Source organism: Camellia sinensis, chromosome 5, assembly GCF_055761805.1.
Source record: "Camellia sinensis isolate YWXY chromosome 5, ASM5576180v1, whole genome shotgun sequence".
Classification (NCBI taxonomy): Eukaryota; Viridiplantae; Streptophyta; class Magnoliopsida; order Ericales; family Theaceae; genus Camellia; species Camellia sinensis.
Genome location: NC_138965.1, coordinates 39944888 through 40005835, shown reverse-complemented (window position 1 = coordinate 40005835; position 60948 = coordinate 39944888). Strand labels below are relative to the sequence as shown.

The window sequence follows — 60948 nt, the reverse complement described above, 5'->3', positions numbered from 1 at the left end:
TTCGAACCTAAGCAATGACCGTCTTGACTGTTCTTAAGCTGGTATTGAGTAAGACTGCCATTAATTTTTTAGTTAGAACATTTTCACCAAATCATACAAATTTGGTTACCCAAACATTTTTAGAATGCAACATGTGTCTTAGTTCTTGGTGGATTTGGAGATCGTGGTGTGAAAGGAATGATGCTAGCTGCAAAGTATGCCAGAGAAAATAAAGTTCCATATCTTGGGATTTGCTTGGGCATGCAAATTTCTGTTATTGAGTATGCTAGATCTGTAAGTGACTTTCCTTCCAATAGATTGACATGTTTCATATGACAGACCATGTACTAACCTTATTTTCATCACATGTTTTAGGTTTTGGGTTAGGAAAAGGCCAACAGTACAGAATTTGACAACGAGACACCCAATCCTGTTGTAATTTTCATGCCAGAGGTGCTTGCATTGTATTACATTTTTTTGAGCTACTCCTTTGCAAGAAACACTGGTTATAGCAAATTAATAACCATCATCTTTCTATATTTATACTGGGTTCAAGAACACATATGGGAAGCACAATGAGACTGGGGTGTCGCAAAACGCTGTTTCAGACTCCTGATTGTATCACTGCAAAACTGTAAGAGATATCAATGCTTCATTTAATAATTTCCAAAAGTGAACCCAACATCCCTTTCTGCGAGATATGAATGTCCACATTTTCCAATCAAGTTTCTTTGATTTTTTCATCTTCCTTCATGCATGCATAATACTATATTCTCTGTTTATTTCTAGGTACCATAATTTAGAGGATGTGGATGAACGACATCGGCATAGATACAAGGTTAGTTATGAAGATTGATTTGGTGGAAGAAAAGTGTTCATAGTCATAATACTTATCACAGGATATATACTTGCCCATGGCATTATTGTTACAGGTGAATCCAGATATGATTGACATGTTAGAAGAAGCTGGCTTAAAATTTGTGGGGAAGGATGAAAGTGGAAAGCGAATGGAGGTTAGATTGCTCATCAGACTTTAAAGGTTGGATGAGCTTGACAAACTGATAATAATGAATCGGTTAAAATCTCAATTTCATTTTTTCTTCTTGAATTGGTTAAAATTTCAATTTCATCCTAAAAAACTGTCCAATTGGTAGTTCATATTAGGGTTATATTTTTCTTCCAATCATTGTTGAATTTTGAATTATTGTTAATATTTTCCTTTACTTTCTCCAGATCTTAGAACTTCCCGGTCATCCATTCTACGTGGGAGTGCAGTTCCATCCAGAATTTAAGTCACGGCCCGGGAGGCCTTCAGCTCCGTTTCTTGGTATTTAGTGGTTAAATGAATTTATGCATCTCATTGACTGACTATTTTAACCCAGATCTAAACAATTCCATCTTAAACATACCAAGGTGGGAGGTATTCAAATGTTTGTATGCAGTTTATGAAATGTTCATTTTATTATATATACTTTCAAAAAAGATCATTCACTTTAATTGAATGAACCTTGCAGAGGAAGTGTTAGGTTTTCACAACATTAGCTTCTCACTCATGTTTGTGTTTTTCAAGCCTATATTTTCACTTTGGCTTCATTTGCTATTGTTCATATGAGGCGGCAGCAGTAATGACTTGCGCTTCTGATCAGAGAGAAGATAGAAAAAAACTTCTAATGCTCCTCCTTTCAACGTGGGAAAATGGGAGTTTTGCGTCCTCCGAGAATTGAACAGTTCATTTTTGTGTATGGGATTTGCATTCACACTTCTTGATCCTCGATAAATAAACTAAAGGTCGGGCGATGACCGGAAAACTACCATTTTCTGTACAAAAATCAACAATGATGACCAACTGAAATTTCTAGTACATTTTTTCTAAAGCACTTGCTTGTAGATTCATGTCGTGCTATTTGCTTCCCAATCGACGAATTGCCACATGTAAAAGCCAGCAGATTGCTTTAATTTGATGCCTTGTATACAATTCCATAAAGAAAAGTTGATTAACTGTATTTTTATTCCAGTATAAGCTTTTTCCTAATGATCTATCTATCTTCTATCTTAACAGTTGTGATTTTGCATTGTAGGACTTATATTGGCAGCAACAGGGCAGGTAGAAGCGTATCTTAGCAATCATCAGAATGGAAGTATATAAGAAACTTGTCCAAGTATCAATACATCGGCATTACTTATACAAGGTATTCCATTACCTTTTCTTTTTATTATTAATTTTTTTGTAAGTTATTTTGTTACATGGAGGACCAAGGCCATAAACAGAAACTAACAGAGGAACCCTGTGACAAGACCTGATACAGCGGAGGATTCACCCTTTGAGTCGCATCATATTTAGCTAATAGTAACAAATCAGTCTGTAGTTTCTAGGGTAGGTTAGTTTTTGAGATGATAAGATTAGAGGAAATCTTGAATTCTAAAAATTTGTCATACTGTTCCTTTGATCCTATTGATTATGCTTCTTGGGCCCTGTTGGTTTAGATTTAGACTTCACAGTCAGCTTTGGGGTGGCAAGAACAGACTTGAGCTGCATCATCTAGTTGAAAATGTAAGGAAGACAAAAAATTAAGACTGACTAAATGTTGATTGAACTACAATTTTTCAAGCAACATATGGACTAGATCTAATGGTGATGCTTATGGAGGTATTGTGATCATTCTAATGTTTAGTACCTGTGAATTGATATTTAGGTCTGGAGATTTTTAATAAATTTTGCTGACATGGCTTCTATCTTGTTGTCAATTGTGGCTTGATTTTGTGTTTATTCATTCTGAAATACTTTTTATTCCTTTGTTTCACTTTCAGGCGTATGCTTGGGGCTTTGATATACGCAGCTGGCAGCGCCACTTAAATCCATTGACCTAGCCTGAGATATTGTGACAATTTGCTTTATCTGCTGGATTTGGGCCAAAATTGAAGAAAAGGAGCATTGAAAAAGCATATCTTCGTGATGAATTAAGGACAAGTTTTGGTATAATTCAGCAGAAGCATATATAAATTATTGCAAACAAATATTATATGAAGGCCTGTCACCAAGATCTGGAAGACTTGGCCAGCTCAAGATCAGCATGAATGTGAAGTCATCAGATTAATCTAACTCCCGTTTTTTGTGCTTGCATTCCTTGTCCTGAGCTCAGTACCTCCTCCTTTATGAGGTAGATTAACCTCACTTTTGTTTTCCTTGCATTCCTTGGTTCTCTCTCTAGTTCATTGGAAGATTTAAATCAATTTTCCTGAAAAGATGTTGGCCACTTGCTTAGATTACAATTCAGTCAACCTTCTTGTTGGTTACAATTCACTTTTGGATATGTTATTTTGTTATTAATGGTGATTGGATATTAAATTGAATGGGAAAATGAATTAATGTTGCATTTTGAATGAGAGTTATTATTTCATATTAGTGTTGTTTTTAGTTTAAGTACAGGTATTTTTTAGTTCAATCATATAAAATTAGCACAATTAAAAAAAAAAAGACTATCACGGCGTTTCTAAAACTGTCGCTAAATATTACATCGATGTTTGGATTTTTTTTGAAAATAGAGATACGGCGGCGTTTTAAAAACGTCCCTAAATAGCATGGTGATGTCATATTACCGTTAGTAGAACTTTTAGCCACCTATATTCATATAGCGACGTTTCTAAAGCGTCATAAAGTTATAGCAACGGCCGCATCTTCGGCGTTTGGTATCAAACGTCACAAAAAGATTTAACGGCGTTTTGAGGACCTATAGCGGCGTTTATTAAACGCCGCTAAAACCCTCATTTCCAGCAGTGTCGGAAGTGAAATGTATGGAAATGAAGTTTCAAGATGCAAAATTCAGAACCAAAACTAAAGCAGAATTTCAGACTGTTTTTTAAGCAAAATTGCACGTGCGGCCTAGGGCACTGTACGTGTAGAAAATAGGGCACATAGAGCTGCACACACTATTTTAATTGCACGTGCGGTGGCATTTTCGTATGTGCGGTTTTCAGGAAGTTCCCAGTTTCATTTTCGCTTTGTTTGTCCAACTTTTGGGCCTCCGTTTATATGGTTTTTATGTGTGACTGAACTGAATGTAAGTATTGAGTTTTTGTACTGGAATATGGCTATGTAGGTCGCTTGCACGGGGAGTACCATTCGGCGAAACATTGTGAGTAATGTCTTTGTAAAGATATTTTTATATCAATGATTTTATAATGGCTATGCTATACGATGTTATATGAAATCTATGTATTATTTACGAAATGTCTGATGTGATAAGTTATGCAATGGAATTTCGAAATGATTATGATATGACTTGACAGGCTTTTTGAATACGTATGGTTGATAAGAATGAGTGAGATTCCTTATCTGATTATCAAAAGTGTCACTATGAACATGTGCTTTGATTTTCAGAACCCTCCGTTATGTCTAAGTCGATCAATTGCAATCGTTATGTCTATGCCGATCCGTTGTAATCGTTATGTATATGTCGATCCGTAGTGGTAGTTTTTGCCTATGTTCTCGGTCCATTGTGATCGTTTAGCTAATATTTTGTTCGGTACTATTGGGTTATACCACGAGAAGTAAAATGTTATGAATGCTAAAGATATTTAAATATGATAAATACTTCGTTCCGTCGTGAACGTTATGTGTGGTATTTTGTTAAGGGTTTAAGAATGCCTTTGGACATGTACTACACCATGTGTTAACTATGAAAGGTTTGCTAAAGATTTGAGGAACTCCAATTATTAGCACAAGTATCCGGATAATACTTTGATCTTGTTAAGAACCTTGTTCTGATTTTATAAGCTATGAATCTCATTCATTTAACCTTTGTACATTGAGATTATTCACTGGACTTTAGCTTACTGTTTGTTTATATATATCTGTAGGTGATCACGCACCGGACCGGACATAGTGGCGTCGACCGAACCCCGTTTTATCAAGCCAACCACTGTGCCTCACTGTGAGGTTCCAAACTGTCACATGTCAAGGCTTATTGGGTGGCTCACATTTACCCTTTTGAAATTGTGATTAAGTGACAAGAATGTTTTATGACCTTTGTTCAAGCTGTTTTTGGCAATGGAATATAATTCCTTGACCTATGTTTTAGTTTTGTATATACGTGTGGCATGGACTTAAGTGTGTGAATATATATATATATATATGAAGGTTTATTTGTTCATTTAAGTCCTCACAGCTCATTGGACGAAATATTTTATTGATTATTGGCTTCCGCCAGCCTTGTTTGCTGTATTACTGATAAGCAGGCCTGTGGTAATCACGGATTACTAGCCGGTTACGATGCTAAACCTATAGGGGTGGGTTCGGGTCGTGACACTAGAGATATCTACTTTAAGCTATCGATGGAGGATATCTATGATTGTTGTAGAAATTGCATAAGAACTAAGTAAATTGGAACTATTTTCTCATCCATTTGCATTGGGCATTGCTGCATATTATCACATTGAAAATTTATATTGTTTTGAGAGAATGGTGAATACTTGGTTGATCTGGGTAGGGGGTGTGGTTACAATGTTACGTTGGCCTCTTTGTCCTTGGTGAAAGACCAGAAACCCGCGCGGATACGTGTTGAGCCTTCCAATTAATACCGGTAAAAATGACAAATTGGTAGTACTTGTATATTCTACTTGCAGACACATACCTGGAGATTCGCAAAGTTGCATTCACTGTCCTGTTTTCTATTGAAAAGGAAATGTTTTATGAATTATGATATAAACCTAGCATTGAATGGTTTGAAAGAGATTTTGCATGGTTTGAAAGAGATATAAAATGTTTTGTCACTAGCATTGCATATGCATTTCACCCTTATATCTTTGTTAAGATTCATATACTGTGTTGGATTATTTCTACTGGGTTTTGGCTCACACTATGTGGGAAAACTATTTTCAGGTGCTGCCGATATGTCTCTGCAAAGGCAATAGCGTGGGACGACTTGGAAGCAAGAGCTTTATTTTGTTTATTTTCGTTGTATTTATTTGTACAAGCCAAGGGCTTTAACTGTCTTGGAAAACTGTAAGTCTTTAGGGCATTTCTTTTTGCTTGAAGTTCATTCTATTGTGTAACATATGTTGTACATTCAGAGATAAACTTACGAATGTATATCTGCATATGCTACTCTTTTGTAAACCTATTAGGGAATTAATGGAATATAATTACCTTCTTATTGTTGTCATTTATTAATATTGCGGTTGGGTTATTGTGGTTATTTCGGGGTGCTGCACATTTTTTTATTATTATTTCAAAAGCTCTACTTTCTTTCCTTTCTGTCCTAATTCTTACCATACGAACACACACACACACACACACACACACACACACATGTATATTGTATTATATATCTCTCATGTGCTTATCACGTAGGGCAAAGTATATTGGTGGGAAATATGGATGATCTTTCTCTCTTACCCTCATTTCGTAGTTACATTTTTGTCACATGATTGGATTTTGTTAAAGATTTAAAAATGAAATAACAGAAGAGAGACATTGATATTTGTGTAAGGATCAAAGTTAGATTTGAGTAAAAGTACATGTGGTTGACTGTCACGATTTCATATGTTGGGACCAAAGTGGGATTTAACCAGAGGTGTAGGGCGTTGACTGTCATGATTTCATGTGTAGGCAAGGTTTTGAAAAGCGGTTGAGGTCGTTGTAACGATTACGGTGACACGGTAGTGGTTGCGAGGTGTAAAGGCCGTAGCGTAACGGTTGTGGTAACCGGAACTGTGATTTTTTATTTTTATTTTTATTTTTCACACAATTTGAAAAAAACTTATCGATACACACACACACACATACATATATATATATATATATATTCAGAATCACATTTATTGGGATTTAAAATAAATTTTGATCGCTTTTTGTTAATTTTTAAGTATGATCCAATAATATATTTCATATTTTCAAATCACTATAAAAGGAGTTTTTTATATTTTATTTTAATAGTTAATGATTTTAAGAATAATTGATTTTAAATGTTTACAAATTATTTTTTACCAATACCTAAACTAACTGAATTAAAAAATTTCACAATTATTAAATGAAAGGATTATAAAATAAAATTTGTGCCATAAATTTTTTTAAAAAAAATTATAAAGAAAAAAAATTCATATAAGATTTTTTCTTTAAGCTTGGATCACTTGAGTATTTGTTCTTTCTTTTTTTTTGTAAGTTTTTGTTTTTGGTTTTTTTTGGGAAATGAAGTCATTTAGAATATTGTAAAAGGGTATAACAGTGTCTAACAAGTCGTTACGGTACCGCTACTGCTGTTACGTAACACCGAAACGGCCGTTACATATGTAAATTTCCGTCATACCGCTATAGTGGCCATAACAGGTGGCGGCAACTACCACAACCATTACGTAACAGCGTTACGTAACGATTGTGACCTCTTTTTAAAACCTTATGTGTAGGGATCAAAATGAGATTTGGTGCAAAGTGCAGAAGTGCAAAATGTAATTTACCTTGCTTTTAATTATGAAATCCCAAAAGGGTGGTGCAAGTAATGCTTAGCTAAAAGATGACATGGGAAGAAATTACCCATCAACTTGATTTTGTAAATTCATCCCTGCTAAATTTGCAGCTTCTTTAAGTGCTGCCCTCCATTCTTGTATCTTGCCCTTCCATTCATCTTTTTTTTCAGCCCCTTCTGTATGGAATCTCTCTTCATGCCTTGTGAATGCTTCTTCGAAACTTCCCATTTGCTTCCTCACATGGGATGGATGCACGTGATAGAAGACAGGTAGCACTACATGCCCAGTTGTCCTTCTACGTTTGAGGATCATTACAAGTTCATCAAGACACCAGCTCGAAGAAGCATAGTTTTTTGAGAAGACAACTATTGAAATCCTTGACTCTTGAATTACTTTCTGCAATTCAAACTTAATATTTTCTCCTCTTTCAATCTCGTCATCGTCTCTAAAGGTTCGAAATCCTCTATGCTTTAAAGCTGTGTAGAGGTGGTCAACGAACGTCTTGCGAGTGTCTTCACCTCTAAAGCTCAAGAACACATGATAACTACATGGAGAATCAGAAGAGGAGACATCTTGGGCTCTAAGAATCTCCATCGGATTAAAGCTCCACAAATAATTAAGGAGAGAAGAGTTATGGGATGGAATGAATGCTATCCGTCAAGGCATCATATATATTTTATAGGAGATGTGACTATATGTAACCATATATCCAAGAGGAAGGACTGAGTAAAAAATAAAATAAAATAAAATAAGGTGAGGAAATGCTACCATAATTTACCTGTTGATTTGTGATATATCATGGAAGATTCAAAGCTAGTGAATGGACATTTTAAGGAGTAAATATCTATCATAAGAAAATTATCTTTTGCAACAAATGTGAATCAGATTCCGTGGGTAGACATTTTGGGCGTGGAAGAAGCTACTGGGAAGTTGGGGTAATAAAAAAAAGGGTTTAGCTTCTCTCAAGTTGTCATCTCAACTTGAGAGAGTGTTTGAGCTAGGTAGGCTCATTTTGGGACCAATTTCGGTGATTCAAACCATTTACATTTTAGGATTCATTGAGTAGAATATTTATGAAAAAAATCAAGATGATTAGACATTGGTAGTTATATGTTGGGATCATATTAGTTTTTGAAAAATGGATGACAAATATAATTTCAAGAATAGTCATCCGTTTTTTGTAATATGAATTTGATACAAACATATAAATACCGATATTTGATTATCTTGATTTTTTTTACTCAACGAGTCTTAAAAAGTGAACTGTTTAGATCACTAAAATCGGATCCAAAATGGTCTGAGAGAAGCCCACCGCAAGAAGAAAATGAAAGGTGTACAAACGTCTGTGCAAAGGGTGGGATGAGCAAGGTTGGACCAAGATGCTGAGAAAGTGGGGGTTTGTATTTTAAATTTTTATTTTTTTTATCAAATTTACAACATTTTACATAATTCTTATAAAATTTAAAAAGGTCCATTTTATAATACAATATTTTTTTGAGTGTGTATCACATATAAGTTATGGCAATTTGTGAAATTTTCGATTATAACTAAAAAAAATTACAAATAGTCACATAAGCAAATATTTTTTCCGTCATAATAAAAATAATCACAATTAGTCATAATCAACATCAAAGTAGGTCATAACTAAACAACTCTTTAGTTATTATCAAAACAACAACTACAATAGATCATAATTAAATTATAACCAACGTCATAATGAATCATAATAAAGTTACAACATACTTACCCAAAAAAATAAAGTTACAACAAATCACTTTTGATATTTTTATTTTTTTGAGTATCGAAGAAAATGTTATTGTTGAAATTTCATTGTACATAGAAAACAATTTATCATAACCAAAAAATGGGTTAATTACAAAAAAAAAAAAAAAAAATCTCAAGATTTCCCACATTTTAGTCGGTCAAGTCAGGCCAACTAACTATTATTATTATTTTTTAAATTAAAACTGCTTTAATTATTAATAAACTAGTCTATGTCAAGAAATAAGGAGGAAAATAAAAAAAAAGAAAAAGAAAAGTCAGGTCAACTAACTATTATTATTATTTTTTAAATTAAAACTGCTTTAATTATTAATAAACAAGTCTATGTCAAGAAATAAGGAGGAAAATAAATCTATATAATAAGGCACAAAAGTTTTTGAAAAATGTATCAAAATGTATGTGAGATACATTTTGATTCAATGGCTGAGATCAATTCTAAGAATATATTAACGGTTGAGATCAATAGATCTCCCGCCCAAGACTTCTCTCCCTAAGCATCATCACCTACCCACGTCTGCCTCCTCACTTTCCCTTTCTATCTCTCTCTCCCTCTCCCTCTCCCTCTCTGTTCTTGAATACATCTCTCTTTCACAGATACATCTCTCTTTGTTTGGGATAATCATTGTTCATTATCCACAAGTTTTAGGTTTTGGATTGAGGTTTCAATGGCTGCTGAGGACTCAGATTGCTTTACCCAATTTGTTTCGAAAACACTTGAGACAGATTCACTTGAGGGTGAAGCAAAAAGTGTCAAAATTGGACTCAGACAGAGCGAAGCTGAACTGGGTTCGGGGAAGAAGATGAAGATAAGGGCTGAAATCGACACGTTAGCGCCTTTCGAGTCTGTGAAGGAGGCAGCGAGTCGATTCGGTGGAATCGGTTTCTGGAAACCCAATTCCCACAAGCCCTCTGAATCTTCTGAGGTCTGCTCTCTCTCTCTCTCCAAGCAAAGTTTATTAATGTTTTTGCTTTAACCTGTTTCACAGATACATCTCTCTCTATTTGGGATAAAGAATCGGGTAATCATTTTTTTGGGATACTATGTTCGCTTCCGAGCGTTTTCTAGGGTTTCGATTCCAATACCCTAGAACTGGCTTCAATTTTTTTTTATTAATCTCAAGAAAGCCAATTCGAATTGTACATTTTATTTTATTGACATAGAATTATAAAACAAAAACAAGACAAGTGGTTGAATGGAGGTAGCTATTGACATAGAATTATTTTCTGGAGCCAATTCGATTGACAAAAACAAAAACAAAAACAAAACAAGCCAATTCGATTCCAATACCCATAGAATTATTTTCTGGAGCACTATGTTCATCTCCATTGGTATATTTACTCTTTCCTTATATTATATTTATAATGCATATTTATTTAGATTTGTGTTGTGATTGAAAAAAGAAGAATGGAGGTAGTAGGCATTTATATTGATATTGATTTATGGGTTAATGTTGTAATGTCGTACTGATTTATGGGTCATTGTTTTATTATTATTATTATTATTATTATTATTATTATTATTATTATTATTATTATTATTATTATTATTATTATTATTATTGTTTATGGAAGATTCTTATGTTAATGAGCTAACAAGGAAGGTTGGGGTTTTGAGAATGAATTGAATTCTTTATGTTTTGATTTTGTTAATTATACTGCACAAAAAATGAAGCTTTATGTAGATTTGAGTTACTAGGGTTTTGATTCGATACCCTCGAACTCACATGAATGGGTGTCGTATATTTTATGTTATTGGCATATAAAAAGCAAGTGATTTTGGAGCTCTGTGTTTAGCTCAGTTGGTATTATTACTCTTTCCGTATGTTATAATTATGATGCATATTATGTAGATTTGAGTTGTGATTGAAAAAAGAATAATAAAAGTGAGTATGCTGTAATGTTGTATTGATTTTTGGGTCATTGTCTTTTATTTATTATTATTTTTTTTGGAGAATTGTTATGTTAATGAGCTAAAAAGGAAGGTTGGTGTTTGGAGAAAGAATTCTTTTTAATTATACTGCTAAAAAAAAGGGTACTTTATGTAGATTTGAGAAAAGTGATGGTGAAAAAAAAGGGTACTTTATGTAGATTTGCTAAAAAAAAGGTTGGTGATTGCAAGCAGTTTATAGGGTTTCGGTTGTATACTTCAGAATTCACTTCAATTTTAGGTAAGAGAAAAGTGAATTCATATTGTACATTTTATGTTATTGACATAGAATAAATATTTAAAAAAAAAAGAAGACAGAGATCAAAGCAAGTGATTTTGAAGCTTTATGTTCAGCTCAATTGGTATAATTACTCTTTCCTTATATTATAATGCAGATTTATGTATATTTGAGTTGTGAATGACATATTGTAGGGGGTTGGATTCTTTGAGTTACATATATTTTAAAGAAGACTATAGGTAGTGATTTCATGAGTTGCAAATCAGTGATAAGTATTTAAAAATAATGAAGAGTGTTTATGAACATTATTTTTTGTTTCAATGCCAACACAAAGGTTTTTGAAAATGTATCAATGGTTTATGAATGAAAATGTATAAGCTGTTTGCTTTATCCATTTTTTTTTTTAAGAGTGATAATGTGTTCATTGAGGGCAAGTGTTATTTTTTCTTATTTTTTACTGATTTCAGTTTGGATTTTCTTTTATTCATTTACATGTGAATTCCTGTTGTTTCTTTAGCAAAGCGTATACGCACACTTATTCCTTATTTTTTTGTTCAATGTTTCCTTTATAATTATTATCATATAGTCTTTTGTTGAGTGACATTTTGAAAAAGAAATCAACAGGGCACTAACCGATCCCCAGGGAAGACTAAAGTTTTTGCTAATTTAAGGGAGATTTCTTTTTCTTTTTTCCTTCAGTTTGTGTATTGGATTTCAAATATTTACTTTTAGATTTGTGGATTATGCTAATTAGGTTATACAACTATTTCTCTTTTGGTCTACAAAACATGCTAATGTGTTTTTATCTTTATTAGTTAAACATGCTGAAAGCCCAATTTTGTCATGGTTTGATTCTAGGCATGTAATTCTTTATGTGTGTGTGGATGATATGGGTTTGTGTTTCCTTCACTACAAGAAATTACACATTTGGCGACTAAATTTGGCAACCAAAATAAATTTAGTCGCCAAAAGTGTCATTTTTGGTGACTAAAAAATATATTAGTCGACGTTGGTTCGAAGTTTAGCTACTATATTAATTTAGTTGAGATATGCTATTTATTGGCGACTAAAAAAAAATTAGTGCTAAATATTAAGTAATAGGTGACCAAAAACCTGTTTGTCAGTGATAGTCTATATTTTAGGCTACGAAAAATTTAATGTGATCGTTGTATACAATTATTTGCCGACAAAAGAAAGTTTAGTTGTCAAAGACCATACATATTTTTTGGGTTACTCTTTGCCGACCAAAGAATTTCGTTGCCAAATATGAGCTTTTCGTGACTAAAAAAATGTAGTAGTCATATAATAGCTGTTCCCGGGAAGTTAATATCTCCTTTTTAACTTCTTAATCATTGTTGGAAACATTATTTTCATTTATTTCCCTTTTGAACTACAAGAGAGGTAGTAGTCATACTCATACACGAGGCAATACATTTGTTTAAGTCTTATTCAAATATGAATTTAAGAAAATATTAAGACCTTCGTATGGCCGGTCTATTATGAGTCTGGCTGAAGAATGTATCAAAATGTACAAAGGTTTTTGAAGAATGTATCAAAATGTATGTGAGATACAAAGGTTTTTGAAAAATGTATCAAAATGTATGTGAGATACATTTTAATCCAATGGCTGAGATCAATTCTAAGAATATATTAACGGTACAGATCATAATAAAGGACAAAGATTTTTGAAAATGTGAGATATATTCTCTCCCTCAGCCTTCCACCTATCCACGTATCTCTCTCCCTTTCTGTTCTCACCCACGTCTCTCTCCCTCAGCCTTCCACCTACCGACGTCTCTCTTAGCCTTCCCTCTTTATCTATTTCTCCCTCTCTGTTCTTCTTCTTTCCGCTTCTCCCTCTTTATCCTTCGCCACTGCTCATCATCACCACTCGCAAGGGTTCAATTTCGCTCGGCTCGCAAGGTAAGACGCTGCTCATCATCACCACTCGCAAGGTTCCCTCTCTCCTCTGTTATTGAAATATTTTTGTTGCTGCCTTAGGGTAGTCGATTTCTGCTTTCGCCGCTGCTCATCATCACTACTCACAAGGGTTCGATTTCGCTCGGCTCGCATGGTAAGATGTCCTCCATTTCTGTCTCTCCCCCTTTTCCCTGCTCTATTTTTACGATTTCCCTCTCTCATCTGTTTGATTTTTAAAATGGAAAACTATTTGTAATGGAAAAGTATCTATTGGGTTCAGATTGTAATGGAAACTTGGGTTTTATTCTGTAGCAAAAGTGTTCATTCAAACCTAACAGATTCATAGCAAATGTATTCATTCAAAGTTCGATTTCTGCATCTCGATTTCTGGTTTGTATCTCTCTAATCTTAACATTATTTTCTAATCTGAACATTATTCAAAGTTTGTATTCAAAGTTTGATTTTTTTTTTTTTAATTTAGTATTCAAACAATCTGATCTATTTTTATAAATGGGTATTTGTAAATGGAAAGCATTTTTTTTTTCCAAACTTAGAATCTGTTAGGTTCTTCTTTTGTATTCAAACAATCTGCTCTATTTTTATTTTGTATTCAAACATTCTGCTCAATTTTTTTAAATGGAAAAGTATGGAAAGTATTTTTTTCCGAACTTAGAATCTGTTTCGGTGGCTTCAAGGTTCTGAAAATCGAATCGCAACCCTCCCTCTAGATGCTCTCGAACTCAGCTAGCAAGGTAATATCGATTTCTGCCTCTCCCCTTCTCTCTCTGTTTCGCTTTGGTGCCTCATTTGATTCATGGTGTAGTCATCTGTAACCCTCGCACTTTGGTTCTTATTTCTTTGGTAACGTTTGGTAGCCGTCACCCTGCTCTACCTTACCACCACCATCGACATCCCCACTACTCTCAATGCTACCACCCACAACTATTATCATCACCACTATCTAATAGCCATAACCACCAATCTGTCACCACCACTAATAAATGTGCATATTCAGAAATATAATATATAAAAAAAATGTGCATATTCAGAAATATGCACCAATCTGTCACCACCTCTAATAAATGTGCATATTCAGAAATATAATATATAAAAAAAATGTTTAGGTTGAGTTTATGGTTGCCAACTTGCTGTATATGATATTCATGTTATAAAGGAAAGTTTTTGTTTAAGTAACTATTTAGATTTATGAGTCTCTTACTAACAAGTGCCACTAAAGCACATGAAAAATATAAAAAGAAACATAATACACTATTTATTGAATTCAATATATTTTTTCTTGAATTCAATTACACTTTTCATTGAAATTAGAACACTTCCTAACCATTTCACCTATTTTCACAACACTTTTACTCCAATAAAAGATAACAAATAAAAATAAAAAAAAAAACCATATCTATATATTCACCAAATATATATAATTTTGTTTCAGACTTTAGGTGTCAGTGAATCACTCGGCAATTAAATCTCCTTAGGTAGTTGATAAGTTTGAAGTTCATTTAAAATTTCCCCGCCCTTATATGGCAACATAGATGGAAACCCAACAAAGCATAAAAGTAAGAAGGAATATACTCTGTAAATCAAAATTGATGGCATGAAGCATGTAACTAATGTATGAAGGTTTTATCACAGACTTCGACGTTCCAACGCCTGAGGAGCTCCCGTTTGAAATTCTATCATCATTTGATACAAAGAATACAACTGTATACCCAAATGAACTCATTCGCAAACCTGCCAACGAAGATAATCCATAAGTAGTACAAATAATAATAATAATAATCCTCCTCCTCCTCCTCCTCCTCATAATAATAATAATGACAATAACAACAATGATGACAAACTCCAATACTGATATTCATTGGTTTTATTTGCAGAGAATTTACGGAAGGATAAAACTCCACCGGCATTGTTTTTCAACATTGTTAGTCCCTAGCCTAGACAAAGGAGGAGGATTATGTGTTAACCAAACAACCAACACATCAAAGTCCTATCAGATTTTGAACATGAATCTGAATATGAACATGCAGGTAAAGACTATGGCTGAATTTACTTAATTTACTTGATAATCCTGATTTTTTATTAGTTGGCTCCGTGCTTAGTTTTATTTGGAATATTTGGAATACTTGATAGTTTTAGAGTTTAGACTTTCATCAGTTACAAGTTTTATTTAAACTTTCCATTGCATTTTCAATGTGGTGGGTTAGATTTTTTGAATTCCCAATACATTTCCCCCCGTTTATGATAATTTATTGCCTATAAAACCCACCATAATCACTATAAAGTGTATTGTTTTGTACAGTGATTAACAGTTTAACAATTTTAATTGTGAACCTCAATTCAAAACTTCCCCCAAATGGGTTTATTGTACACAAAGTGATATGAAGAGGCTTTTGAGCATATGGGAGATCCCATTGAGCATATCAAACTGCAATGTCCTTAAATTCTTGGATTTGGGGTTTAACCGTCTGAATGGGAGTATTCCAATTGAGGCTGTGGGTTTGAAGAGTCTTTTGGCTTTTCAATTGGGGAATAATTCGGTTGATGGAACTGTTCCAGCAGGGTTTGGGAGCATTGAATTGCTTGAGGTTCTGGATTTGCGTAATCTCAAACTGGTTGGCAACATTCCTGAAGAAATCAGCAATTGCAAGTTTCTTCTTTAGTTGTGAGTCCAATTGCAACATTCCTGGAGAACATAACTTTCCCTGCTTTACAGTTCGTTTATCACAAAGCTGGAGGAAGCAAAAATAAATGAGCAAGATAATGCGTGAGTTGAGCAATAAGAACCAAGTTCTTTATAATATCAGCAACATGCAAACTGTTTTTAAGAAGTGAGGAGTGGTGAGTTTGAAGAGAAGTATGACCAACGTGAGAATAAAGGGAAGATGGTTGTTATTTTCAACATGAATGGTGTCATTTTCCGGAGTAGTTTGTGTGAGAATAGAGGGATTTTATCTCTTAAGTTGTGTGTTTTGAGGCACCCATATTTGGAAACGACTGTTGATCGGAGGAGATGTTCATAGCTGCAAATGCATAGGGACATCATAGCATCCAAATAAACTAAAACCTTTGATTGCCATTAAATATTAGCCAAGAGCGCTAAAACCTTTCTTGGTATTTTGAAGAGTGTGGCGAAGATAAGAGAGTTAGAAAGAAGTAGCAAATACAGTGGAAGCAGCCACATGAAGAAGGAAATGAGAACAACAAATGGATGTGAAAGGAAATGCAAACCAGATGGTCCCAAAACTATGAATGCTCAGATACCATACAGAACTCTCGGATAATCAATAACAATTTTTTTTTTAATACATGATATGATGTTTACGTTGATACTTTTGCTAGGTTACTGTAGACACCTGTTGAAATCCTTAATGTTGCAGGTTGGGTATGTTAATGAGCTTTTTTATGAAATAGGTGATTATATCTCTTATCATTTGGCATTAAGGGTATGTTTAGTCTCTTTATGAAATAGAAAATGCATTGCAAAATCTCTTTATGACTGATATGAGTTGGTTGACTGATATGAGGAGTGTTCTCTCTCTCTCTCTCTCTCTCCCTCTCTCTCCACATATGCACATGGATTTATATTTGGTACTACTGCTTATCAACCAGCAAATTAGTCAAAGAAGATCTTTTTACATTATTTTGAATTAATAAATGAAGTGGCTATAGAATGGATGGTTTTTTAATACTCTATGTTAAATGGACTGTTCAAAATAAATCAAATACCCCGTGTCAAACACTTGACACTTGAATAAAGGTGTGCCATATGTATTCGATACTTTCCATCAAACACTTCTTACATAATTGTATTCAAAACTGTCATTATAGATATATTTTGTTGCTTAATTGCTATAAAATGAGTAAAATGTCTTCTTTTTATTTATTTATTTTTTATGCTCTTATCTTTCATAAAACACCATTTTATCCTACAAAATAAATTAAAAATATGAATATATGACCCTTTTCTGCTAAGTCAGCATACCCTTTAATTAGAATTTTGATTGCTCTGACATCTAAAATTTGCATCCACACCTGCATCTGTAACTGTGTCCATGTAACATTGTTAATACTGTTGTTTCCATGTATTGAATGTGTTGGTGTGGCAATCGTTGTCCATGGGTCAAGTTTGCGTGCAGGGTTTATGTTATGTGCTTATTTTTAGTAATTCTTGCAGCAAAGAGATTGTCAAAAGCTTCCCCTTCAAGGCCAGCGGGAATGAAACTGCTTAATAGATCACAAGAAGCAGGAAGAAGAGCATTTTGTTGCTCCAGCTGATACCTGAACTTGGCTAGAGAACGACTGTGAGTGATTTTCCTCATTTTAATCCCTCACCTTTAATTTAAGTTCATCTCTTGCCGTGGTGAAATGAAAATTATATCTCAGAATTGAAAATCTATCTTAGAAAATTCTCATGCCAATCGTTTCCTCTTTTAATAGGTAATCCGGGAACTATTGAAATTCATTTTTTGCTGATCCAAGTTGAAAACATGCAACACTTTGTAGGAGCCGTGTCTTACCGAATATTTGTTGCATGTATGTTGTATCTTGAAATAGCTTTGTGACAATTGAATTATTTTACATGCTTAGTTATGTGAGGGAAATGAATATGGAACTCAAAATGAAAATCATGGTCATGGTGCAATACTTAAAGTCTGGTTGATGAGATTGATGAGGTGAAATATTATTTTATTTTCACGCTTAATAATTCTTTGAGCTCAACTTGATAATAAGATGAAACACCTTGAACCCTCATTAAGATTCACTCAAGAACAAACTAGTCAATCTCATCCATGAGATAGACAAGTCAACCTCAATCTTAATTTCAAGGGTAAATTACACTGACCTCTATTGAGGTTTGAAGAAAATATAGCAAATCCTACAGTTTTGATATAATTACATTGACTTTTTTGTTAATAAGGTTAAAGAGACCAAAACTAATGCAAATGGTATGAAAACACAAAGATGATATCATTTTTTCATTTGTACAATTAATGATTTTTTGATGAAAAGAGGATTGAGTGTATTGTGTATATATATATATATTTCAATCTTGACGGGAGATTAGTGTAATTTATCCTAATTTCAAAATTAACTATGAAATGGATTTTGATTCTTTGTTGTGCAAGTCTCTGCTATGATTTTACTATACTTCTAATCACAGCAGGGCATGTTATTAAAGAGATGATCCAACAGTTTAGGTATAATCTTAACCGTAACATCCCAAAATGACATTATTTTGGGCTAAAAAAAAAATTGAAGAACGTGCGTCAGTTTGTGATTGTGGTGGTTAACTTGACCCCACCTCCAAAGATGAAAAAGTTGAATACAAAAAAAAGATCACAGGTTGGGACACAACACTATCACGATCTATATAATAAGGCAAGAGGCTTTTTGAAAATGTCTTAAAATGAGTCTTTCTGCAACAAAGCATGGTGCATTTCCCTTTGCAATAAATATCCTTTTTGGTTTTTTTACTTTCTATCATGGACAATGGGATTTTTGAACCTTGATATCTGCTACAGTGGCCACAAGGTATCATTTGGCCATGAAATCCATTAGGACATCCATCTTCAGCTAACTTAATTTTGGTTTTGTGTTGTACAGACCTATATGTTTAAGTATGATAGTGTTCATGGTCAATGGAAAAAAAATGAGCTTAAGGTTCAGGATTCTAAGACCCTTCTCTTTGGTGACAAACCCGTCGCAGTCTTTGGTATGAGGTATTATAAGCTGATTTTGCTATCTTTATATTTCATTTTATTTTCAAAATGGCACCCTTTGATTATTAATAATTTATTTTTTGATTTTATTTAGGAACCCAGAGGAGATCCCATGGGGTGAAGCTGGAGCTGAATATGTTGTTAAGTCCACTGGAGTTTTTACTGATAAGGACAAAGCTGCTGCCTACTTGAAGGTTTGCCTTTATTTTTCTGCTTTCTGGATTGGTATTTTGATTTGTGTGCATACTTTCTCTGATATAGTTGAAGAGATATATTTGTCTTGCTTTCATCAATATTGATTTCTGGTTCTTTTATTTTTTTAAATGGAAATGTTGCATGTTGAATCTGTTTTCTTCTTTGGCTAAAATACCAATGCTGGTACAATGCCCCACTCATGAATTTTGACTTGACATGTTATGCTCAATTGGGCAATGTTTGTTATTTTGTTGGCTTGCAAATGTTCATGACGGCATGGTTTGTTGATAGTATTGCTCTTGATTTTTTTTTTAATCACCAGGGTGGTGCAAAGGAGGTTGTCATTTCTGCTCCAAGTAAGGATGCTCCCATGTTTGTTATGGGTGTCAATGAGAAGGACTACAAGCTAGATATTGATATTGTTTCCAATGCTATCAACAAACCATTAACATTATCAATATCTAGCATTGGAAACATTATTATACCCAGTGTGTTAGTGTTCCCCTTCAATTACTATGCATTTGTCTACACCATTAACATTTGTTGTATACAGTTTTTATTTATTTATTATTATTATTATTTTTTTTTTTATGGTTAATTGATGGAATGTTTTCGATATATTTCAGGGAGGAATTTAAGGATGAGGAGATGGTTGATGTGAAGTCATTACACATTCGAAACTTTCTCTGAAGTTGAGTTTGTTGGTTAGTGCTTTGCTTTGCATTTAACAATTGTTAGGGTACTCATATCCATCAATTGTTTCTCTATCTTCTTTGATTGAAATTCATTGATTACCTAGGGACCTGTCTTAAAAAGAGATGTAATCCTAGATTTAATAGTAAACCACTTGATTATCTTTTCGTCTATTGTTATTGGTCGGTTTCCAAACAAAAGAAATTTAAAAACTATGCCAATATACTGTAAGAATGTGATGGATCGCAGCCCTCTAAATCTCTATTCTCAAATTTTCACAAAATCTTAAAAAAGGGTAAATTATAAATATGCCCCTGATGTTTGTAAAATATTCTCACTCTCTCTATGGAAGCTTGCATTTTAAGATTAGTATCCAGAGTTTGGTAATGAGGTGCGGTGTTGCCTTTAAGTCAAACTTGGTTCTAGATCATGACACAATGCAATTATACAATTGGATTTGTTGATTGGGATTTTATTTTATTTATTTATTTTTATTTTTTGTCAGTCAAACTTGGTTCTTATGTAGTTATAATTTGATTAGCAGCAGTAGCACTAACTGGTGTGCATTTAAGTTTTAATTTCTTTTAAATTGCAGAGCACTGACTATTGTGCATTATTTGATATTTTATTTTTTTTTTATATTTGATTTGTTTGGAATTGTAGAGTGCAGTCTGTTAAATATATTTTTATAACTGCATTTTAATTTTAATATTATTTACACCGCGCCTTTAGGCACGGGCATACGCTAGTAAATAAATAAGGAAAGTGGGCAGTAGAGAGTAAGAGAGAGAGAGACAGAGAGAGAGAGAGAACAAAAATGGTGAAAAGAAGGTAGGCGAAGGGCAATTAGAAAAATCTTGATCCTTGGATGAATTTAGAAATTAATCTCAATCCTTAAAATAAAATATATTTTAAGACATTTTGACATATTTTCAAAGACCCTCCTATTTTATTATATAGATAATAATTTACTTAGGCCTCATTTGGCAACTTTCATTTTAGTCAAAAAGTTAAAAAAGTCACTATAATTATCACATCACTCTTCCAACTTTTCTGCCAACCTTATTCTCAATAGAACAAGGATAGGTACAATCTAATATTTACAAATGTAAATTTGATCTAACAATTGAATTAATCCTCTCTAAATTTTCCTTCAACATGAGAGGGAGACGGTGGTGTAGTGATTCCCCCACTTTTTCGATCTCCCTCTTCTCTGTCTCTCTCTTGCCAATCCTCCTCTAGATTTGATATTTATCTCACCAATCCAGCCATTATAGCCTTACCTTCTCTACTCTCGAGTTCAAAACTTTAAGATCTGGCTTTAGGTCTTTTCACAATCCAAAGACCGATGTTGCATAACGCGTTTGTTCACGTTAGGCGACCTCCTTAACCTGAATAATCTATCTTGACCAGTGGAGGTAGGGGTCTTTAGATTCCAAGTTGAAGGTTGTGGAATAGTGTAGTTTTAGATGAGTTTAGTAACGATTTGGATATTGATTTTTTTCTGTTTGATTTTTTAATTTATTGATTTAATAATCATTCCCCAGTAAAGGTATATTTCCTCCCTTGTGAGGGCCTTTTCTCTTCCTCTATCGAGGCTTGAATCCTCTTTTCTATGGAGACTTTTACCTCATTTTGAGATCTTGTGATATTATTGTACTAAATTGATCTAATCTTTTATCGGTTTTGCAATGAAGATTTTCTTTCCGATCCAAAAAAAAAATAATTTTGCATTAATCAAACATGATCAATTTTAACATGGAAAACAATCACTAAAAAGTACAAATAAATATAAATGTTATTTGATTAAAAAACTACTGATATCCGATCAATTTAATTTTTAGCAAGTATGTTTTACTCGATATTCTCTAAAAAGTAAATGATTTAAATTATCAAAATAGGCCTCAAAATAGACCCAATTATCCGTGCAACAATTATGTGCAACAACCATTCCAAATTTGACTTTTGCCTTTTTTAACCAGATGCCTATCCATTTAATCTAAAAAATTTATAGCCAAGCTGGCTGCATAGTCTTCTCAAGACAGAACTACTCACTTTGGAGTGATTAGTAAAGTAAGTTCAACCACTACGGTTATATAGAAAATATTGGAGATTTTATATTTCATATATTTGTAATTGGGAAAGTTATAAATTAGTGGGACAGTAAAAAAATAATTGTATTATAGATGAGGCATTGAATTTTCGTGCCTTCTTTCCTTCTTCCTCCTTGCATATATCTGCATTTATTTTCCTTTCAAAGAGAGTACAAATGTATGTTCGCTGGACAAACAGTTTGTAATGCTGCTACTTTTTGTTGTGGATCATTTTATCCTAAGAGATAGACGTCCAGATTCTGATAGCACCATTGGGAGGGCGAATCTGTCTTAAGAAAACAATGTTAAACATTGGACTTGATCCTTTCGGAAAAAATATTCTGTAAGTATTTTTTCTGTTTTTCTAGTTTTATTGAATCCACATTTATCCGTCCCTTTTTCCAGATTGGGATTTGTTTCAGTAATAAATTAGAATCTGTCATTTTAATTTTATTGTTTATTAAATCAAATTCGGTGTTTAGTGCATGAAGAATATGTTGTTTTTCCAAATACAGTGAAAATTATCTAACCCAATCAACAAAATGAATGGAATCATATTAAACAATGTTTTCCGCAATTAAAAAACTTCAATGGTGTGAATCGTTGAAAATGGTGTAGCCAGTAATGTCAAAATAGTATTGTTCCTAGTGGGTTAGTTGATCTTGACCCTCAAACTCTACTAGGATTGGAACAAAGCATATTATACGTCCCTAGAAGAAAATATACTCAATGAAATAAAACAATATCAGAGGGCAAGAAGTGATATGCTTGTTTTTTTTCTTTTTGTTATTTAAACCATTAAGTTACAGTCTTATCAGGTTTTAGCCAATGATCTGTTTGGGGGTTTTCAAAAGTTAAGTTTTAGTTTTTGGATGTTTTCACAATCTTCCTAGATTCTTCTTTGGAAAGTGACCCAATAACATGATTTGAAAGAATTTTGATCAGTAAATTAGAGGCTATATATCTACACCATCAGAATTGAAGGTTTTGGGTCTATGTTGAAAATTTTAATGAGATTTGTTTCTGTATTTTTGTATATTATGATTTTTTCTGCAAATGTTATTTTTGTCAATATAAATAATATATGCATTCAGAAAATAATTTAATTTTTTAATATAATTTAATAGGAAATTCTATAATGCACCCTCTATTTCGGGGTGTGTATGGTATGTATCAATTATGATGTTTGTAATTTTTTTGTTATAACTTATTGTAGTGTTAATTATGATTTGGTTATGATTCGATTGTAATTCATTATGATGTTAGTTATGACTCATTGTGATATTAGTTATGACATAAATCATTTGTTGTATGACTGAAAATAATTTAACGGTTAATTACTTGAAAGGCCTATTGGTAAGGTTGGTGCTTCATTAAGTTATCTTTCTTGTTTTCTAACCCATAAAGTCAAATATTCAAAACATTTATGTATATATGACCATTTCACCCTTATTAAAAAGTGAAAGGAATTGAGAAGTGTCAATTTATTAAGTGCTTATAAAAAATTATTAGGTGTTACAAGTGCATCACATGACAATAGGGGTGCAACTTGGACAAGTTTGGTTGGATTAGGAGGTTATCCAAGCCCAGCTCAAATTATGCTAAGACATGTTAAGATCTGAATTGTATTCACAAGTTGTTTGCCCAAGTCCAACTCGAATTGTCTGAGTTGTCAGGATTGCAAAAAAAATTTAGTGTTTTTTTTTTTTTTGGCAGCGAAATTATTAATTTATTAAAATTAGACTCTATTTACATTTTTTTTAAAAGAAAATCATTAATAACATCAAAACAAATAATTTATATAATGTAAAATTAAACCCTAAAGTTCTATCTATGCTTCAATTTGTCCCCTCCGTCCATCTCCATCTGTGTAAGGTAACGATTGGAGTTTAAAGTGAAAAACACTAGGGTTAAAATGAAAAATGCGTGAAACCTTGGAATTTTTTTTTTTTTGTGTGTAATTAACCACTTTTTTAAAATTAAAAGCACTAAAAAAAAAAAGGGTTAATTACAAAATAGATCCCAAGGTTTCACCTTTTTTTCACTTTAAACCCCAAAGTTTTTCACTTTAAACTCCCTCCCTTACCTTATACAGATAGAGATAGATGGAGAGGGCAAATTGAAACATGAATGGAACTCCAGAGTTTAATTTATCGAAATTAAAACACTAGGTTTAAAATGAAAAATGCGTGCAACCTTCGGGTTTTTTTTTTTTTTTTTTTTTGTAATTAACCCTAATATTTTTATATATATCTATATATACAATTCAAGTTTTGGGTTATTCGAGTTGTTTGATATCTTTGTCTAAGTCCGTCCAAATTTTATTCGGGCTTCCAAAATTTTGCCCAAGCCCATACCAAATTCAATAATAGCTTGCTCAAGCTCTAAAAAATTTCAGAGTGGGCTCGGGTTGAACCCACCCAACTCCTCTACATGACAATGTTATCCACCAATCGCCAAGAATTATGCTTTATGCCCCAATATAAAATTGTGGGCCCTAACCTCTCCATTAATCACAAATCTTTTGATAATCACCTAACAATGCCTTAAAAGTATTATATATTTTCCCTTATTGAAATGGTATTATTGATGTAGCATTTTACTTTTCTTTTGTTATTTTAGAACTTAAAATTTTCATAAATTTTATTATACACACTTATTTTTAATAAAATTCAGATTTTTGGAGTCTACACAATGAGATCTATCAACTATGATCAATCTTGAATGTAAAATTTTAAAAAAATAAAATATTATTTTTTTTAACTATACAAAATTAACAATTTCTCAATTTGCGAAACTATCCAATAAAACTAAGAAATTTCTCAATTTTTTTCCAGTATTAACTGATAGTATTCTTAATTTTTAAAACATTTCTCAATTTTTTCTAGTTTTAAAACTGAGTCAGTTTTTCTAATTTTAAATTGAGAATATTCTCATTTTTCAATTTTAAAAAAAATGAAAAAATTAAACAAAAAAATTTTGTTAGTTAAGTAAGTTAAGAAAACTTACTATTAAAAATGGTTTAAATTGTAAATTTATAGGAATTTTTTTTAAGGTCTCTAGTATTAAGATTTTTTTAAAAAAAGGACATGTAATATTTTCGTAATGGTTAGGGTCCCTCAACATTTTTTCAGATAAATTTCGATCCAAAAAATTTTTGCAACACAGAGAAATTTCAGACAAATTTCTCTGGTTTGTTCAATTTCTTTGATTTTCTCTGTGTTTTGAAATTTTCTCTATGTTTTGAAATTTCTCTAGTTTGATTACAAATTTCTCTATGTTTTGACTAAACCAGAGAAAATTGAACTACAAAATTGAATAGAGACAAACTCATAGAGAAATCATATTCATATATATATGTATGTATACAACCCCATCTACCTTAAGCTGGTTCCAATTTCTCTCTGATTCAGAAATCCTACTGGAAATCTTTTGCACAAAACAAGTATTCATCAATGCATACATATAAATTTCTAGGGTTTGAGTTTTTAAATGCAAATTCAATTTTCTTCACAAATCAGAGATAAAAGAGAGTGATCCATCTCACAGTCACATCTGCCATGAAAGCATCGAAATCCACACAGAACTTGTAATCAAAGTACTTCGCAGCGAGGGTGATTGTATGCGGAGACGATCGCGGCGGTGTCGCAAATGTTGTTGAGGCATCGGCGTGGAAGGTCAAGGAAGGAAGAGAGAGAGAATGAGAGAATGAGAGAGGGTGTGATATATGGGTGGATGAGGGATCTCTCCCATTACTAAAAGTTGGAGAGAGATGTTAGACTAAATTTTCTTAAACTTATAATAAAAAATATATTTTTATTTTCATATAATTTTGTATTTAAAATTAATCTTGTTTGATAGATTTCATTGTATTGATTATAGAAATATAAATTTTATAAAATATATATATATATATATATTGTAAAAATTATGATGATTTGAAATTTTGAAAATCAAAACAAATGTTACATTACCATATATATATATATATTTATTATTTTTTATAAACAGTTACAAATGATGAATAACAATTCTTTGAAGTGTAATTTCGTCTATTAACAATTAATAGGACTTGAAGAAATAAAAAAAAATCTTATCTAAGACTTAATTTAGTATAAGTTCACAAAATGAGAATTATGTGCAAATGTCTCATAATTTAATTATGACATTTGTAATAATCGATATTATAAACGTCATAACTTGCATACGCAATTCAATATATTAATTGAAGTTTATAACATTATAATTATGCTCGTTAAACGAATGATCAATAGTTGATTGAAGGTTTTAACATTATAATTTCACCCATTAAACCAACTATCAATACTTGACACACACAAAAATACCAAGCATTTACAAATATTTGAAGACTGTCGGTGTTGATTTTTGACCTCACAACTAAACTAAATCTCTTTACCGAGATCCTAGGAAATTAGCCATACAGCAAATGGAAGAATAGAAGAACCCAACACCTGCACACAAGAAGATAACAAGCACCATTGTGGCTGTAACGCCCTCAAAATTTACCCATTATATATCATTGACATGCATTATTTAAAGAAGACAATTTTATTAATTCATTCATCAGAGTATTACTAAATAAAACATTACATGTAACATCGAACAAAATGCCCTACAGGCTTACATCTTTCCAAGCCAACACTTGGATACAAAAAAAAATATGAGTTCTAACTCAATCCAAGAAAAGCCCTAGGCTTGAATGTTTACATGTACTAATAAATAAAGACAATTAACTAAAGGTAGTCTTCTTCAATCCAGAAGCCAAACCCTCCCAAGCTAAGTCCTTGGAGGTAGTTTATCACCTGAACCTGAAAATGATGTTCCCATAAAGGGTGAGCCACAGCCCAGTAGAAATATACTAAACCACATATAAGCAATGAATAAAGTGATAGCATTCAACAGATGGTTAACCAAGATAATCAATTACTTCATTTTACAGTCTCATGACACTATTGTCTAAGATACGTTTTACTTTCCAATTTTATCAACATAGCTCAGAACCTGGCCAAACTTACAACAGTGAATCACATATATCAGATTCACATTCTTCCAATATCGACAAACAAATGAGACTCAAGCTCAAATCAAAACACTTCATACTTCCAGATTGATACACATTTTGGTGCTGTATCAATAAAACATTTCTATAAAAATAAGCACACATAAAAGTGATGCTAATGGAGTCCATCCCCTATCTCCTCCCAACAAAATCCAGTTTAGAGGTCCATCCCCTATCTTCCCCTAAACCGTGAAGTACATCCCCTCTCTCCTCCCACACACAAAACAATGTATGCAAATGCAATGCTCAAACAATACACGTATATTCTGTATCAATGCCATAGTCAAAATTAATGACTTAACCAATGTGATTAGTTTCAGTTATTCCTAATCCACATGCAATGTCTACAACAATCACGACTATCCTCCACCGATAGCCCAAAACAGTTATTTCTAAACTGAAAATAACTATGTCAACAATTCAATAGACAAATGATTCAAATTATCCAATTACACCATTTAATCAATGAATTCCCCAATTCCATGAATTTAACCATCTTTTCCCAATTCCATGAATTACTTATACAAATTAATTCAATGATACAACTAGGGTTTTTCCCAAAATTTACCAAAATATCCCCAACAAATCAAAATACCAAAACTTAGAACAAAACCTATAAAATGGAGTAGGAAATCCCTACCTCGAAGAAAATAACACAAATGGTGAAGACAAGATGAGTGCCCAAATACCAAAGTGCTCCAAATCGCCAAATGTTCAGATTAAATGAAAGCCCTCGACTCCCTCTATCTTTTTAATGAAGGATCTAGGGTAGAAACACACCCTAAGTGGATCAAATCTAAGAAAGAAGGTGAGTAGGGAGAGAGAGAAGTCGGACCTAGGGTTTGGGATCAAAAGAAGATGAAAAAGACTGATCAAAACCCGCTGCTGCGTATATAAACTGGACAGGCTCGCTCGAGCGAAGACATGGTCGCTCGAGCGACCAGACACAGAAAAGCAACGCTCGAGCCAAGGAAGCCTTGCTCGAGCCAACGACCCAAAAGCTCGCTCGAGCGAAAGAAAACTCGATCGAGCGAAGAATTCAAACCCTCAGGTCTGTAACCAGACTCACGCTCGAGCGAAGAAACTATCGCTCGAGCGAAGAACGAACTAACTCGCTCGAGCGAAGAAATTCTCGCTCGAGCCAAGAATGCAAAGCTACAGGTCCATACTGGACACCACCTCTCGCTCGAGCGAACAACTCCTCGCTTGAGCGAAGAACCAAAAACCTGGACAGCAACACTTGGTTTCTAAACCCAACCAACCTGAAACAAACCTGCCCAACACATCCTATAATTCCAAATGAGAAAATAAGGGACAACAACAACAATTATACAATGACAAAATCTACGGAACCTAAGTCCGGATACAATAATCAAATGGGAAAAGACCGGGGTCGCTATAGTGGCTCGTACCTAGGGCACTCCGACGATGAAGTTAGTCAACAACCTCACAAGATATCGGCACAAGTAAAACAACTCTTAATTAAAGCGTACCTTAAACCCACGGGGGTGCCTTACTTTTATAGCTAGCAGTGCCCTCGTCTCCTAGAAGTCTTACTTCATAGGACTTTATTCTTTACAAGGATAACATCTATCTTGGACTCCTCTTATTCAGATTAAGATGTATTCTTCTTAGAGTCCAATAGCGATCCCGGGTTTACCCTTGTTGTACAGTGATCCGGACATGTGTCCGTGGATGTTGGTAGTTGTTTATCATCTTGTTTGCATCCTCTTTACTTTGTATTTTGAGTTATAGGATGTGTTGGGCAGATTTGTTACAGGTTGGTTGAGTTTAGAAACCAAAACTAGTTGCCCAGATTTTGGCCTGTCCGCTCGAGCGGGGGTTTGGGCGCTCGAGCGGGGAATACACCCATCCAGTATTTCCTGTGCAGTGTTGGACGCTCGAGCATGGGATTAGCCGCTCGAGCGGGGTTGTGTGAGTTCCGCTCGAGCGGGAAGTTGGAAGCTCGAGCGGAGACCTGGCTCTGTAAAAGTGCTGGGAGAGTGCATCCGGCGCTCGAGCGGGAGTTTGGCCGCTCGAGCGGGGGTCTGTGAGTGACGCTCGAGCGGAGTGTTTGACGCTCGAGCGGGGCGACTGGGTTTAAGTCCCGAGTTGTGACTTTTCAAATCACTTTTTCACTTTCTCTTCTCTCTCCTACTTTTCCAAAAAACACCATTGTTGAGCCTCTCACTCTAGAACTCTACCTTCTCTCTAGGTTTTGATCTAGTAGGAGTGATTTGCTCATCTTTGGCCTTTACAAAAAAGTTGTTGATCATCGAGGGCTACATTTTAATCTGAAAATTTCGGGTTTTGGAGCACATTGGGTTTTGTCATCTTCTTCTTTGGGGCTCCGGATTTGAGGTAGGGATATCCTACTCCTCTCTATGGATTTTGTCTTTAAATTTTAGTATTTTGAGATGTTGGGGTTGGTTTGGTAATTTTGTGAAAGTTTGGGACTTTTGTGTAATTTTACAAAAGTTGGGGTTTTATTTGTAATAAACCTAAATGCATGTTTGGCATAGAGAAATGGAATAAATGTTGAATCATTGATGAAAATGGGACCTAAGGGTGGAAATGGTAATTATGGATAATGACCTAATTACATTGTTTGATTAATTGGGATAATTAATTGTGAGAAATGAGGAAATTGAAATGTTGATTGAATATCCATTGTGCATTTATTTTCTGTTTAGAAATAATTGCTTTGGGCTATCGGTGGAGGATAGTCGTGATTGTTGTAGACAATGCATGATGATTAGGCAAACGGAAACTAATCAATGAAATGTGTCATGGAATTTGACGGTTGATAGAATACATTAACTGTATGTATTGAGTGATTGTATATAGAACCAATGTGTTTGTATACGTTATGTGTAGAGGAGGAGATGGGGGATGTACTCCGCGGTTTAGGGGAAGATGGGGGATGTACCTCTAAACCGGATAGTGTTGGGAGAAGATAGGGGATGAACTCCGTAGATACAGCTCATATGCTTGTCTAAAGAAGTGAAGATAGAGCTCATATGCTTATCTTTGTGAAGTGTAGATATAGCTCATATGCTTATCTGTGAATGTGGGATATTGTTGTTATACATATCTGTTGAGAATGTGGATATAGCTCATATGCTTATCTGTGAATATGGGATATTGTTTTTATACATATCTGTTGAGAATGTGGATAGAGCTTATATGCCTATCTGTTGAAAAAGGGAAAATGAAAGGTAACTTGGACTCATAAGTCGTATGACATAAATATGTGATTTATGTGAAAGTTTCAGTGTTGGCCATCTATCAATTGCTAATCTTTTAGTCATTGTTCATGGTTGGTTTAGTGTATTTCTACTGGGCTGTGGCTCACCCTATATGGGAATATCATTTTCAGGTACAGGTAGCATGCCACCTCCAAGGACATAGCTTGGGAGGCTAGAGGCGGACATACTTTTGTTGTTTTACTTTTTGATATATTACATGTAAATTCAAGCCAAGGGCTTAATGTGTATGAGTTAGTACTCTTTTGTTGTAACCAAGTGTTAACCTGGAAAGCTGTAAGCCCGTAGGGCATTTTGCTTTTGTTGTTAACATGTAATACTTATGTAATGGAATTCTGATAAATGGAAGAATGTGGTTATTTCATATGTTAATGAATCTTATTTAATGGGTTTAATGTTATTTGTTTGAGGGCGTTACAAGTCCCATCTCTATCCAAATAGAGAGCCTTAAACCATCTAAGACTCTTGTCCTTTATCTAAATATCTTAGATTTTGATATGATCACACCATATCTTGGCAACATGGTCCATCCACGTGGCACCTCGGCTAACAACTTCAGCCACGTGAACAATCCTAAAAATATGTCCCCACAACTGCCCCTAGGTTCTATTGCCTCGACAATCTGATGTGATGAAACCAACATCGTTAAACCTTCCAACATGTTGGCTAAACAATATGTTGAAGGACATTCCTCTGACTGAGATAATGACTCGTCAGTGTCAAGAAAATAGGATTCAAGTGTCCATTCATCAAGAACCAAGAACCAACATGTTCGGTCTCATTCAAGTCCAACATCTCAACATAGATCGCACTACTAGCTGAAGTCATCACCTACTAGTTCAAGAGTCCAAGACTCCAACAAGACTTAACTGCTCCTCTTCCTCACTCTACATGTCATCTCCAACTCGGTCTCGTTGCCCGATGTCCGAAAGTGAAAAGACAGAAGAGAGAGAGATAGAGAGAGAGAGAGAGAGAGGTTTTGATAAATTCGAAAGGGTGGCAAAAAAAAACCAATGATTTCAAATTCCTTGGGCGATGTATCTTGCTGACATTAGCTCGCGTTAGGCAGCATGTGACACAATCGATGGAACGCTTCTGTGCCGTGGGTGTGATGGTTGAGTTTGTTGTGACTTGACAATTTTCGAATCTTGGAGTTCTTGAATTAGCAAGTAATGACCACGGCTAGTAGTGCAATCTTGGTTGAGATGTTGGACTTGGAGAAGATAGAACATCTTGGTTCCTAGGTCTTGATGAGTGGACACTTGAGTCCTTATTTCTTGATGATGACGAGTCATGATCTCAATTAGAGGGATAACTTTCATCATGTTGTTTAGCTGACATGTTGGGAGGGTAGACGATATAGGTTCCATCACCTTAGGTTGTCGAGGTAACAGAACTTAGAGGGCAGTTGTGGGGACATTTTTTTGGGTTGTCCACGTGGCCGAGGTTATTTGTCGAGGTGCCACGTGGAGGGACTATGTTGCCAAGGTATGATACGATCATATCGAAGTTTGAGATATTCGGATAGAGGACAAGAGTCCTAAATGATGATAACTACTTGCTTGGGTAATGTTGTACTCTGGGAAAAGTTCATTCTAATTTGAATAAGTGGAGTCCTAGATAGATGCTATCCTTGTAAAGGATAGAGTCTTATGAAGTGGGACTTGTAGGAGACGGGGGCATTGCTATCTATAAAAATAAGGCACCCCTATGGGTCTAAGGTACACTTTAATTGAGAGTTGTTTTGCTTGTGCCGATATCTTGTAAGATTGTTGACTGACTTGATCGTCAGAGTGCCTTTAGGTGGACGAGCCACCGTGGTGTTTGTTATCTTCTTGTGTGCTGGTGTTGCACTCTTCTATTCTTTTGCGTGCTCTATGGCTAAGTTCTTAGGATCTCGACGAAGAGATCTAGTTTGGTTGTGAGATCAAAAATCAACAACCACAAAGACCTTATTAGCACTTAGCATCAGACCACCAAAGACGTAAGATGATATCAAATGACTTATAAACTAGACTGGATCAATGATGGTGGGCTTCCTCTCCATGAGATTTAAAAATAAATCCTTGAAAAATTATCGATATGGTCCTTCTTAAAGGCCCTCTAACAATCAAGTTAGAGATGATTGGAAAAGAAGATAATAGTGAGTATGGGAGTGTAAAAGATAACTAGCCTTTGGGGTTTGAAAATTAAAAACAAAAAACAAAAAAGGACTCACTTTTCATTGTCAACATTTCACATGAGAGAATAATTTTTTAGCCTCTCGGCTAGACAAAGTGTGTGTGATTATAAACATATGAGATATAAAAAAATATTCAAACCCAAAGGCCTTATGTTTTTTCTTCTCACCATTACCAGAGGTGTTGTTGGCCTATATAGGCTCACCGCGTGAGTTATATCAATGATTCAAATCACTCGTATTTAAAGGTCCATCGAGAAAATCATTCTTACAAAAAAATCAAATTGATCAGAATACTATAAATATATTATTAGATTACATTTGTCTCCAAACTAATAAATGGTTCATATTCAAAATTATAATTGACATTTATTTTTTAATGACAAATGTAATCTAAGCATTTGGTCAAGGTTATTTAAATAATTTAATTTTTACAAGAATGATATTTTTTATGAGCTCTTTAATGTAAACAGTTTCAATTATCAAAGTGATCCTTGTGATGAGCCCACAAAGACCCTACATCTCTAACTCCTAACCATTGTTTATAATCTCTCCACAGTCATAGTGGTTGAAACCTACCAAAGTGAGTACCATTCTACGGAAGTAATTATGTGTTGTGAATATTTTATTACTTACAATGAATTATTATGCCTATCCACATATCTATTTTTATACTCAAAAAATAAAAATAAAAAACACTTTTATATGTGAACTAAGGTGGTTTTTGATAAAGTTGAAAACTAAAAATTGAAAATTAAGTATTGAAAATTGATTACTGAAATTTTTAAGCTGAAAAACTGTTTGATAGGAATTTAAGTGCTAAAATAAAAATAAATTGTTTGATATGTATAAAATCAAATTTGAAATTTATTATTTTATATTGTAATGGTAGTGGTGGTGGTAGCTGTAACAATAATAGTGATAGTAAACTAATGATGATGCTTATGGCAACAATAACAATGATAATGAATGTAATAGTAATAGTGGTGGTGTGGTGGTGGTAGCAATAGTAGCGGTAGCGATGGTAGTAGTAGTGCTGGCATGATGGTGGTGGCAGCGGTGGCATGGTGATGGACTGGTGGTAGCAATAGCGGTAGTGGTGGTGGTTGTGTTTGTGGTGGCGGTGGCATGGTGGTGGTGAATTTATAATAATGTATATCAATACTTATATTTAATATTTATAAATTAAGTTAGAATTAAGCAAGTTTCAAATAACTTAAATTTTTTTTATTTTTTTTTATTTTAAGTTTTAGCCAATATTTTAAGAGACACTTAAATTTTTAAGTAATATCAATTGTAATTATCAAATAGACTTAATTAATTATAACTTAATACATTTAGTTTTAAGTACTGAATCATATTATCAAATACTCCATCTTCTTTTCCCTATTTTTTTTTTTTTACCATGCTATGGTGTATCCAAATGAATAATTCTATCCCATACTAATAATTTTACTAAAAATCTTATCAAAAATATATATGGTCAAATGTGATTAATTGTGAAAATAACAATAATATTTAAACATCTAATGATATGTGGGCATAGATACTTTTAATAGAATTGTTAATAAAATTTTAAGTAGATATAACATTGTTGGTACGCAAATATCCCAGATGAATAAATGAATCCCAATAAAAACAATTTACATTTGGAAAATTTAGTTTATAGGTCTCACTTTCTCACTAGTTTCATCCATCCATGCCTGTCTCACTGTACCCCCACTTGCACTCTCTCTAATCCACGGTCCCATTTACATTTGCTGCAAAGAATGCAAAAATCACAGATATTTTTCAATTTTTATTTTATTTATTTTTAATGAACATTATATATATACATATATATATTTTAGTAATTAAAAAAAATTAAGTATCTAGATTAAGTACATTAAAAGTTAAAAAAATATATATATAAAAAATTAAAATGTGAAAAAAATTACTAAAATTTTAAAAATCAAACAAAACAAAATCCAAATTTTCAAACCATCTCATACGCTAATGCTTATGCGTGAATAATGACGCATTTTATTAAGGGTAATTACCAATAGCTCTTAATAGTTGGATTTAATTCCCATAAAATACTATTGAAAATAAGTTTAAGTAAAATTGTCACTAAAAATAATTTTTTGTGACGATTTTTTACATATATCACTAAAAATTGACAATTAGTGACTTTTTTGTACTTATATGTGGCGTGAGTTATTAACAAGTACATGGGAAATGTTTTTATTATGCCATGTAAGTACAGCTTATTGGACAAAATTTTTAAATCTGGTTCCACATATGGCCCCATATTATAAATTATTAATTGATTTCTGTTTGAGGCCGTAGGAAATCTCATGATTACTGGCCGGTAATCTATAGGGGTGGATTCGGGTCATGACGACATATGCAATGCTCGTAACAAAACATTTTATATCTTTTTCAAACCATGAAATGCCATGTTTATATCACCATTCATGAATCATTTCCCTTTTTGATAGAAAACCGGATTGTGAATACAACTCTGTGAATCTCTAGGTATATGTCTGTAAGTAAACTACATAAGTACTACCAATTTGTCACTTTTATTGGTATTAACCAGAACACTCAACACCTATCCGCGCGGGTTTCTGGTCTTTCACTAAGGACACACAGGCCAACTTAACATTATAACCACACCCCCTACCCAGATTCATCAAGTATTCACCATTTTTCTTAAAACAATACACATTTTCAAGGTGATAATATGCAACAATGCCCACTGTAAATGGATGAGAAAATAGTTCCAATTCACTTAGTTCTCATACAATTTCTACAACAATCATAGCTATCCTCCACCAATAGTCCAAAGCAGATATCTCTAGACAATAAATAATTTTCATAAAGATAAACTTTCTAATTCGAAGATGTGAGTGGTAATACATACCCAACTCTACCATCCTCATCAACATCAACCCAATTTCACAATTTTAAAATTGATGAGGAAGTGTGAAAAATCCCTACCTCAAGCTTAGAAGGTGGAAGAGAAGAACTTGGAAGACTCAATGTCAACAAAATCACAAGCCACTCGGATAAAAAAGAAGCCATTGAGATGATCTACAATCTATTTCAAAGGACCAAGATGAGAAAGTACCTCTAAGTGAGTAGATCTGAAGATCTATGTGAGAAAAGTTAAGTTTTGAGAGAAAAGAGAGAAGTCATGGTTTAAAGAGAGAGAAAGAGAGAGAGAGAGAGACAGAAAAAGTGATTAAGAAAAGTGTGTTTGGGGTCTATTTATAGTGGTAAAATAATAGCCCTAAAGTCAAAGGAAAGAATCAGTCAAACCCCCCAAAAGTAGGGCCCAAAACTGAACCAAAAATCTGGAAATAACTCACAGGGGTCAACCTTCGCGACAGTGGTGTTAACCCTCAGGAATAAAAGATGAGACACTAATGTTTTGCAGCAGAAGAGGGTCGACACTAGGAGACAGTGGTGTCAACCCTATTTTTCAAAATGTAACCCAGAACAAAATAGCAAGGGGATGGTCGACCCTAAGAACTGGAGGTGTCGACCCTATATTTCAGCATATAAACCAAGATAACATAGCGATGGAAGGATCGACCCCACCAAGACTGGTGTCAACCCCAGAGGCCAATAACATGGTAAGTGTCGACCCCAATTTTTAGTAGCTACACCAAGAGCACAGTAACAAGGCGGTTTCAACACTACCAAGGCTAGTGTCGACCCCTAGAGCAAAACAAAACAAAGAAAAGAAGGCAGTGTTGACACCACCAAGGATGGTGTCGACCCTCAAGCCATAATCCAACAAGAGAAAAAGGGAAGGACGACCACTACGGATATGGTTTCTCGGATTAGAAAGCAATAAATGGGTCGGATCTAAGCCTGGATTGCTATAACCTCCCTCTCTTAAGGAATTTTGTCCCTGAAATTTTAAATAAATAACAAAACCATGTTTAAACCAGTTACAACAGTGATAGCAATTCAATTTCATCACCATGACCCATCTACTGGTCATTCATTCTCATCACCATGATAAACACGTTCTTATTACTAAATATACAATTCACATTCCCAAAACATATACAATATTTTTATTATATAAACATAACAAGATTTTCAATACATGTTCGAACATCAACAAATAGTTCCCGATCCTTCTCACGGACTTCCACCTCACATTCTCAAGTTGCTTCCTCAATCCCGTGATGTCTCCACAACACCTTGACCAAAGGAATTGTCTTGCCACGCAAGACTTGGTCTCGAGTATCTAAAAATCTAACCAGTCTCTCCTCATACGAGGCATCCTCACCTACCTCTAGCTTGGTCCAATCCAACACGTGTGATGGATCTGACTCATACTTCCGGAGCATACATATATGAAATACGTCACGAACCCTAGAAAGTTGTGGCGACAAGGCTAAACGATAAGCTACCTCTCCAATCCGCTCTAGGATCTCAAAAGGTCCAATAAACCTAGAAGACAACTTTTCACTCTTCCCAAACCTCATCAAACCTCGTCTAGGTGATATCTTCAAGAAGACATGATCTCCTACCTCAAAGGATAACGATCTCCTCCTATGGTCGGCAGAGTTCTTCTGACGACTTTGAGCTATGACCAACCTCTTACGAATAAGTGCAACCTTCTCCGTCGTTTCCCAGACTAACTCAAGATCTATCATCGATGCATCATCCACCTTGGCCTAACACACAGGAGATCTACACGATTGGCCATAGAAGGCCTCAAATGGTGCCATGCCAATGCTCGCCTGAAAGCTATTGTTATAGGCAAACTCCACTAAAGGCAAGTGCCTCTCCCATGACCCCTTAAAGTCAAGAACACAACTCCGAAGCATATCCTCAAGGATCTGCATGGTACACTCTGACCGTCCGTCAATCTGAGAATGATAAGCGGTGTTAAAGGTCAACTTAGTGCCCAAGGCATTCTGTAGACTCTGCCACAACCGAGTTGTAAAATGTAGATCTCTATCCAAAACAATAGTGACTGGGACACCATGAAGTCAAACAATGTCCCTAATATAAAGGTCAACAAGATAACTTACCGAGTCACTCGTGCACATAAGTACAAAGTGCGTTGACTTAGTCAACTGATCAACTATCACCCAAATGGCGTCATTACCCTGTTGAGTCCTCGGAAGACGCACAACAAAATCCACTATAACATGCTCTCATTTCCACAAGGCTATAGGCAAGGGTTGTAACAAACCTACTGGCCTCTGATGCTCGGCCATCATTTGTTGACAAGTAAGGCACCTCGACACAAACACAGCTACATCCTTCTTAATTCCCTTCTACCAGAACTGGCAGCTAAGGTCACGGTATATTTTTGTGCCTCCCGGATGTACCGCAAGGCATGAATGGTGGAACTCTCAGAGTACCTCCTCTCGACAAGACTCCAGCACAAAGAGATAATCAAGGTATCTAACATTCAAGTCAGAATACACGTTCAATCCCTTCTCTACCTTCCCACTAGATATCTTTTTCCAGAGGGCTTCGACCTCTAGGTCACCCCGCTGTGCTTCTATAACTTGGCTCATAAGTAAGGTTGTGCAATCACTGTAAACAATGTAACCGACTTGACGGACTCACCAAGGTGCAAGTCAAACTCACGAATGGCACCCAACATCTCTCATTCGCGGATGGCAATACTTGTTACACTACTAATGGTCTTTCTACTCAAGGCATCGGCCACTACATTGGCCTTTCCCGGATGATAGTGCAGCTCAAAATCATAATCTTTCATAAACTCTATCCACCTCCTTTGCCTCATATTCAAATCTTTCTGTGAAAACAAATACTTTAAACTCTTATGATTGGAAAAGACCTCAAATCTCTCACCATACAAGTACTGTCTCCAAATTCAAGGCGAAGATTATAGCTGCTAGCTCTAAGTCATGAGTAGGATAGTTTCTCTCTTGTGTTTTTAACTGACGTGAGCCATAGGCTACTACCTTCCCTACTTACATCAAGATGCAACCCAAGCCTTCCCGAGATGCATCATAATATACCAAATAACCAATACCCCTCTCTAAGATAATCAACATTGGAGCAATAGCAAGTCTAACTTTAAGCTCTTGGAACTACTTCTCACAAGTCTCATTCCACACAAATTTGATTCCCTTCCTTGTCAGCCTAGTCAATGGTGAGGCTAATTTTTAGAAATCCTTCACGAATCGACGGTAATACCCGGCCAATCTCAAGGCACTACGAATTTCAAAGATATTCATGGGTTGTTCCTAATCTTACACTGCTTCTATCTTAGAAGTGTCTATTGTCACTCCTTCCCCAGATACCAAATGGCCTAAGAATTTTACTTCTTTCAACCAAAATTCACACTTTCTGAACTTAACATACAAGTTGTGGGCTCTAAGGAACTCAAGCGTAACTAGCAAGTGTTCCTCGTGTTCCCCCTCAGATGGTGAGTAAATCAAGATGCTGTCAACAACGACGACCACAAAATGGTCCAGGATTTCTCAAAAGATCCTATTCATCAAATTCATAAACATGGCAGGTGTGTTGGTTAACCCAAAAGGTATCAATAGGAATTCATAATGGCCATATCACGTACGAAATGTTGTTTTCTAGACATCCTCCTCCTTTACTCTCAACTGGCGATAACCCGAACTCAAGTCTATCTTAGAAAAGCAACAAAACCCCTTCAACTGATCAAACAAATCATTTATACGAGACATTGGGTATTTGTTCATAACAGTTACCCAGTTCAATTTCCAATAGTCAATACAAAGTCGCAATGTGCCATATTTCTTCCTGGCAAAGAGACCCGGTGCTCCCCAAGGCGATGTACTAGGGCGAATAAAGCCCTTATCTAACAATTCCTGGAGTTGAACCTTCAACTCACTTAACTCAGCGGGTGCAAACCTATACGGTGACATAGAAATCAGTGTCGTGCCGGACACTAAATCAATAGAGAAGTCAATCTCACGGTGAGACGGTAAACTAATGTAAATTTTTTAATTAAATAATTAAAAAAATCACTAAAAACAAACAATAATCCGAACAAAAATGCACATGGATTTTTGTTTAAATTTTAGTGATTTGTTTTAATATTTTAACTATTTTATTTTATTTTTTAGATGTTATTTGATTATGTACATCTAAAATATACAAAAAAAAAAAAACCACTAAAAATAAACAAATACCCCTCAAAAAGTAGTTTTTGAAAAATCAATATAGCAAGTATGAGACTAAGCTCGCCCGAACACGCGAATCACATACTCGCAACAGGGCTCTATCAACTCTGTCCCCCAAGAAATGAAAACAATCACTACTCGAGGTATAGACAGTAACCCTTTGACGGTAATAGTCTATAATCGCCCGATAAGATGACAACCAATCCATACCCAATATGACATCAAAGCTCAATACATCAATCAACACAAATGCAAAAAGAAGTCGACGACCAGCAACCTCTATCTCACAACCCCGACATCCCCAGTCCAACACAACCTTACCACTAACTGGTGACTCTACCTTGAGTAGAGATGCTAACTGGGCCACTTCTAACCCCAACGCTAATGCAAATGCAGACGAGATAAAAGAATGGGATGCACCCGTATCAATCAACGCATTGGCAATAGAATTATATAACAAGAAGTTAACTCCTACTACTGAAGGTGCTGGTACTAAATCTGGCGTGGTAACAGCATACACACGCCCCGTAGGTCTCTGCTATACCTGCTCACCCCTCGGAGAGTAAGTTTGATGCACAGATTGAGCCGAAGAGGCTCTCTGATTGGCCCTCGAGGCCTGTACTAACTGTGTCGGCTAAAGGCTCTATGTCTGCCTCTGGCCAGATGCACTAGATGTGCCTCGACTACCTACACTGATAACAGATAGGCGACTGCCCTCTCCCCTAACTCTGGCTTTGTAAACGAGCCGCCAATGGTTTACACAGTTGCCCTCCTCCATTCTTCAGACAAACAGTAGACTTGTGATCCAACTGGCCACACTTGAAACTGGTGATCCCTCCCTGACCACCTCTTCCTGACCCGGAACCCGATATAGGAAAAGTGGACCTAGACTGCGCTCCCTGGGACTACTGTGGGTTAGAACCCCTCTGTCTATTACTGTCCCGAGTCTCTCTTTGAACCTCTTGACTCCTCTGCCTGGAGCCCCTTATCCCCTCCTCCTCCACCTGAACCAGGGTCTCCAGATGAGTCATTGCCTCCACAAGGCGTTCGTAGTCCCTAATCATTAACCCAACTACTTTGAAAAGAAGCTCGGTCCTCAATCTCTTCTCAAACTCGATACGTTAGCATTCCTCTATCACCACAAGCCCCGGTGCAAATCTAGAGAGGCTAGTGAAAGCAGCCTCAAACTCGGCTATAAGTAAGCTAAACTACTTGAGCTTCAGAAACTGATCTCTCAACTTCTTCGTAGCGGTGGAAGGCAAGAACTTGTCCTGGAAGGCATTGACAAAGCCCTCCGAAGTCACCCCAATGCATCCATGCACAAACTTCCACCATTGACCCACATCTCCCTTCAGCTGGAAGGATGCCAAGGTCACTCTCAATCCATCATCCTCGATGCCAAGCATCTCAAACATTTTAACCATTTGCTCGAGCCATTCATCCACTTTCAAGGGCTTTTTCGGATCCCCTATAAACTCGTTCAGATTAGATCGGAAGGACTCCCTCCTTAAGAAGGATGGCCCTGTCTTAGCAACATGGGACTGGACTTGATTCTCAGCACTGAGAATGTCCATGGATTCCCATAAAGCTCCGGCCATTTCACGGGCCAAAGCGCCCATGGCTTGCTGACCAACTGGTTCGGCCACATTGGCCCGACCAACACCTTGCTCCTACGCCAGAATATCATCCGATAACGGCACCTCCTACTGTCTAGGCCTGCCACACCTACTACCACCATGTTCACGTCCTGACATCCTAATAAAGGTATTACCAGAGATTAGCACATTTACAAATGTGCCGAAGCTAACTCGTGTCCTAATGCAATGAACAATATATAATTCACTCCACATAAGCACATAATCATGTAAATACATACAAACTTCCTTTCTAGATAATGATTGTTCCACGGCACTACCAGAGTTCTAATTAGAAATAGCAGTGATCAAGTGCTCTTCTAACAGGACTTCTAAAAACCCGTAGACCTAATCAACATCTTAGAAATTAAATTCCAAACCCACTTAGTCACATAAGCATGTTATCACATAGCACGCCATACCTATAACTATCTCTATCAAGCGAGATAAACCCATTGTGGTAAGAATCACTTCCCACGTACTTAAGGTATTCAAACCCAGTACGCTCTAATACCAAGTTGTAATGCCCAAAAATAACCACAATATTTATAAATGACAACAATAAGAAGGTAATTATATTCCATTAATTCCCTAATAAGTTTACAAAAGAGTAGCATATGCAGATATACATTCATAAGCTTATCCCTGAATCTATAGCATATGTTACACAATAGAATGAACTTCAAGCAAAAAGGAATGTCCTAAAGGCTTATAGTTCTCCAAGACAGTGCTTGGTTAAAACAAAATTGATGGAAAATTTAATACAGTTAAAGCCCTAGGCTTGTACAAATAAATACAACAAAATAAACAGAGTGAAGCTCTTGTTTCCAAGTCCTCCCAAGCTATTGCCTTGGCCAAGGCATATAATCAGCACCTGAAAATGGTTTTCCCACATAAGGTGAGCCAAAGCCTATAGTAGAAATAATCCAACACAGTATATGAATCTTAACAAAGATATAAAGGTGAAATGCACATGTAATGCTCATGAAAAAACATTTTATATCTCTTTCAAACCATGAAGTGCCAGGTTTATATCACCATTCATGAATCATTTCCCTTTTTAATAGAAAACCAGGCTGTGAATACAACTCTGTGAATCTCTAGGTACGTGTTTGCAAGTAGACTATACACGTACTACCAATTTGTCATTTTTACCAATATTAATCGGAAGGCTTGACACCTATCCGCGCAGGTTTTTGGTCTTTCACCAAGGACACACAGGCCAACTTAACATTGTAACCACACCCCTACCCAGATTCACCAAGTATTCACCATTTTTCTCAAAAACAATAGACATTTTCAAGGTGATAATATGCAACAATGCCCAATGCAAATAGATTAGAAAATAGTTCCAATTCACTTAGTTCTCATACAATTTCTGCCCAAAGCAGATATCTTCAGACAATAAATAATTTCCATAAAGATAATCTTTCCAAATTCCAAGATGTGAGTGGTAATACATACCCAACTCCACCATCCTCATCAACATCAACCCAATTCACTATTTTAACACATTTTCCATTTATCAATACAAAATCAACATTTGAGATTTCTAGGGCAAAAACCCTCTCTCCTTTATAAACCATTTTTCTAGGTAAAACCCTATCTCCTTTATAAACCATCATTTCATCATATCTCATTTGTACACATCTATCCATAACCATTCCTAATAAACCATTTGAAAAACCCTCCTTTTGATTTCGAACCAACACCCAAGATTGTTCAAAAATCCATTTCTTTCACAAAATGGTTTTATAAAAACAAATAACTAAGTTAAAACTGATAAGGAAGTGCGGAAAATACCTACCTCAAACTTAGAAGGTGGAAGAAAAGAACTCGGAAAACTCAACGTCAATCAAATCATGAGCCACTCAGATTAAAATGAAGCCCTTGAGACGATCTACAATCTATTTCAAAGGACTAAGATGAGAAGGTTCCTTTAAGTGAGTAGATCTGAAGATCTAGGTAAGAAAAGTTGAGTTTTGAGAGAAAAGAGAGGAGTCACTGTTTAAAGAGAGAGAGTGAGTGAGAAAAGTGTGTTTGGGGTGTATTTATAGTGGTAAAATAATAGTCCTAAAGTCAAAGGAAAGAATAAGTCAAACTACCAAAAGGTAGGGCCCAAAATCGAACCAAAAATCTAGAAATAACTCACAAGGGTCGACCCTCACAACAGTGGTGTCGACCCTCAGGAAGAAAAGCTGAGACACTAATGTTTTGCAACAGACGTGGGTCGACCCTAGGAGACAGTGGTGTCGACCCTACTTTTCAGAATGCAACTTAGAACAAAATAGCAAAGGGAGGGTCGACCTTAAGAACTTAAGGTGTCGACCCTATATTTCATTATGTAAACCAGGATAAAGTAGCGATGAAAGGATCGACCCCACCAAGACTGGTGTCGACCCCAGAGGCCAATAACATCGTAAGTATCGACACCACTAAGACTAGTGTCGACCCCAAATTTTAGTAGCTACACCAAGAACACAGCAACAAGGTGGTGTCGACCCTTGGAGCAGAACAAAACAAAGAAAATAAGGCAGTGTCAACACCATCAAGGATGGTGTCGATCCTCAAGCCATAATCCAACAAGAGGAAAAGGGAATGACAACCGCTACGGATATGGTTTCTTGGATTCTAAAGCAATAAATGGGTCGGGTCCAAGCCTGGATCACTACAACTGTCCCATAATTCAATTGTTTACAGGCAGCCAATTATTGAGTGACACTTCATTCCTTTCATTTTGTCTCCCTTGTCTCTTCTTCCCTCCCTCTCAAGAGACCACCACAACCGCCAGTAACCCAACACCATCCTGGCCATGACAAACATCTTCACAGAACATGGAGCCATTCATTACTCTATGGTAATATTTGTTTGGACAAACTGGATAATGGAGAATTATAATATATTCGATTGTTAATTCTGAAATACATAGTGCTTGAACTATTTGGTTAGAAATAGTGTGTATCTAATGTTTGTTTAGTGATGGAATTAAAAGTCCGTAAAGGACTATTTTTAAAATTATTTTTTTTTTTTAATTTTTTTCACAAAACTAATTTTTTTATTCTTTTTTAAAAAAATCAAAAATTTATTTCTAAAAACTAAACCAAACATGTCCTAAATATTTGGAGGGAAAAATTATCTGTTTACTAGTTAATCCAGGGGAGGGCTTGTCAAGGGACTATGGGGGTGTTTGTTTGGGCTTTTTTAAACCAACTTATAGCTTTTAGCTTTGAAAAAGTTATTTTGAACTTTTTGGTTAAACTTATTTCAAATAGTTTCTGATTCTAACAAGTTATTTTAACTCAAAAAAGTTGATTCTAAGAAGCTGCTCACCCCTTGCTTCTGATTATCAACTTCTGCTGTGGACATGTTAATTTACGGTTATACTCTAAGATTTTTTTTTTTTATTTTTTTAAAAAAAGAAAAAAGACTCAAATGGGCTACAGATTATTATTATTATTATTATTATTATTATTATTATTATTATTATATGAGAAATGTAAACAAGTAGTGAATAACAAAAAATAAAAGTTAATTGAAAAAGCTACTTCACAGTTTATTTAACAAACACTACTCAACAACTTAAACCTATAATCTAACAGTTACACCAAACAGATTAACAGCTTCTGATTAAAGTCATAATCTATAATCGATTAAGCTATAATTTATAATTTGTTTTAACAGCTACACCAAATGGGGCCAATGTATCTCACTCTTCTCCTAGGACATGACAATCCCGTATATGGAGGACTAACAGTCCGTTCAAACTATTAGTCCAACTTATAATTTTTCAACCAAACTGTAACGCCCCCAAAATAATACAATAAAGATAATTCATATGCGGAATAAATATGACAAACAACATGCTTTCATATATCAGAGTTCACTGTTTAACAACCAGTTAAATGCCATGTAGGCTTACATCTTTCCAAGTCATCGCTTGGTTACACAAATTGAGTCTCGCGCATTACATCTTAAGCTCTTGGCTTTACAAATAAAAAACATACACACATAAGGCATAAATAAGAAGCTCTTGCTTCCTGAAAATCCATCCATGCTATTGCCTTGGAGGTGACATCTCACCTGCACCTGAAAATGATATTCCCATATAGGGTGAGCCAACAGCCCAGTACAGATAATCTAACACAATATATGAGGTTTAGCAAAGGTATAAATACCACGTGCATAAACAATACCTGAAAATCCTAAGTGATTCGTGATTCGATCAAGATTTAAATATTTCAATTCCCAATCATTCAAAACACACAATCTAAATCATCAAGCACTTATGAAAGTGATTGTAGACGCGCCCGCGGAGGGGGACCCCGCTGCTACAGTTTGGACTCGATTTGTGTCACGGTTCTTAATCTGGACCAAAGAGTCCAAATCTGGCAAATCGTTTTGAGAAACAGATTTTTGAAAAAGTAGTGCCAAACATGGACTGCTTTGCCAGATACAGAGTCGCCACCTAAATATTTTTAAAATGGGAAAATTTAGGAAATCCTGACTCGGTGCTGAAGGCCACATGTCCGTCATCACCGGAGTTGTCTCGGCTCGGGAGCTTGGGTACGATCGGGGAAGGTCAGCTATGAGCACCCCCTCTCGCCTGGTCCGAAGACCAGCCTCTACTAACCGTGATATCCAGTTTTGAAAACGTTATGTGTTCTTATTCCAATTATTAGCCTAGAATTACTATGTTATGCGCGCAGCAAACAAGTATAGACCAAATCGCCCAAATTGGAACAAAACATTTCATGTTCGTTTTGAAAATGGTTTGCTACTCGCAAGTAGACTAAAATGCAGATTTTGCCACCCTCAAGTGGGCTTTTGGAAAAAATGGTTTTGCCACTATCCAGTGGGCTTAAAATTCACAGTTTTAACGCATTATCCCAACTTAAGCAATTTGACCTCCACCCATAGGCATTCAAGCAGTTTATCTCATGTAAGCACTTAGCCGCATGGCAAGCATACTATTATGGCAACATTCACACGCATGCTGGATGCTAAAGCAAAAATACTTACATTGTACTCCGTGCCAAAACAGTAAACTAGTTAGCAAACATGCATGTCCTAGTTCATGTTAAAAGTGGCTAATGCATCACATGCAAAATGCGATCTAGGCAGGCTCAGCTAGCCCTAAAACATGGTATGTGAAAATGCACAATTATCACATATTCGGTTTAGAATTTAAAATACAAATGCGGTTAGCGTGATGTACCGAGCCTAATGTATGCAATACAAATGCATGGATGCACGCATGCATAGCATAAGGTATGCTAATTTTGAAAAATGCCCTAATCTACCACCATAAGCAGGTAAATAAAAGGGAAGAAAGAAATGGGGATTGAAAAACATACACACCACCCACACACACTTATTACAGATTTGCCCTCACTCGGAGGGACCAAATAAATATTACAAATTAATTAACTACGCAAGCTAATTAAATATTACAAATTAATTAATTAATTAACAAATCAACTAATCTAGGAAAACAGGTAAACCGCCTCGGGAAATGCGCCGCCATGCATAGGCTGCCTCTGTTTTCTTTCCTCTGCTCCTCTGGAGGCTACCAAAACCTCAGGACTGCTTCTTTGGACACTGAGGAGTGCCACCGGCTGAGTAGAATCGCCACCGGCAGTGTGGTGTAGTCACCGGCACAAGATGAATCCATCGGCTGCTTGTTTACTGCCGGTCGGCAATATATACTGCCGGTCGGCAAGGAATGTCTGCAGAACCTGCAATTGACAGCAACAGAGTGCAAAGCAAAGCATGGCAGCCCAATTCAAGGCATATAAGCACCATTCATGTCCCTTATCATGGTAATGACTCAAAGGGGCATGTGCCTCGATTCTCGGACCACCAATCGCGCATTTCCATGCATGATGGCCCAAGGAATCAAGTATGCAACTTTCATGTCAAATGAAATACAAACCAATCAAACAAACTAAAGCCCAACCTCTATCACATGATCAAGGGGCAAGGCATGCATGCCAATGCAATGCAACCTAGGTATGCGAACAAGAATACAAGCATGCTATGCAACTACATGGCATACACAATGCTAACAACATAACATGTGCAACGCTTTGAAACATGGCATACACAATGCAAGGTGGACTTACACCAATGTGAGTGGACCTCAGCCGCATCCACATCAGTGGCCATAAGATGAAAATGAAGTGCCTCGAAATGCGTGCACACGGGCACGCAAACCGAGACAATGACATATGCAATGCAATGGCTAAAATGGCATATAGAATGCAACATGGACTTATACTAACATGAGAGAGCCTCAGCCACACTCACATAAGAGGCCGATGGATGAAAATGATGTGCCTCGAAATGCGTGCACACGGGCACGCAAACCGAGGCAATGGCATATGCAATGCAATGGCATGGAAAATGATATGCAAACATGCCAATGGGATTTCAGCACTGAAATGTGGGGGAAAACAGCCCCGAAATGAGGCGAAAACACACCCGATGCATGGAATAGTCCCGAAACATGGACTTTTGGCACCCGAAATGGCTTACAGCTATACAAAGCATGCACAATATGGACATGGAGCATGAAGACAGAAGCAAGACAGCTCTGAGACAAGCATTTTTACAGTTTATGACATGGCCAAACAGCAAGCAAAGATAGGGCTAAAATGGCATACAAAAACGGCCCTAAACATGAGATTATGAAGCAACTCACAGCTGCTGACCCCAAACATGTTAGGGCCCTTCAACAACATTGAAGAGGGGCCCAAAATAAGCCACTTTACAGAACTGTAAAAACCCAAAAACAGTATACAAATATGCTAGAAATGCAATGCAAAATGAGGCTCAAAAAGAGGCTATAACACAAAGTGTACAAAATATTCAACAAACAGCCAAAGACCCTTAATAAAACATGTTAAGAAGGTCAAAATAAGACCTTTTCTAGGCCTGTAAAAAGATCAAAAACGGAAGCACAATGGGCTGCCAAAGCATGCAAAAATGGGGACCAAAGAGAGGATATAAAGGCAAGTATAACATGGAGGTCCCAAACAGTGTTGAGCCCTTCTTCAATGTTGAAGAGGGGCTCAAAATAAGCCTATTTTCAGTTTACATCAGGCACTAAAACAGATCACACACAAGCCAAAAATTCTATGCAAGATTATGGCATTCAAGGAGGATATTGAAGCAAGTGCAAGCTACTATCCTCAAACAGCAAGAGGTCCTCAATCAAACATGAAGAGGACCTCAAAATATGATGATTTGAAGTTTGGGTCGGAGCCCAAAGATGTAACCACAAGGAGATAAGATATAGGCCAAGAAAATGCACAAAAGAGGGAAAGTGGGACTCACCCTTGTAGAACCAATCTTTAGCAACCTTTGGACCCAGTTTGGGAGCTTTTAACCTCTGGAGGACAGCCTCAAGCTGCTGGAATGGGCGTTGGATGCCTTGTGCTATGAGTTGATGAAGAAATGGCCCAAGAACAAGGGTGTTTGATGGTTGAATGGGAGAGATATAGTGAGAGATGAAGGGATATATGTATGTATATATCAGATATATCTATATATCTCTGGTTTTTTGTTCCAAAAATCCAACCTAAACAAAGGAGGAGGAGAGGTGCTTATATAAGGCAAGGAAATCACTTAACTTACAAGCTAAGTAAAGGGAAAGGGGTCAAAGGGGTTCAAGGCTTATTGGAGAAGCTTGGACAGCTGGTAGGCTTCTTGAGGAAGCCAAGATAAGGGGTCAAGGCTTCCTCAAGAAGCCTTGAGCAAAGGGTGCAAAAGAGGGGTCCAAAGGTGGTCTAGGCTCAAAATAGCAACATATATGCACGGGGGAGTGTGCTGGTGCATTCCAACTGGCACAGCTGGGATGCACCAGGCTTGGAGGGTGCAAATGGTGCAAACCGGCCAGAAAATTTGGTCGTCGGCCAAAATAAAGTGCCGGTCGGCATAATATTTTTCCGGTCGGCAAAATAGATTGCCGATAGATGATTCCAAGGTCAAAAAAATGGCCGGTGGGCATGCAAATTGAAGCCCCGGAAGTTAGCTTTCCAATGGCGCAAACCTTGCATCTAAATTCGTCCTGTGCAAAACGTTATGCCCTTTTCGGTGAAGCCGCGCAGACTCGATCAAATCGGGATGATGCCCAGCTTCAACCAATCATATCTCCTCCACCCGGACTTGGCTCTAGGAGATTCTTGAGTGAAAAATGAAGCCCCAGAAGTAAGCTTTCCGACGGTGGTGGCCGCATAGCTAAACTCCAAGTGTACAGACAGATAAGCCCGATTCAGCGAGGGCTGCTCGACTCGCTTCTACCCGGATTCATGCCGAACTTTTCCCCAAACTAGTTTTCTCCTCTCCTTTCCTCTCTTCTTCAACTCCAAACCCCTGAACAAAGTGTTTTGAAGGGTTTGCCTCTCTCCTTGCCGAAGAAACTGAATTTTTGCCCTGCACATCTCTCAACACGGAGCAAACCATCAGTAGTGCCCAAGTCTTAAGGGCGGTCAAAAATGGGGTGTCTACAGTTGCCCCTCTTTGACAGAACTCGAAAGTCATAACAATGACGGGAGTGAATGTCAAAGCCCAGAGACGACCCATTTTTGACAAGGCCGAAGACTTGGACAAACAAACAAAATACCGATAAATAAATGGTTGTGCCCACAGGCTGCCTACATATCCCTTTGCAAGGAATCAAACCAGCGTAGTTCAGGGGCAGGATGCAAATGATATGCAGGAAGACTTTGATAATTGGACTTATACGCTACGCGAAGCCAGTTTGTATTCAAAATAATGCAATGTACTAACAAGTACAAGTGAGGTGCGCAAAATAGCGCGAATGTAAACTGCACAAAATAGTGCGATGCGCAGAATAGCGCGAATGTAGCTGTGATGAAGCAATTATGCAAAATAAATGCAACATTTTAAGCGAATGCTATGCCAGCAAGTAGACATGAACCAAACTACATCTCATGCAGAAAGGATGTAAGGGAATTATGCAATTCTCACGAACATGTGCGATAGATACACAAAAAGTGAACGAAGTGTGATAGATACACTGAGTGGACAGGCATGTGTGATAGATACACATAGTGAAAAAAGTGTGATGGATACTCAAAGTGAACATGCGATAGATACACAAAAGTGAAGAGAGTGTGATGGATACACTAGGTAAGCGTAGTGTGATGGATACACTAAAGGTGAACACAAAGCGTGGTAGATGCACCTAGTGAACAAGTATGATAGATATACTGAAAGCGAACACGAAGTGTGATAGATGCACTTAGTGAGCAAGTATGATAGATATACTAAAAGGGAACACAAAGTGTGATAGATGCACTATGTGAACAGAGTGTGATTGATACACTAAAAGCGAACACAAAGTGTGATAGATGCACAGTGTGAACAAAGTATGATTGATATACTGAAAATGAACACAAAGTGTGATAGATGCATTATGTGAACAGAGTGTGATTGATACACTAAAAGTGAACACGAAGTGTGATAGATGCACTTAGTGAACAGAGTGTGATTGATACACCAAAAGTGAACACGAAGTGTGATAGATGCACTTAGTGAACAGAGTGTGATTGATACACTAAAGGTGAACACGAAGTGTGATAGATGCACTTAGTGAACAAGTATGATTGATATACTAAAGGTGAACACAAAGTGTGATAGATGCACTTAGTGAACAGAGTGTGATTGATACACTAAAATGAACACAAAGTGTGATAGATGCACTATGTGAACAGAGTGTGATTGATACACTGAAAATGAACACAAAGTGTGATAGATGCACTATGTGAACAGAGTGTGATTGATACACTAAAAGCGAACACAAAGTGTGATAGATGCACTATGTGAACAGAGTATGATTGATATACTGAAAGCGAACACGAAGTGTGATAGATGCACTTAGTGAGCAAGTATGATAGATATACTAAAAGGGAACACAAAGTGTGATAGATGCACTGTGTGAACAGAGTGTGATTGATACACTAAAATCAATGAAGTGTGATACAGAAAACGAGAATGTGTGTGATAGATACACAAAATGAAAGAAGTGTGATTGATACACTAAGTGAGAGTGCAATAGACACAAAAGCGAATATGTGCGTGATAGATACACAAAATGAGAATGTGTGATAGATACACTAAGGAAAATGAAGTGTGATTGATACACTATATGAATGAGAGCGTAACTGAAGCGTGATTGATACACTAGGTAGATTAGAGTGTAATTGAAATTAGAGTGTAATTGATACACTAAGTGAATGAAGTGTGATTGATACACTAAGCGAATAAAGTGTGATTGATACACTAAAGTGAGTGTGTGTGATTGATACACAAAAGTGAATGACCTTAAAACGGAACTTCTTTGAATGAACCGTGCATACAATATCGTGCATGACTGAGGAAGAAACTTGATAGGTATAATGCATTACAATGCAAGTGAAGTGGATGCATAACAATGTAAGTGGAAGAGTGCATAACCTTGAAGCAGGATTGATCTTGCGCTTGAGGTAGAGGTACACTCATATTTCGGAGCATTGGCAAGGCCCTGAAGGGGTACGTCCGGAGTACAATCACGAAATTTTCTGAAGTTGACACAAACTCAGATACTTCGATTTTCGCTCTTTTGTCTTTGCTTTGCAGTTTGGAACCATCATAGCTTCAGATAGGTCCTGGTTTCACCGTTCACACTTATCGGGGGTGGACCCTGCAGTTTTATGGAAAAAAGAATCTTGTTTTGCACAAACGTGAAGGATGGCACAGCACTCTGAGCACAAAACGATTTATTTTTGAAATTGAGAGATGAGTTTTCGACCAGGTATTGAGCCTACGACTGAACACAGCGAGAAAGACTCAACAACGGAAAACAAAAGGTAAACAACCTAAACACATCGAGACACGCTCAGAACGACTCAAAGCAAGAATTGAGACAAACAAAACAAAAGACACGACACACAGACGTGCACAGGGAGCCTGTTTCACCGGGTATTATTCCCACCCTTTCTTATTTGTGATTCTCACATCACTCGGCTCTCAAGCTCGGTTTTTTCTCTCAAAACCCTTTTCTCGCTTTTTCTCTCAGCGCACATCTCTCTATTCTTTAATCTCTCGTTTTTCATCCCTCCCCTGGGTGGTTGATGGATAAGCTGGAAATTGTGGGCTCTTGCCCCTGGTATTTTACCAGACTCTTGTTCACAACAGTAAGTTTTTCCCATAGAGGGGTTGTGCTACAACTAGGTGTGTAACAAATCTGCAGCTAACATCGGTTGATGATGCCCTGCTGGGGAGTTTGAACGTGGTTAGATCTGTCCAGATGAGGGAGTGGAACATCTCGCCCCATTCCAGTTCGTGCTTCGCACTTGGCTCGATTCCTTGTTGCTTGGAGGATGAGAGAGCTTTTAGCCCTTTGTTGTTGACTTCAGTTGTGCCCTTTTCTGGCAGGTAGAGTGCCCTTCTTGGCAAGTATGTTGAAAATGGGGAAAAGACAGGAAGCCTGACTCAATTGTGCCCCTAGTTCATCATTTTGACCATTTTTTATTTTGTTTTCTACGAAAACAATTTTGACCAATATGAGAGTTAGATTAACACACTTGTTCGATTTTTGATTTGAAAATCATGCAAGTCAGGCTATGAGCACTGAAAATTTTCCTTTTTTGGGTCCAAGAAATGGTCCAGTTTTTGGAAAAGATGGAACAATTTTCGAGAAAAGTAGTCAGCTTCAGTAAAAATTCTCAAAAACTATTTTTGCAAACGGCCAATGCTTAACAAGCACGGAACCCACTCTTGAGACGCACAACCTCGGATTTGGACAAAAATTGTCCTCTTGCTCGAAGAGAGCTGCATGGCAACGGAAAGTTGCCCCTTGTTTGCACGGCACCGCAGCGCATTGAATGGCAACGGAAAGTTGCCCCTTGTCTGAATGGCACCGTAGCACATTATAATCAGTCCTCGAAGCGATGATTGCAACCGAACTCTCGGATACAGAGAAGGCAAAAATTATCAGAACCATTACATGGACACAATTGATTTTGAAGTGTTTCAGGGCTGGACTTCAGAATGAAGTTGCCTACGTATCCCAATGATGGGAATCAAGCCTTACGTAGTTCGGGGTTAAGGTACACTCGGGTATTTAACCTCTCCTTTTTAGGCTTTAACTTTTGCCAAGGCGCCCGATGCGGGTTTTCGACCTTGCGAGCTTTGTTTTTCTTTTCTTTTTCAATTCTTTTTCATTTCTTTTTCTCTTCTTTTTTTGCATTTTTTTTTCGCTTTTTTTGTATTTTTCTCTTCTCTTTTTTTTTTGTTCTTTTTGTTCTTTTTTTTTTCTTCGCTCTAACTTTTGCCTGGGTCGCCCTTCTGGGTTTTCGGCCCAGCGAGCCTCTCAAAGGGTAAAAGTGTAACAAATCCATGCCAAATGGTTTTAGGGTTTTGAAGCCATCCGTATCCAGGAGAGTGGCTGTTGTATTGATTTACTGAAGGATCCATCTTCGGCTCTTCGAGCACATCTGACATTTTTGCCCCTAGTTTGAGGGGGGGGGCTTCTGATCTAGCTTTACAAGCTTCCTTTGATCTGATCTTCTTGATCTGACTTTGGTGCCTCTTGTTCGAGGGCTGCTTCAAAATGGCCACATAGGCCTCACGTTGTGGTTGACCGTTGAACGTTCTGAACTCAGGTTCAAGGTTTGAAAGTGAGGGGTCGAATCTCGAGGCTGAGAGCGATCCTAAGATGCACAATCTCAAGAGTGATCCCACACAAGTCTTCGCAGGACTGCGCAAAATATTTTTTGAAATTTTTTAAGAAAGCGACAAATCGCTCGCGCCGAAGACAGTGTAGAACCAATCTGGATCAAGCCAGGGTCCCTCTCAGTACTCACATTAACAAGCATGATCTCAGTCATTAAGGGCTTCGCATGCCTCTCTTTCTCTCAAATGATCAAAATTTGCAAAACCCAAGGAATTCTTTCCTCTTTGTTTTTATCACAATGTTTCGAAAAAAGTTTTGGAAAACTTAGGTCATTACAATGACTTCAAAGGCACAGAAAAGGCAGGCGAAGAGCACTGTCATCTCATTCAAACTTCTGGCACAACTTGCACACGGCAGAAGCAAACACAAGAGTGTGAAAATCACTGCTGTTCATTCAAATCTGTTGGCACAACTGGCTCCCTGGCAAAAACAGACTCAAAAGGACAAACACAAAGCAAAATAGTGATATCCGAAGTAACACCCCCGGAATCACCCGACTTTAACAAAACAGGACTGACTCGATACAACAAGACAGACCCGACTGACTCAGTATGAAAAGACTGACTCAATACAAATTGAGAAGACTGACCCAATACCCAAGTCAGAAAACACAAAAACTAGCATTCGTAAAATGCTCGAAACAGTGCGTGCCAAACGCCACATCTGGAGTAAACTGAGTGCCGCCCACAGGTGGTTCATCCCCTGATCACATACTCGTACTATCCCCCGAGTTCACTGATCCAGTGGTGATAGACTTTACTGAGCTGGTGCGGCAATGACCTTGTTGTCAAACAAATCCTGTACATCATGGCGCAGCCGAAAGCAGCTATCGGTCTCATGACCGGTTTGTTGGTGGTACGCACAGTACTTAGTCTGGTCATGCTTTGCAGGGATAGGATCGGGTAGGGGCCGTTGTTCCAACGGTTTCAGATGTCCTTTCTGGAGTAAGACCTCTAGAGCCTTTGACAAAGGCATATGAAGTGGAGTGAAGACCCTCTTGACTCGAGGTGGATATTTGGTTTTTTGTGAGCTACTTCCGGACGGACCGGTGAATGGGGTGGCTGCTTTTGATGCGGTGGTGGTGACCATGCCCACTTCGGAAGACCTTGCAGCTGCGTCACCGCTGGTGGTCGCATTCGAATTGCGGGAAAATGCCCTCCTGGGCTGCTCCTTATCCTGGTCAAACAGACCTTGCCTCATTGCATCTTCAATTTGTACCCCCATATCGTGTAAATCTGAGAAAGTGGGAAAGGGGATTACAATCATTCTCTGCATTAGCTTAGGCTGGAGATTGCGCACAATCATCCGTATTTGATCCTTATATGTTAGCCTAATGGTCATCATTGAGGCCTTGGCCCTCCAGCGGGCCACGAATTCTGAGAAGCTCTCCTTAGGCTCCTGCCTCGTCGTCTCAAGATCACGGGTCATAATCTCGATTTGTGTATTGTATGAATATTGTGCGACAAAGGCCTCAGCCATCTCCTCCAAGCTTTGTTTTACTGAATCCTCCAATTTGGCATACCAGGTGACTGCAATACCCGACAGGGTCCTGCCAAAAAGGGAGAGCTTCTGTAATCTTGTCAAGCCCATCGGGCGCAAAACATCTGAAAACAAGCTCAAGTGGACCATGGGATCTCCTGACCCATCAAAACGGTCGATGTGAGGCATCTTGAACCTGTCCGGCAGAGTTACAGCTGCGTCGGTGTACCCGTCCTCAATGCCCGGAATGGACTTCACACCTTGAGATTTCTTGAACAGCTTTTCAAGCTTATGCATTTTTAATGCCACGGGCTCCACCTCGGGCTCGAAGGGAGAATCTGATTGGTTGATAGGAGTGGGTGCCTTGGATAGTTGAGGCAGAATCGGGGGTGGAGCTTGCCCGACTGGAATGTCCGTATCATCCTGGACATGGGTTGCCTCCCCGAGTATGGGAACTCTTGGTGGGGGAGGAGCCTGGTGTGAAGTAGATACTCCAGTTTGCTGCTCCAATCTGGCAATTGTCTCTGCCTGTTGGGCTATGACCACAGCCTGTTGCTTGGCGAATTCTGCTTGACAGACAGTGTCTTGCTGCATGGCTTTCATACAATCCTGGAGTTGGCGCACCATCTCTTCCAGACTTGACATACTGTTCTAATCTAACTGAGCAACCGGTATATCTGCGTCGGCAATAGGTTCAGAAATCTCAGCCTGACTGCTCAAAGATCACTGACCTGGTAGCTGTTGTACTGGTGGTCTGTGCCTGACTAGCCTTCTCTAGCCCTGATTACCCTTGAACTGAAACTCTGACCTGACAAAGTCTATCAGCACAAGTCCGATGAACCTCGGGGGATATCGGAGCCTTCTGAAGCTATAGTTCCACGACTACCCTGCAAAAGAGAAAACAGACAGTATCTCAGCTTGATTTCACTAGAATAGGTATGCACATAGCTGAACGACTGTGCTCTCTACTGAATCCTGCCCAAAATTCTGCCGGTAAACTGATACCCTCAGGTAAACTGAATCCCAAAATACTGAACTGGTGCCCGCAGGCCTGATGCCCAAACTTGCAAACTGATACACGTATTCCCTGTAGAGACGCACTCTAAAGCACATAGCAGATAAGTGAGAGCCAAAACACCCCTATGTTGGGGTAGGGTTTCCCTGTCCTATTTTGTCAGGAGCTAGGGTTTCACTACGCACACAGTGGTTTCAAACAACCTATAAACGGGTAAGCAACCTGTCCTAGTTTGGAATGGTCACTATGGATCCGAATATGCACTAGATCGAATGGTCAAAAAGGGTGCCCCGGTAAAACCGGGGTTTGTGTTCCCATACTGTCAGAGCCCATAACCGGTCAGCCTTATGGTCATGCCTTGACAAGACAAGCCTCTGGCAAACCGTTCAGGAATGGCAGATGGCAAACACTGTGTTCCTAGGCGCACCAATGCACATGCAATGCAAAGAAACACATAAGTGTAATCAAAACGGGATATCACGAGTTCGAGTCAAGCTCTCTAAAATCCCCAGCAGAGTCGCCAGAAACTGTAGATGCGCCGCGGAGGGGGACCCCGTTGCTACAGTTCGGACTCGATTTGTGTCACGGTTCTTAATCTGGACCAAAGAGTCCAAATCTGGCAAATCGTTTTGAGAAACAGATTTTTGAAAAAGTAGTGCCAAACATGGACTGCTTTGCCAGATACAGAGTCGCCACCTAAATATTTTTAAAATGGGGAAATTTAGGAAACCCTGACTCGGTGCCGAAGGCGACATGTCCGTCATCACCAGAGTTGTCTCGGGTCGGGAGCTTGGGTACGATCGGGGAAGGTCAGCTATGAGCACCCCCTCTCGCCTGGTCCGAAGACCAGCCTCTACTAACCGTGATATCCAGTTTTGAAAACGTTACGTGTTCTTATTCCAATTATTAGCCTAGAATTACTATGTTATGCGCGCAGCAAACAAGTATAGACCAAATCGCCCAAATTGGAACAAAACATTTCATGTTCGTTTTGAAAATGGTTTGCTACTCGCAAGTAGGCTAAAATGCAGATTTTGCCACCCTCAAGTGGGCTTTTGGAAAAAATGGTTTTGCCACTATCCAGTGGGCTTAAAATTCACAGTTTTAACGCATTATCCCAACTTAAGCAATTTGACCTCCACCCATAGGCATTCAAGCAGTTTATCTCATGTAAGCACTTAGCCGCATGGCAAGCATACTATTATGGAAACATTCACACGCATGCTGGATGCTAAAGCAAAAATACTTACATTGTACTCCGTGCCAAAACAGTAAACTAGTTAGCAAACATGCATGTCCTAGTTCATGTTAAAAGTGGCTAATGCATCACATGCAAAATGCGATCTAGGCAGGCTCGGCTAGCCGTAAAACATGGTATGTGAAAATGCACAATTATCACATATTCGGTTTAGAATTTAAAATACAAATGCGGTTAGCGTGATGTACCGAGCCTAATGTATGCAATACAAATGCATGGATGCACGCATGCATAGCATAAGGTATGCTAATTTTGAAAAATGCCCTAATCTACCACCATAAGCAGGTAAATAAAAGGGAAGAAAGAAATGGGGATTGGAAAACATACACACCACCCACACACACTTATTACAGATTTGCCCTCACTCGGAGGGACCAAATAAATATTACAAATTAATTAACTACGCAAGCTAATTAAATATTACAAATTAATTAATTAATTAACAAATCAACTAATCTAGGAAAACAGGTAAACCGCCTCGGGAAATGCGCCGCCATGCATAGGCTGCCTCTGTTTTCTTTCCTCTGCTCCTCTGGAGGCTACCAAAACCTCAGGACTGCTTCCTTGGACACTGAGGAGTGCCACCGGCTGAGTAGAATCGCCACCGGCAGTGTGGTGTAGTCACCGGCACAAGATGAATCCATCGGCTGCTTGTTTACTGCCGGTCGGCAATATATACTGCCGGTCGGCAAGGAATGTCTGCAGAACCTGCAATTGACAGCAACAGAGTGCAAAACAAAGCATGGCAGCCCAATTCAAGGCATATATGCACCATTCATGTCCCTTATCATGGTAATGACTCAAAGGGGCATGTGCCTCGATTCTCGGACCACCAATCGCGCATTTCCATGCATGATGGCCCAAGGAATCAAGTATGCAACTTTCATGTCAAATGAAATACAAACCAATCAAACAAACTAAAGCCCAACCTCTATCACATGATCAAGGGGCAAGGCATGTATGCCAATGCAATGCAACCTAGGTATGCGAACAAGAATACAAGCATGCTATGCAACTACATGGCATACACAATGCTAACAACATAACATGTGCAACGCTTTGAAACATGGCATACACAATGCAAGGTGGACTTACACCAATGTGAGTGGACCTCAGCTGCATCCACATCAGTGGCCATAAGATGAAAATGAAGTGCCTCGAAATGCGTGCACACGGGCACGCAAACCGAGGCAATGACATATGCAATGCAATGGCTAAAATGGCATATAGAATGCAACATGGACTTATACTAACATGAGAGAGCCTCAGCCACACTCACATAAGAGGCCGATGGATGAAAATGAAGTGCCTCGAAATGCGTGCACACGGGCACGCAAACCGAGGCAATGGCATATGCAATGCAATGGCATGGAAAATGATATGCAAACATGCCAATGGGATTTCAGCACTGAAATGTGGGGGAAAACAGCCCCGAAATGAGGCGAAAACACACCCGATGCATGGAATAGTCCCGAAACATGGACTTTTGGCACCCGAAATGGCTTACAGCTATACAAAGCATGCACAATATGGACATGGAGCATGAAGACAGAAGCAAGACAGCTCTGAGACAAGCATTTTTACAGTTTATGACATGGCCAAACAGCAAGCAAAGATAGGGCTAAAATGGCATACAAAAACGGCCCTAAACATGAGATTATGAAGCAACTCACAGCTGCTGACCCCAAACATGTTAGGGCCCTTCAACAACATTGAAGAGGGGCCCAAAATAAGCCACTTTACAGAACTGTAAAAACCCAAAAACAGTATACAAACATGCTAGAAATGCAATGCAAAATGAGGCTCAAAAAGAGGCTATAACACAAAGTGTACAAAATATTCAACAAACAGCCAAAGACCCTTAATAAAACATGTTAAGAAGGTCAAAATAAGACCTTTTCTAGGCCTGTAAAAAGATCAAAAACGGAAGCACAATGGGCTGCCAAAGCATGCAAAAATGGGGACCAAAGAGAGGATATAAAGGCAAGAATAACATGGAGGTCCCAAACAGTGTTGAGCCCTTCTTCAATGTTGAAGAGGGGCTCAAAATAAGCCTATTTTCAGTTTACATCAGGCTCTAAAACAGATCACACACAAGCCAAAAATTCTATGCAAGATTATGGCATTCAAGGAGGATATTGAAGCAAGTGCAAGTTACTGTCCTCAAACAGCAAGAGGTCCTCAATCAAACATGAATAGGACCTCAAAATATGATGATTTGAAGTTTGGGTCGGAGCCCAAAGATGTAACCACAAGGAGCTAAGATATAGGCCAAGAAAATGCACAAAAGAGGGAAAGTGGGACTCACCCTTGTAGAACCAATCTTTAGCAACCTTTGGACCGAGTTTGGGATCTTTTAACCTCTGGAGGACAGCCTCAAGCTGCTGGAATGGGCGTTGGATGCCTGTGCTATGAGTTGATGAAGAAATGGCCCAAGAACAAGGGTGTTTGATGGTTGAATGGGAGAGATATAGTGAGAGACGAAGGGATATATGTATGTATATATCAGATATATCTATATATCTCTGGTTTTTTGTTCCAAAAATCCAACCTAAACAAAGGAGGAGGAGAGGTGCTTATATAAGGCAAGGAAAGCACTTAACTTACAAGCTAAGTAAAGGGAAAGGGGTCAAAGGGGTTCAAGGCTTATTGGAGAAGCTTGGACAGCTGGTAGGCTTCTTGAGGAAGCCAAGATAAGGGGTCAAGGCTTCCTCAAGAAGCCTTGAGCAAAGGGTGCAAAAGAGGGGTCCAAAGGTGGTCTAGGGCTCAAAATAGCAACATATATGCACGGGGGAGTGTGCTGGTGCATTCCAACTGGCACAGCTGGGATGCACCAGGCTTGGAGGGTGCAAATGGTGCAAACCGGCCAGAAAATTTGGTCGTCGGCCAAAATAAAGTGCCGGTCGGCATAATATTTTGCCGATCGGCAAAATATATTTCCGATAGATGATTCCAAGGTCAAAAAAACGGCCGGTGGGTATGCAAATTGAAGCCCCGGAAGTTAGCTTTCCAATGGCGCAAACCTTGCATCAAAATTCGTCCTGTGCAAAAAGCTATGCTCTTTTCGGTGAAGCCGCGCAGACTCGATCAAATCGGGATGATGCCCAGCTTCAACCAATCATAT

The 60948-nt window shown here is 37.2% G+C and overlaps 2 protein-coding genes and 1 pseudogene across 7 annotated transcripts; 2 read left to right on the top strand and 1 right to left on the bottom strand.

The window, feature by feature from the left end:
* The first annotated feature begins 549 nt into the window (after nucleotides 1-549).
* On the top strand, nucleotides 550-2344 carry LOC145790087 (uncharacterized). Its single transcript, XM_082867934.1, has 3 exons — nucleotides 550-992; nucleotides 1213-1306; nucleotides 2058-2344. The coding sequence occupies exons 1-3, from the start codon at nucleotides 894-896 to the stop codon at nucleotides 2123-2125; spliced, it is 261 nt and encodes an 86-aa protein (XP_082724060.1). The 5' UTR covers nucleotides 550-893; the 3' UTR covers nucleotides 2126-2344.
* Nucleotides 2345-7503: 5159 nt separating this feature from the next.
* LOC145791357 (disease resistance protein RPV1 pseudogene) lies at nucleotides 7504-8034 on the bottom strand (annotated as a pseudogene).
* Nucleotides 8035-9987: 1953 nt separating this feature from the next.
* Nucleotides 9988-20191, top strand: LOC114271068 (glyceraldehyde-3-phosphate dehydrogenase, cytosolic-like). 6 transcript variants are annotated; one of them, XM_082868672.1, is made up of 7 exons: nucleotides 9988-10145; nucleotides 15200-15352; nucleotides 17500-17626; nucleotides 18930-19045; nucleotides 19140-19239; nucleotides 19563-19728; nucleotides 19867-20191. In XM_082868672.1, the coding sequence occupies exons 4-7, from the start codon at nucleotides 18936-18938 to the stop codon at nucleotides 19899-19901; spliced, it is 411 nt and encodes a 136-aa protein (XP_082724798.1). In that variant the 5' UTR covers nucleotides 9988-10145; nucleotides 15200-15352; nucleotides 17500-17626; nucleotides 18930-18935; the 3' UTR covers nucleotides 19902-20191. The 6 variants fall into 6 exon arrangements, with proteins under 6 accessions (XP_082724798.1, XP_082724794.1, XP_082724800.1 ...); XM_082868674.1 differs by having other exon boundaries at nucleotides 9990-10145; nucleotides 19563-19596; XM_082868671.1 differs by having other exon boundaries at nucleotides 9990-10145; nucleotides 19563-19732.
* The last annotated feature ends 40757 nt before the right edge of the window (nucleotides 20192-60948 follow it).

Coding starts and splice junctions, on each gene's coding strand:
- LOC145790087 (XM_082867934.1), top strand. CDS start 894: ATGGCATTATTGTTACAGGTGAATCCAGATATGATTGACATGTTAGAA. Junction 993..1,212: donor AAAGTGGAAAGCGAATGGAG/GTTAGATTGCTC, acceptor TACTTTCTCCAG/ATCTTAGAACTTCCCGGTCA. Junction 1,307..2,057: donor GCCTTCAGCTCCGTTTCTTG/GTATTTAGTGGT, acceptor TTTGCATTGTAG/GACTTATATTGGCAGCAACA.
- LOC114271068 (XM_082868668.1), top strand. CDS start 18,936: ATGTTTAAGTATGATAGTGTTCATGGTCAATGGAAAAAAAATGAGCTT. Junction 19,046..19,139: donor GTCGCAGTCTTTGGTATGAG/GTATTATAAGCT, acceptor GATTTTATTTAG/GAACCCAGAGGAGATCCCAT. Junction 19,240..19,562: donor AAGCTGCTGCCTACTTGAAG/GTTTGCCTTTAT, acceptor TTTAATCACCAG/GGTGGTGCAAAGGAGGTTGT.